The sequence below is a fragment of the Camellia sinensis genome, chromosome 2, assembly GCF_055761805.1.
Source record: "Camellia sinensis isolate YWXY chromosome 2, ASM5576180v1, whole genome shotgun sequence".
NCBI classification, from domain to species: domain Eukaryota; kingdom Viridiplantae; phylum Streptophyta; class Magnoliopsida; order Ericales; family Theaceae; genus Camellia; species Camellia sinensis.
In genome coordinates, this window is record NC_138962.1 from 45892977 (window position 1) to 45965065 (window position 72089).

General features: G+C 35.6%; 2 protein-coding genes across 7 annotated transcripts; one reads left to right on the plus strand and one right to left on the minus strand.

The window, feature by feature from the left end:
* Positions 1–45203: 45203 nt before the first annotated feature.
* On the minus strand, positions 45204–48858 carry LOC114302611 (uncharacterized). 6 transcript variants are annotated; one of them, XM_082914271.1, is made up of 5 exons: positions 48607–48856; positions 48040–48202; positions 47880–47937; positions 47464–47530; positions 45204–45552 (listed from the first exon to the last, which is right to left on the minus strand). In XM_082914271.1, exons 2-5 carry the CDS (start codon positions 48094–48096, stop codon positions 45309–45311), a joined length of 426 nt encoding a protein of 141 aa, XP_082770397.1. In that variant the 5' UTR covers positions 48097–48202; positions 48607–48856; the 3' UTR covers positions 45204–45308. The 6 variants fall into 6 exon arrangements, 1 of the variants encoding a protein (XP_082770397.1); XR_014360906.1 differs by lacking the exon at positions 47464–47530 and having other exon boundaries at positions 48607–48858; XR_014360909.1 differs by lacking the exons at positions 45204–45552; positions 47464–47530 and adding an exon at positions 45750–45783 and having other exon boundaries at positions 48057–48202; positions 48607–48858.
* Positions 48859–59613: 10755 nt separating this feature from the next.
* LOC145813494 (lectin beta-1 and beta-2 chains-like) lies at positions 59614–60357 on the plus strand. The gene has a single exon (XM_082908964.1). It carries the CDS (start codon positions 59614–59616, stop codon positions 60355–60357), a length of 744 nt encoding a protein of 247 aa, XP_082765090.1.
* Positions 60358–72089: the final 11732 nt, after the last annotated feature.

Below are 72089 nucleotides of genomic sequence, written 5' to 3' on the forward strand. Positions count from 1 at the left end.
CAATTTGGACTATTTGCATAATGTCATTTTAAAAACTAATATAATGAGTTACATTTGGTTTCTCGATTTCAATTGGTGTATTTTTTGAAAAAAATGTTGGTAAGGAATGAAAATTTAAATCAAGTTTGTAAATTTGATGGGAAGAAGGGAAATTTTACGGGAACTATACAAACCATATATCATAACAGTAAATCTCTAGTCCCAAACCTTCACTCTCCCACCTAGGCTCACTGCTGGCCAACTGCTGCCAATGGCCATGGCGGGTCGGCTAGCCGTTCTCTCTGTGCGATGTGTGCCATGTTACCCTTCAATAGGCTTTTATCTCCAGTTTTCTCACCCGTTTTCTTTTTTTCAATTTTAATTTTTTTTGATGTGTTTTTTTTTTCTGTTTTATTTTCTTATAATTAAAAAACTTCGTGAGGCCCTAGGGGTTAGTTCTGTAGATGTGAGCAGCAATCATAGGGTAGTTTGTACTTTCCAAATCTCTCTCAGTGCATTTCATTTCCTATACCTTTAATTTCATGTTTTTAATAAAATTTTAACTTTGCTAATAAATAAAAAAAGATGAAAAATTTTATAGGTTTGAGGTTGTAGGGGTATTGTTGGACTTTGATTATGATATTTGTGTTATATTTGTATTTGGATTAATAATTGTAATCCTCTGGATGAGTATGCATTTTTATTTGGAATAATATTTTTGTGGATGCATTTTACATAGGATACTTGATTATTGATATTGTGAATATGTACACGGTGAATAAATTTGTACGGGAAGTGAAGAGAAATATAGGAATTTAATTTAAGATTATTCACAAAAAAAATTAATTTAAAAAGGAAGATTTGAAATCATCGGAGTTTATCCACAAACGTTGTCTAAACACAAATGGGTAAAATAATGTACAACATAAACTTGGCTAAATAATTCAAAGAATGTATGTATGTATGTATGTATGTATGTATGTATTATTATTATTATTATTATTATCTTTTTGATTGACAAAAATGAAAATAATTTATTGATGCAAAAAAAGAGTATAAGGAGTACAAAGAGAAATCAGATGAATTAATTGAATCAAATTTATGCATGATAAGGTGATGTCTTAGATTAAATGATGATGCGAGAATTATTGTGGAGAATATATTAGAATTGGAATCTCTCACTTAATGTAACACAAAAATTTATTGAAAATCACCCTTCCACAATAGCCATTCAATTTTTGACTTTTAAGGCAACATGAGAACAACTCCCACTGATAATTATAAATAATACTATGTGTAATAAGATTTGGTGTCACTATAGGAGTGTAAAATATAATTTATCCTAAAAGATAATGAAAATAATGATAATAATCTGGGCGAGTTATATAAGAAGCTGCAACCGTATGTACCATTACGAAGGAACATTGTATGCATCATACCACAAGGTATATAATATAATCTCCAGGTTTCGTAATATATAATTCGAACCGTGCCAACGGTTAACTTTGAACTTGAGAAAAGTATGCTTGAAGCATATGCTTGGAGGTTCAATTACTGCGCCTACGTTATTTTTTTAATTTAAAAAATCAAAAAACTTTATTATATAAACCATATTAAGTATAAATGCAAAAAATATCATAGCAAAATCTTTCATGAGAACAGGAGATGGTTTGAATAAAACTGGATCTGTGAGAACAGGAGGTTTAGGTTCTAATTTGCAGCTTTTCTTAACATGAGATACCATTTCTTCGATTCGAGTGAGCTGCTTTCCAGCGGTCTGGCAGAATAAATTGGTATAATTATTTTGTTTTAAAAGAGTTGAAAGATCTTGGATTAAGACAGGATCTTTATGCTGGGTACGATGTGGCATATCAGAAAAAGCAGCAATAACCATTGGTTTGCCATTAGATGTGGAAGTCTGGGAACTGATAGGTTGGAGTTCTAAAGGCTGAGTTGGAGGATGGATGGCTAATATTGTTCGGCCATCAGTAGTAGCCCATTTTTGCTGGAATTCTTCAAGGACCTGAATATGAGCTGCAGGTGACTGAATATTCGCTTTGTACCAAAGCGGAAAAGGATATAAAACCTGAATCTCTTCTAGGTATAAATAATACTGTAGTTTATAATCTTGTAATTGATCTGGAGTATGATTTGCAAAATACCACTTGCGAAAATCAGAATATTTTTCCTGTAAAAATTCTTGATTTAAGAATTTACGATTTATACTACCAGGTGTAAAATCCATTAAATTCTAAAATCCATATCACTAGCTGTAGTACTCAAAGATCCTCTTCTGGACTCACGTCGAACTGGAGGGATTGGTGATTCATAAATCCCATGTGGAATCCGTTGTTCAGAATATTGAACACCTCTAACTATAGGGTCTTGATCTGGTTGTTCATTAGGTTCATCCGAAGCAGGCCTAGAATGAGATTCCTGTATACAATTCATATCAGCACCACTATCAACTCTGTAAGGTTGATGGCTAGGAGCAGTTCGAAAACTAGTACTAGACATACTACGGTGTAGTTTAACTGGTGGTTTCTGGAATTGGAGAAATACATCTCCTTGCCGGGTTTGAATTATTTCATCTAAATTGTGTTTTATGAGAGGACGGGAAGGAACAACATTTGTTGTAGCGCCCTCAAAAAAATAACATTAAACCCATCAAATAGGACATGCATTTACATTTAAACTAACCGCATTCCTTTATTCATTCGAATTCCATTACATAAGTATTACATGTTAACATCAAAACAAAAAGCCCTACGGGCTTACAGCTTTCCAAGTTAACACTTGGTTTCAACAAAAGAGTACTAACTCGTTTACACATTAAGCCCTTGGCTTGAAGTTACATGTAATACATCAAAAGTAAAACAACTACACTATGTCCGCCTCTAGCCTCCCAAGCTATGTCCTTGGAGGTGGCATGCTTCCTGCACCTGAAAATGATATTCCCATATAGGGTGAGCCACAGCCCAGTAGAAATACACTAAACCAACCATGGACAATGACTAAACATTAGCAATTGATAGTTGGTCAACACTGATACAATCACATAAATTACATATTTATGTCAACGACTTACAAGTCCCAATTACTTTTCATTTTCCCTTTTTCAACAGATAAGCATGCTAGCTCTATCATCATTTCCACAGATATGTATAAAAACAATATCTCACATTCAGATAAGCATAAAAGCTATATCCACATTCTCAACAGATATGTATATCAACAATATCCACAGATAAGCATACAAGCTGTATCCACACTCTACAACAGATATGTATATCAACAATATCCACAGATAAGCATACAAGCTGTATCCACACTTCACAAAGATAAGCATATGAGCTCTATCTTCACTTCTCTAGACAAGCATATGAGCTCTGTCTACGGAGTTCATCCCCTATCTCCTCCCAATACCTATCCGGTTTAGAGGTACATCCCCTATCTTCTCCTAAACCGCGGAGTACATCCCCTATCTCCTCATCTACACATAACGTATATAAACACATTGGTTCTATATACAATCACACAATACACACAATTAATGTATTCTATCAACCGTCAAGTTCCATGACACATTCCATTGATTAGTTTCCGTTTACCTAATCATCATGCATTGTCTACAACAATCTCGACTATCCTCCACCGATAGCCCAAAGCAGTTATTTCTAAAACAGAAAATAAATGCACAAATGGATATTCAATCAACATTTTATTTCCTCATTTCTCACCAATTAATTATCCCAATTAATTAAACAATGTAATTAGGCCATTTTCCATAATTACTATTTCAACCCTTAGGTCCCATTTTCATCAATGATTCAACAATCATTCTATTTTTCTATGCCAAACATGCATCTAGGTTTATTATGAATAAAACCCCAACTTTTGTAAAATTACACAAAAGCCCCAAACTTTCACAAAATTACCAAACCAAGCCCAACATCTCAAAATACCAAAATTTAAAGACAAAACCCATAGAGAGGAGTAGGTTATCCCTACCTCAAATTCGGAGTCCCAAAGGAGAAGACGACAAAACCCAACGTGCTCCAAAACCCGTGATTTTCAGATTAAAATGCAACCCTCGACGATCAACAACTTTTTTGTAAAGGCCAAAGGTGAGTAAATCACTCCTACTAGATCAAAACCTAGAGAGAAGGTAGAGTCTAGAGTGAGAGGCTCAACAATGGTGATTTTGGAAAAGTAAGAGAGAGAAGAGAAAGTGAAAAAGTGATTTAAAGAGTCACAAATTCGGAACTTTAACCCAGGTCTCCGCTCGAGCGTAAAACACCCCGCTCGAGCGGCCACTCGCAGACTTCCGCTCGAGCGGCCAACCTCCCGCTCGAGCGCAGAATGCACTCGCCCAGCACTTTTGCAGAACCAGGCCTCCGCTCGAGCTCCCAATCCCTACGCTCGAGCGTACAACACTGCACAACAATTACTGAATGGGTGTAATCTACGCTCGAGCGCCAACACCTCCGCTCGAGCTTACAGGCCAAAAATCTGGGCAACTAGTTTTGGTTTCTAAACTCAACCAACCTGAAACAAATCCGCCCAACACATCCTATAACTCGATATACAAGGTACAAAGGATGCAAACACGATAATAAACAACAACCAACATCCACGGACACATGTCCGGATCACTGTACAACAAGGGTAAACCCGAGATCGCTATAACCTCCCCCCCTTAAAGAATTTCGCCCCCGAAATTAAGCACAAGTTTTCAAAAACAAGGTTTTCTCCAATTTAGACAATGTTACACTTGAACATTCAACAATTCGACCCATTACCGGTCATCCCATCCCTTTAACAAGAGACATATCACAATGTGTAAACAACATATGTATTTTCAACATGCATCAACATTATGCACTATCTTTCCAATTTCAACAATATACTTAACACATATAATGTTACATTCAACTTCCATATGAGGCAAGTTCCAAAACATACTTCCAATAATCAAAACATTTTCAATGTTTCACAACTTAAGACATATATAAAAGCTCTTAAGTTCAACAAAAATGTAAAATTTAAATATAAGATTACAAATCAACAAACAAGTCCGGATATTTCTCTCGGACTTCCAACTCACGTTCCCAAGTGGCTTCCTCCACTCCGTGATGTTTCCACAAGACTTTCACCAAAGGAATGGTCTTGCCACGCAGGACCTGATCCCGCCTATCCAAGACCCGAACCGGTCTCTCCTCATACGAGGCATCCTCATCTACCTCTAAATCAGTCCAATCCAACACATGTGATGGATCTGGCTCATACTTCCGAAGCATACTCACATGAAACACGTCATGTACCCCGGACAACTGCGGCGGTAAGGCTAACCGATAAGCAACCTCACCAATCCTCTCAAGGATCTCAAAAGGACCAATAAACCGAGGGGATAACTTCCCACTCTTCCCAAACCTCATCAGACCTCGCCTAGGTGATATCTTCAGAAAGACATGATCACCTACCTCAAACGCCAAAGGCCTCCTCCTACGGTCGGCATAACTCTTTTGTCGACTCTGGGCTGTAACAAGCCTCCTATGGATAAGCTCAACTTTCTCCGTCGTCTCCCTAACCAACTCCGGACCCAACAAAGGTGCATCACCCACCTCGGCCCAACAAACTGGAGACCTACACGGTCGGCCATACAAGGCCTCAAACAGTGCCATACCGATGCTAGACTGAAAACTATTGTTGTAGGCAAACTCTACCAATGGCAAGTGCCTCTCCCACGTCCCACTGAAGTCCAGGACACAACCCCGAAGCATATCCTCGAGGATCTGAATAGTACGCTCGGACTGCCCGTCAGTCTGAGGATGATAAGCCGTACTAAAGGTCAACTTAGTGCCCAAGGCACTCTGCAAACTCTGCCACAACCTAGCAGTAAAACGAGGATCTCTATCTGAGACGATCGTCACTGGGACCCCGTGCAATCTCACTACGTCCCGAATATACAGGTCGGCAAGATGATCTACCGAATCTCTCACGCGCATAGGAATAAAGTGCGCCGACTTAGTCAACCGGTCTACAACCACCCAAATAGCATCACTACCCCGCTGAGTCCTCGGAAGACTCACAACGAAGTCCATAGTGACATGCTCCCACTTCCACTCGGCAATAGGCAAGGGTTGCAACAAACCCGCTGGCCTCTGATGCTCGGCCTTCACTTGCTGGCAAGTAAGGCACTTCGATACGAAAACAGCCACATCTCTCTTCATACCCCGCCACCAAAACTGGCGACCCAAATCTTGATACATCTTAGTACCTCCCGGATGCACCGCAAGGCGCGAATGATGAAACTCTCGGAGTACTTCCTCTCGGCAAGACTCCGGTACAAACAAACGGTTTCGGTATCTCACACTCAGGTCGGGATACACCGTCAAACCCTTCTCAACTTTCCCACTGGAGATCTTCTCTCGGAGGGATTCTACCTCAAGGTCACCTCTCTGTGCCTCTAACACTCTAATCACAAGTGTAGGCTGCGCAACAACAGAAAACAAGGCCGCAGCCTCGACAGATTCGCCCAGTAGCAAATCAAACTCGCCAAGTGCTCCCAACATCACCCATTCCCGGATGGCTATACAAGCTACATCACTAATGGTTTTCCTACTAAGGGCATCGGCCACAACATTGGCCTTTCCCGGATGATAATGCAACTCAAAATCATAATCCTCGATGAACTCCATCCATCTCCTCTGCCTCAGATTCAAGTCTCTCTGTGTAAACAGATACTTCAAACTCTTGTGATCCGAGAATACCTCGAACCTCTCACCATAAAGGTAGTGCCTCCAGATTTTCAAGGCAAAGATCACAGCTGCTAACTCTAGGTCGTGTGTGGGGTAATTCTTCTCGTGTATTTTCAACTGACGTGAGCCATAAGCTACCACTTTCCCCTCCTGCATCAACACACAACCCAAACCCTCTCGTGAGGCATCACAATAAACCGCATAACCCAACCCTCTCTCCGGAATAATCAACACCGGAGCGGTGGTCAATCTAACTTTCAGCTCTTGAAACGACTTTTCACAAGTCTCACTCCACACAAACTTGACTCCCTTCCGAGTCAGTCTAGTCAACGGTGACGCTAACCTGGAGAAATCTTTCACAAACCGACGGTAATACCCAGCTAATCCCAGAAAACTGCGGATCTCAAACACACTCTTAGGCTGTGCCCAATCTTGCACTGCCTCAACCTTGGATGTATCAACAGACACCCCTTCCCCGGATACCACGTGGCCTAAGAATTTGACTTCCCTCAGCCAGAACTCACACTTCCCAAACTTGGCATACAGCCTATGGACTCTAAGTAACTCAAGCACCACTCTCAAGTGTGCCTCGTGCTCCTCCTTAGAAGGCGAATAGATAAGAATGTCGTCCACGAAGACGACCACAAATCGGTCTAAGAACTCCCGGAAAATCCGGTTCATCAAGTCCATAAAGACTGCCGGTGCATTGGTAAGCCCGAATGGCATCACCAGAAACTCGTAATGGCCATACCGCGTACGGAATGCCGTCTTAGGAATATCTTCCTCCCTGACCCTCAACTGATGGTAACCCGATCTCAAGTCTATCTTAGAGAAACAACGGGAACCCTTCAACTGGTCAAACAAATCATCTATACGGGGCATAGGATACTTATTCTTAACCGTAGCCCGATTCAACTTCCGGTAGTCTATACACAATCTCAAGGCACCATCTTTCTTTTTAACAAAGAGTGCCGGTGCTCCCCACGGTGAAACACTAGGGCGAACAAAGCCCTTATCTAGCAATTCCTGGAGCTGAACTTTCAACTCAACCAACTCTGCTGGAGCAAAACGGTAAGGTGCCATAGAAATCGGCGCCGTACCAGGCACTAAATCAATAGAGAACTCCATCTCTCGGTGAGGTGGCAAACTAACAAGATCTTCGGGAAAGACATCCGAATACTCACAAACCACCCTCGGTAATACATGATGGGTCTCACCACGCTCACCACTCTCAAAGCTAGCAAGTAGACTACTAAGCTCACTTCGCCCTCGCGAATCATACCCCGGTGGCAAAACACTACCAACCCGGTCTCCCAAGAAATGGAACCACTCCCCGCTCAAGCTACACAATGTAACCCTCTGGCGGTAGCAATCAATAACAGCCCGGTATGACGATAACCAGTCCATACCCAAAATAACATCAAAACCCTTCATGGGCATGACAACAAACGGAAAAGGAAGCCTATAATCGGCGACCTCTATATCACATCCTCTAACACCCTGTTTCAGGATCAACTCACCACCCAAAGGCGATACCACACAAATAGGAGATGCTAACTGTGCTAACTCCAATTCCAAAACAGATGCAAATGCAGCAGATACAAAAGAATGAGATGCACCCGTGTCTATCAACACATTAGCAACTGAGTTGCAAAACAGAAAAGTACCTCTCACTACTGATGGAGCCGGTACTAAATCCTGCGCGGTAACAGCATACATGCACCCCGTAGGCCCCTGGTCTACCTGCTCACCCCTCGGAGCAAAAGACTGCTGCACAGACTGGGATGACGAAACTCCCGGATTGGCCCTCGAGGCCTGCACAGACTGAGCTGGCTGAAAACCTTGCGTCTGCCTAGAACCAGACGCTCCCGAAGTGGCACTCAACTGTGGGCAAAACCTCTTCATGTGCCCAGGTTGTCCACACTGATAACAAGTCAGGAGCTGCCCCTTGCCCAAACTCTGACTCTGCGGTCTAGCTGAAGAAGAAGCAGCTTTCTGACCCCCACCCTTCAGCGGGCAAACCGAAACCTTGTGACCCAGCTGGCCACACTTGTAACAAGTGAATTCCCCCTGACTGCCTCTCCCCGAGCCTACACTCGGCACTGGAAAGGTCGATCTAGAGACTGCACCCTAAGACTGCTGAGGGTTATAACCCCTCTGCCTCCTACCATCACTCTGACTATCCTGGCTCCTCTTGGAGCCTCTCTGACCCTCATCGTCCTCCTGCATCATAAGCTCCATATGAGCTGCAGCATCTACCAGGTGTCTATACTCTCGAATGTAAGACCCACCAATTCTCAACTTGAGGCCCCGCCTCAACTTCCGCTCAAACTCATAGCAACGGCGTTCCTCAGACGCCACCAGTTCAGGTGCAAACCTAGACAGACTGGTAAAAGTAGCCTCAAACTCGGCCACTGACAAGCCCTGCTGATTAAGCCGGTTAAACTGATCCCTCAGCTTCTCCCTAGCTACTGCAGACAAAAACCTCTCTTGAAAAGCATTCACAAACGCCTCCCAAGTACCACCAACACGAGCTTTCTCGTACTTCCACCATTGACCCGCATCTCCCTTCAGTTGGAAGGATGCCAAGGTCACTTTCAGTGCTCCGTCCTCGATGCCAAGCATCTCAAACGTCTTCGTTGTCTGTTCGAGCCATTCATCTGCCTTAAGCGGCTCTTTAGGATCCCGATAAACTCGTCCGGATTACACCGAAAGAACTCCCTCTTCAAGAAGGAAGGCCCTGTCTCAGCTGCCTGATTCCCAGCTCTAAGAATACCTAAAGCTCCTGCTATCTCTCTGGCCAAGGCACCCATAGCCTGCTGACCTACTGGCTCGGCCACATTGGCCTGCCCAACTCCCTCCTGCACTGCCGGAATCTCACCCTGTAACGGTACTTCCTGCCTCGCAGGTCTACCACGCCTAGCACCTCTTCCTCGTCCTGACATCCTAATAAAGGCAACACAGAACGTTAGCACATTCATAAATGTGCCGAAACTAAACACTCACGTCCTAATGCATGGACAACTGTAATTCACTCCACATAAGCACATAAACACATAAGCACTTACGAACTTCATTTCCGGATAATAATAGTCCCGAGGCGTTACTAGAGTTCCGGTTAGAAACAGCATTGATCAAGTGCTTTTCCAACAAGACTCCCAGAAACTCAAGGATCCAATCAATATCCCAGAAATTAAATCCCATACCCACATAGTCACATAAACATGTTATCAATTAAGCACATAGCATATGATACTACATCTAAGTCTCTACCAAGCGAGACAAACCCATTGTGATACTAATCACTTCCCACGTACCCAAAGTATTCGAACCCGGTACGCTCTGATACCAAGTTGTAACGCCCTCAAAAAAATAACATTAAACCCATCAAATAGGACATGCATTTACATTTAAACTAACCGCATTCCTTTATTCATTCGAATTCCATTACATAAGTATTACATGTTAACATCAAAACAAAATGCCCTACGGGCTTACAGCTTTCCAAGTTAACACTTGGTTTCAACAAAAGAGTACTAACTCGTTTACACATTAAGCCCTTGGCTTGAAGTTACATGTAATACATCAAAAGTAAAACAACTACACTATGTCCGCCTCTAGCCTCCCAAGCTATGTCCTTGGAGGTGGCATGCTTCCTGCACCTGAAAATGATATTCCCATATAGGGTGAGCCACAGCCCAGTAGAAATACACTAAACCAACCATGGACAATGACTAAACATTAGCAATTGATAGTTGGTCAACACTGATACAATCACATAAATTACATATTTATGTCAACGACTTACAAGTCCCAATTACTTTTCATTTTCCCTTTTTCAACAGATAAGCATGCTAGCTCTATCATCATTTCCACAGATATGTATAAAAACAATATCTCACATTCAGATAAGCATAAAAGCTATATCCACATTCTCAACAGATATGTATATCAACAATATCCACAGATAAGCATACAAGCTGTATCCACACTCTACAACAGATATGTATATCAACAATATCCACAGATAAGCATACAAGCTGTATCCACACTTCACAAAGATAAGCATATGAGCTCTATCTTCACTTCTCTAGACAAGCATATGAGCTCTGTCTACGGAGTTCATCCCCTATCTCCTCCCAATACCTATCCGGTTTAGAGGTACATCCCCTATCTTCCCCTAAACCGCGGAGTACATCCCCTATCTCCTCATCTACACATAACGTATATAAACACATTGGTTCTATATACAATCACACAATACACACAATTAATGTATTCTATCAACCGTCAAGTTCCATGACACATTCCATTGATTAGTTTCCGTTTACCTAATCATCATGCATTGTCTACAACAATCTCGACTATCCTCCACCGATAGCCCAAAGCAGTTATTTCTAAAACAGAAAATAAATGCACAAATGGATATTCAATCAACATTTTATTTCCTCATTTCTCACCAATTAATTATCCCAATTAATTAAACAATGTAATTAGGCCATTTTCCATAATTACTATTTCAACCCTTAGGTCCCATTTTCATCAATGATTCAACAATCATTCTATTTTTCTATGCCAAACATGCATCTAGGTTTATTATGAATAAAACCCCAACTTTTGTAAAATTACACAAAAGCCCCAAACTTTCACAAAATTACCAAACCAAGCCCAACATCTCAAAATACCAAAATTTAAAGACAAAACCCATAGAGAGGAGTAGGTTATCCCTACCTCAAATTCGGAGTCCCAAAGGAGAAGACGACAAAACCCAACGTGCTCCAAAACCCGTGATTTTCAGATTAAAATGCAGCCCTCGACGATCAACAACTTTTTTGTAAAGGCCAAAGGTGAGTAAATCACTCCTACTAGATCAAAACCTAGAGAGAAGGTAGAGTCTAGAGTGAGAGGCTCAACAATGGTGATTTTGGAAAAGTAAGAGAGAGAAGAGAAAGTGAAAAAGTGATTTAAAGAGTCACAAATTCGGAACTTTAACCCAGGTCTCCGCTCGAGCGTAAAACACCCCGCTCGAGCGGCCACTCACAGACTTCCGCTCGAGCGGCCAACCTCCCGCTCGAGCGCAGAATGCACTCGCCCAGCACTTTTGCAGAACCAGGCCTCCGCTCGAGCTCCCAATCCCTACGCTCGAGCGTACAACACTGCACAACAATTACTGAATGGGTGTAATCTACGCTCGAGCGCCAACACCTCCGCTCGAGCTTACAGGCCAAAAATCTGGGCAACTAGTTTTGGTTTCTAAACTCAACCAACCTGAAACAAATCCGCCCAACACATCCTATAACTCGATATACAAGGTACAAAGGATGCAAACACGATAATAAACAACAACCAACATCCACGGACACATGTCCGGATCACTGTACAACAAGGGTAAACCCGAGATCGCTATATTTGTAATTTTCCATTGGTCAGGAAAAGTAATTTTATCCCATTCTAACAATTTAGGCACAGCAACTTGGCTACTGTAAAGATTGGTGTCAATTAACACAGTTTCACCATCAGTTCCTTTTCGCCTGACATATGGATTTAAAGTAGTTAAAACTTTAAGATAAATTCTAGATATGACAGAAAAGGGAGGAGAACCAGACATATATTCATAATCATTTGTAAGAATTCTGAATTCTAATACTTTAGATAAATTTTGGTCTGAAAGAGCAATACTCAGATTAGGATAAATGTCAAAGTAGACTGGACCATGGGACAAACTTGTTTCCATTGCACCCATAAGAGATGCACGCCAATTGAGACAACGACCATCTCTAAGTGTACACTGCATGCTGGTATTTTGACCAAGAAGTGTCAAAGGTTTTAAAGCAATCTGGACAAGTCCTATACGAACATATTTGTAATCTTTGAAAAAAGGCATTAAATCCTGGATATTTAATAAATACATGAGTGTATCATTATTATCAACTGGAGCGGCATGTTCAAAAGTTTTTATTAAAGTTTTACTGAAAAAGGTTTTAATTCTGTGTTTGTAAATAGTGTTTGGATCTACCTTAGGAATAGTCCACTTATCTAAGGCATCCTTAACATCTTGGTATGCAACTAACTCACGAGCCTCTGATGTAGAAGCCCCAATATTTGTGACAGCAGAATTGATTTCAGAAGATTCGTTACTCATTGTTTTGTTTGTGACCATATATGATTAATTAAATAAAAATAATATGGATTATAACTTATATTAAACTTGGCTCTGATACCAATAAGAGTGCTTCACACAGGGTTAAAGATTAGCACGTCTGTCAACGACTTATGCCAACTAGTCCTAACCAGCATACTGCTTATTAAGGACAATCAAGACGACGCGACTTGAGTGACGTCCCACTAACCTGTAACACATATGCTAACCCTTACATGGCACAAATCCAGGAATAATATAAAAAATAATCTTACATTATTTAAATTTAATTACATCATATATGGTCCATGAATAAATTAATCTGAAGGAGGAGGGCGATTAGCCCTTGCGGCTGCAATAATGGCTTCCTGTATCTAGTTTTCAGTTAGGGCAATTAATCTGTTTATTTCTAATAATTCTTGTTTTGCCCAAGGATCATTAGGCCACAAAGCAAGATATGTATTTATGAAATTATTCTTTCGTTCGTTATGAAGTGCTAAAATATCATGCAAAAGGATGAGATCATATACAGACATTCATGGAGAAATAACTTACTTAAACCAGCAGAGATATTATCACTATGCTTCGAAAGCTTCACACTGAAAATAAGAAAGAGAGAGAGAGAGAGAGTACAGAGTTTTGAAACGAGGGAAATAAAATTTTTTAGTGGTGCCTCTTACAAACCAAGGGCTACCAATTTATAATACAAGCGGAACAGATAACAAGGACAGGTGGCGTGTGCTGAAAGGATTGTAGTCGATCATCCTTATCCTCTTATCTTTGGCTATGTCGGCAAGGAATCTACTTTAAGAAAAGTAAATAAAGTGGCTCCATTATGCACCGAAAGTTGTTTGGCCACTTGTGATGCTGGAAAGTAGATGGTAGACAGGAGAGGACTGGTGGGCCAGAAGCATTATTTGTCATTTCTTTTTCCTTTTCCTTTGGCCCGTACCAGTTTGTCGGTAATTAGTTTTGTGACTGAATCCCAAATATCTCCGAAATCTGGGTCGGATGGGTCTTCATTCGGATCTTGCGATTCTCCTGCAAGAGGTGTGAATGTATTGTCATCATCTGAAAACGGGTCAGGTTGAGTTTTTCCGCCTTCACTAGAAACTGACTTCATACTGGAATCTCGAGGAGTCATGGACTCAAGAAATTGTTGTTTCATGAAATCCATACTTTTGGCAACAAGATCTTCTTCTGTTATGTCTGGATATGTGCGTCGAAGCTCTTGCTGGATTTAAATAAAAGGATTTACAGGAATGACTGGAGCAGCTTTAGGACAGGCATCAAGACAAGCCTGAGTATGTTCCTTGATTCGCTGGAGCAAGTCTTGCTTATTCTTGGTATCGTCCATCTGTTTCCACCATTTATAAAAGAAGACTCGCTTGAGACGGGGTACTTTATTCTGAAAGTCGCACTGGAAATCCCATTTCCATATCCAAGGAATACTGAAGCGAATGACAAAGTTCACTATACTTTTAGATATGGAAATATTTTTATTAGCAGGAAGAATACTGAAAACAGCTTGCCATTCATTAAAGGCCAAGCGAATATGTTCTGGAAAAGCATCTAGCTGTAACCCAAATTTTAATTTGATTTCTGGATCTTTTATACTGTCAGCAATGGTTAAAAGATTTTGTTCAGAATCAGTCAGAACATTAATACTAGGACTATTAATATTTAGACCATTCATTTCGACAATTGACTTCCAGTAATTGGCCTCATCAGAAACCGGATTAACAGAAGTTTTACACGGACAAAGTTCATTTTCTGGACATTCATTCTCAGTATCAGAAGAGGATGAATAAATTGCAGCTAATTCATTATCAGATGGGTCATCTGAATATGAATCAGAGTCAGAAATTAATTGTAGAATTTTCTGCTGGATTTCTTCATCTAATGCTAACTCATTCAATTTTGCCTGTACTTTAGCTCTACATTTGTTAGCATAATGTCCTATTTGTCCGCATTTATAACATTTAATATTAGATTTATTTTTCGGAAATGATTTTTTGTTGGATTTAGGTCGGGATTTAAATGTCTGAGGTTGATGTTGAGATTTAGAATATTTTGAAAATTTTCTGGATTTTTTGTATGGCTTAGAATGATTCTTATGTTTCCTTTGCTTATGAAGTTTATAAGGATATTGGATTTGAGGGTCATAAGCAAATTGTTCACAAAAATCTCCTACCTCTCGTTTTCCAATTAAATGCTGTTGTTTAAGTTGTTGCTGGAGTTTAAGGTCGTTACACAAAGCAAGACCTTCACTAGTCACAATATTAATCAACTGTCCGTAAGTATATTGATAATATGGAATATCAACAGAGCGATGTATGTCTCGTAATCGCTTACGAACACGTTCGGCGAAGAGATGAGGAAGACCATCAATGAATTTGGCTTTCCAATGTTCATCACTTCCATCTGTTCTCTGCATAACTTTCATCAGAAAAACATCTTTATACCAACGAAAATGAGATAAAGTCGGGCATCTTAATTTCATTAGAAGTTCCCTATTTCGATCAGCAATACCAATAGTGTTACCAACAAAATTAGCAACAATAGTATTAATAAGGGTATAAACAGCATCTTCTTCTTCAGTCTCAATGGGGTCAGGATTCGGATTTGCTGGTGTCCGATCAGGAATTGTAGTTACAGTTTTGGTTGCAGAAAGGATTTCAGCGCATTGATTGTTAGTGAGATAATTATCCCACCATCCTTTCAGTGCACCAGTAAAACCACTAACAAGCATGCGGGCAACTTGGTGATCAGTATTATGGTTTAGAGGTAGGATGACTCTTTTTGTTGTTTTATTTTGTATTACATGTATATCAAGCCAAGGGCTTATTTGATGTAAGAGTTAGAACTCTCTTTTGTTGATCCCAAGTGTTGACTTGGATAGTTGTAAGCTCGTAGGGCATTTACTTATAATGTCAACATGTAATACTTTTGTAACGAATACTCTGATGAACGAAATTATGCTTTATTCTCTTATGTCTAAGCATGTCAAGAATGTTGAATTTTTATGTATTATTTTGAGGGCGTTACAATGATTTATCCAAACACCTATATGACAAAACAAGGGGTTGATAGGACAGTTGTCTGCATGCATGGATTATTAGATGATCACACCAGCTTCCTCTTTCAAAAACAGGGAACACCCACTTTGACCAAATCACAAATTTTCAAACAATAAGGTACCTATTTATACCCCAAATTGAATACACTTTTCCTTGAACCTTCCGATTCTAGCAGCACCGCAGACACTACTACAGGCGGTGCCATTGGGCTTCCAATTGATCCGTCGACATTGGAAGCCACTAGCCCATTTGTTGCTGTGGAGTTTGACACCTTTCAGAATTCTTGGGATCCACAAAGCTTCACTCCTGTTACTCATCTTGAAATCAATATCAACTCTATTCAGTCTAATGTGACTAAAGTATGGTACAATGACATAGGTCATGGGATAGAAAATCAAGCTGTGATTAGTTATCGCTCTTAGTCGAAAAAATTGAGTGTTGTTGTCACTAGCACTATCAATAATGCCATAGTCAGACAAGACCTTTCTTTCAGGGTTGATCTAAAGGATTACTTGTCAGAATGGGTTACAATCGGCTTCTCGGCTAGAACTGGTGCGTATATTGAAAAAAATATTATTACGTCGTGGAAATTTAATTCAGGTTTTTAAATTTGAGAAAAACAAAGTAAATGTTACAGCTCTAAAGGCATAAGATAATCTTGGCCTTGAATATGGTATTTACCTCCAGTTTTCTCACCCGTTTCCTTTTTTTCGATTTTAATTTTTTTTTATGTGTTGTTTTTTCTGTTTTATTTTCTTATTGATATTGTGAATATGTACATGTTGAATAAATTTGTACGGGAAGTGAAGAGAAATATTGGAATTTAATTTAAGATAATTGACAAAAAAAATTGATTTAAAAAGGAAGATTTGAAATCACCGGAGTTTATCCACAAACGTTGTCTAAACACAAATGGGTAAAATAATGTACAACATAAACTTGGCTAAATAATTCAAAGAGTGTATGTATGTGTGTATGTATGTATGTATGTATGTATGTATGTATGTATGTATTATTATTATTATTATTATTATTATTATTATTATTATTATTATTATTATTATTATTATCTTTTTGGTTGACAAAAATAAAAATAATTTATTGATGCAAAAAAAGAGTATAAGGAGTACAAAGAGAAATCACATGAATTAATTGAATCAAATTTATGCATGATAAGGTGATGTCTTAGATTAAATGATGATGCGAGAATTATTGTGGAGAATATATTAGAATTGGAATCTCTCACTTAATGTAACACAAAAATTTATTGAAAATCACCCTTTTACAATAGCCATTCAATTTTTGACTTTTAAGGCAACATGAGAACAACTCCCACTGATAATTATAAATAATACTATGTGTAATAAGATTTGGTGTCACTATAGGAGTGTAAAATATAATTTATCCTAAAAGATAATGAAAATAATGATAATAATCTGGGCGAGTTATATAAGAAGCTGCAACCGTATGTACCATTACGAGGGAACATTGTATACATCATACCACAAGGTATATAATATAATCTCCAGGTTTCGTAATATATAATTCGAACCGTGCCAACGGTTAACTTTGAACTTGAGAAAAGTATGCTTGAAGCATATGCTTGGAGGTTCAATTACTGCGCCTACGTTATTTTTTTAATTTAAAAAATCAAAAAACTTTATTATATAAACCATATTAAGTATAAATGCAAAAAATATCATAGCAAAATCTTTCATCCCCTATTTCTTGGCCAGATGATTATTCGATACGGTCACGTGATATTCTATGGTAATATAATTAGTGAAGAAGTGAAGTCTTAACTATTTGTATTGAATGATTGAGAAATATAAAATAACATAATAAATAATAGTTGATAAAAAAATATATAATCACGTGATACTCAATAATGTTCCTTCATGACATATGCATGCTTTCCGTTTCTATCATGTGCTATGTGTAATGCTCTTTTCATTAGTAAGTCACTACTTTTTTTATTATGTAATTTTTTAGTCGAGTTAGATGAGAGCCTATTTAAACATATAGGTATTTTAATGTTTAAGAAATTTGAAAATATTATATATTTTTTATTACACATATTTTATGTAAAATATATGGTTCTGTTGGGAAGAGTTTTGGAAATGTAATTCTACCTCTTGATTTATACTTGGTGTTTGGTTACAGTTTTTAAAAATTAATTTCACATTTACTTCTGAAAACTCTTTCAAAGGTGGAAAAATTTGGGCTAACCGGTCGTCCCCCGGACGTCCGGCCGATCGTCATTCGGGATATTCGGTCGGTTGACCAGAACAGTGCAATTTTTTTATTTTTTATTTATATATATATATAATTGGCACATGTTATTTTTTATATTTTAAATAAAAAAAATCGGAATTTCTTAAATTTTTTTTATGACTTTTGAATAAAATTTTGAGTTATGTGTTTGTTTATGAGTTGTAAGTTTTTGTATCAAATATCATATGTCACATCAAAAATTCCCCACTCAATTCAAAACTTATTTTGCCAAACAAAATTTCACACTCAAATCATAATTTTAAAACTCACAAATTCAAAATATAACTCCTATTCTCAAATCATATTTAAAAAACTTTACCAAACGCTGTATATAATTTTTTTAAATCTCTTAACATGGATTTAAAAATGTACATCAACAAAATCTTCAAATATCTCATAGTCGTGATTGCATTTAATGTTAATATTATATTCGACCAAAGCCGCCTTAGATAGTGTGTGTGTGTTGGGGGGGGAGACATTTTAATGGGAAGCTTACGTATACATCTTAATAGGGAATCCGGATCTTCGGTCGCACTCTCCTACTGCACTCTCCTGTCGCCCTCCAAAACGACGTCGTTTTGGAGGGTTTTTTTTTTTTTTTTTTCCTTCTTCTTTTCTTTTTCTTCTTTCTCTTCGATCTGTGTTTGGTTTTGAAGAAAACCAGAGAGGGGGAGGGGAGGGGAGAGGAGGGGAAGAAGAGAGAGAGGAAGGGAGAAGAAGAGTTAAAGCAAACCACCAAGCATCATCATCAACAAACCCAGAAAAAAAAAATCTGAAGCAAACCACCAAGCATCATCATCAACAAACCCAGAAAAAAAAAATCTGATTTGAAATTGGTAAAAAAAATTTCAAACCCAAATTTCAAATTTCAACAAAAATCTGATTTCAACAAAAAAAGGGGAAGATCAGAGAGGAGCTTCCCAAAATTTCAAACCCAAGAACAAATTTCAAACCCAAAATCCAAGCTGTGTAAAAAAAAAAAGGGGGGAAGATCAGAGAGGAGAGAGAGATGGTGGTGGTTTGAAAAAAGGGGGGAAGATCAAAAATCTGATGGTGGTGGTTCCGTCCTCTGCGGTGGTGATGGTGGTGGGTTCCTCTTCCTTCTTCTCCCCTCTTCTTTCCCTCCCCTCCCCTCTCCTGTCACGCCCCACTTTTTATTACTCGGAGTCATTACCAAATTCTTTATCTTAATTCAATTTCAGAGATAACATGCGGAAATAAACTCATACATTCAATTCCGTAGAAGTGATTAACAATACTCTCATTCGTATGCAAGTAAATATTACATGAACTAACTTAATAAATTGCCCTTGGGCTTACATCATTAAAAGTAAAAGAAGAAGGGTGTAACCCTTTACAACAATGGCATTCCGCCAACATAACTGAGGCCCCGTGGCCAACAAATAAGAAGATCCAAACTTGTAGCACACCCTGCTAAACACCTGAAAAAGATTCAACAACGTGGGATGAACATATAGTCCAGTAGAGAACTCAACATGCTCCTTAACAATAACAACATTACAGATAGCTATGATCATGAACACCCATTCTCATACTAGAATAATAATGTGACAGTTTATACAAAATATAAATATGAACTTTTCTTGAAAACAATCATTTAATTCACCGCTATAAGCGATTTTTCCTTCCTTTTTCCTTTGTTTAACCCACGTTCCCAATCTTTATAACCTTAACAACTACTTAGAAAAAAAAACTCATTAAGCCCATTACTCTTTCATTTGCCACACATACAACAGATGTGCCTTTTCAAAACATATTTGGCATTTCAATACAATTCTAATTATATCATAATTATTCATGCACACCTCTATAAGAGAATAACTCAACTACATACATAAAATCAATCAATGAGTCAACTCGTCCCTCCAACACTGTAACAAATATAATCCACAATGTTTCCAGATACACTGAAACAATAACAAAACAACACTGCACTACTAGCTATATGTGTAGTAAGCCAAAGATACACTTCTCACCACAATCTACCAGTTTACCAGGCGCTAGCTGGAAGGGTATGGTACCTTAGATTATCAGCGCATCAGTTCTCCAGGCGCTAGCTGGAAGGGTATGATACCTCTGATTATAAGCGCTGAACACATAAGTGTGTGGAGTCCATCCCCTATCTTCTCACACACACTGGAGTACAACCCCTCTCTTCTCCCCAACCGGTATACAAATATAATGTAATTCAGCATTTCATTACATATGATGTTCAATCAACAATGGTGTAATATATACACAACAATTCAACACAACCTTATCATCCTCCACTGATGACCAAAATCTCCAGATGCACGCATATTATACATCTACTAACAGACCCAACTAACATGAGATTACAAAACTCAGCAACAACATGAACATGGTAGTTAAAGCTATACCCCACACAAGTGTGTTCAATACTCAAGATACAACATTCCAATTTTATTATACTTGTTTCAAAATACCTTTCCCATTTCACAAAATGAATTCTACTTCCTTTGTTTTCACAAAAATCATTCCCATGGACAAAAGCCATACTTCATTTAAATTGGCTACATTCTTTTCAAAGCCATTTCACACTAATTATGCACATTAAGTCATAAACAATAATTTAGGGTCTTTCCTTCCTCTTTCTCAATATTGACCAAAAAGGCCCAATTAACATCAACAAACAACAATAACCACAATTAAGACTCAAAATACCTAAGTATTTTCCCAAAGATCAAAACCCCTCAATTAATTTATTAAATCAAATAAAAGAAATTAGGGTTTCCTCTCCTTTCAACAACCACATGCTAATTAACACTCCAATTAGCCCAAACCACAACTAATGATAATAAACCCAAATTCAACAACCAACCCCAGGTTCAGTCCCAATGATTTTCACAAATCCAACATGATACCATTTTTATGCAATACAAAAACTACCACATGTCTATCTATAGACGAAGTATTGAAAAGAAACAAGGAGAATCCCTACCTTGAACATAGAACAAAAATGGAGAAGATGACCCAAAGTCCAAGTGCTCCAAATCCACTATTTTCCAGATTAGAATGCAGCCCAAGCCGCCCTCTATCTTTCTTACAAAGAACTTAAGATGGATTCACACTAGAAGTAGATGAAAACCTAGAAAGAAGATGAGTTTAGAGATATAGCGATCCCAGGTTTACCCTTGTTGTATAGTGATCCGGACATGTGTCTGTGGATGTTGGTAGTTGTTTATTATCTTGTTTACATCCTTTCTTACGTTGTATTTGAGTTATAGGATGTGTTGAGCGGGTTTGTTACAGGTTGGTTGAGTTTAGAAACCAAAACTAGTTGCCTAGATTTTTGACCTGTACGCTCGAGCGGAGGTGTTGGCGCTCGAGCGTAGATTACGTCCATCCAGTATCTTGTTGTGCAGTGTTGTGAGCTCGAGCGTAGGGTTGGGAGCTCGAGCGGAGTCCTGGTTCTGCAAAAGTGTTGGGCGAGTGCATTATGCGCTCGAACGGGAGGTTGGCCGCTCGAGCGGAAGTCTGTGAGTGGCCGCTCGAGCGGGGTGTTTTACGCTCGAGCGGAAGACTGGGTTTAAATCCCGAAATTGTGACTTTTCAAATCACTTTTTCACTTTCTCTTCTCTCTCTTACTTTTCCAAAATCACCATTGTTGAGCCTCTCACTCTAGACTCTACCTTCTCTCTAGGTTTTGATCTAGTAGGAGTGATTTACTCACCTTTGGCCTTTACAAAAAATTTGTTAATCGTCGAGGGCTTCATTTTAATCTGAAAATCTCGGGTTTTGGAGCACGTTGGGTTTTGTCGTCTTCTCCTTTGGGACTCCGAAATTGAGGTAGGGATAACCTACTCCTCTCTATGGGTTTTGTCTTTAAATTTTGGTATTTTGAGATGTTGGGCTTGGTTTGGTAATTTTGTGAAAGTTTGGGCTTTTTGTGTAATTTTACAAAAGTTGGGGTTTTATTCATAATAAACCTAGATGCATGTTTGGCATAGAAAAATGGAATGATTGTTGAATCATTGATGAAAATGGGACCTAAGGGTTGAAATGGTAATTATGGAAAATGGCCTAATTACATTGTTTAATTAATTGGGATAATTAATTGGTAAGAAATGAGGAAATGAAATGTTGATTGAATATTCATTTGTGCATTTATTTTCTGTTTTAGAAATAACTGCTTCGGGCTATCGGTGGAGGATAGTCGAGATTGTTGTAGACAATGCATGATGATTAGGTAAACGGAAACTAATCAATGGAATGTGTCATGGAACTTGACGGTTGATAGTATACATTAATTGCGTGTATTGTGTGATTGTATATAGAACCAATGTGTTTATATACGTTATGTGTAGAGGAGGAGATAGGGGATGTACTCCGCGGTTTAGGGGAAGATAGGGGATGTACCTCTAAACCGGATAGGTATTGGGAGGAGATAGGGGATGAACTCCGTAGACAGAGCTCATATGCTTGTCTAGAGAAGTGAAGATAGAGCTCATATGCTTATCTTTGTGAAGTGTGGATACAGCTTGTATGCTTATCTGTGGATATTGTTGATATACATATCTGTTGTAGAGTGTGGATACAGCTTGTATGCTTATCTGTGGATATTGTTGATATACATATCTGTTGAGAATGTGGGTATAGCTTTTATGCTTATCTGAATGTGAGATATAGTCTTTATACATATCTGTGGAAATGATGATAGAGCTAGCATGCTTATCTGTTGAAAAAGGGAAAATGAAAAGTAATTGGGACTTGTAAGTCGTTGACATAAATATGTAATTTATGTGATTGTATCAGTGTTGACCAACTATCAATTGCTAATGTTTTAGTCATTGTCCATGGTTGGTTTAGTGTATTTCTACTGGGCTGTGGCTCACCCTATATGGGAATATCATTTCAGGTACAGGAAGCATGCCACCTCCAAGGACATAGCTTGGAAGGCTAGAAGCGGACATAGTGTAGTGGTTTTACTTTTGATGTATTACATGTAACCTCAAGCCAAGGGCTTAATGTGTAAACGAGTTAGTACTCTTTTGTTGAAACCAAGTGTTAACTTGGAAAGCTGTAAGCCCGTAGGGCATTTTGTTTTGATGTTAACATGTAATACTTATGTAATGAAACTCAATGAAATAAAGGAATGTGGTTAGTTTATATGTAAATGCTTGTCTTATTTTGAGGGCGTTACAAGAGAGAGAGAAGTCGGACCTAGGGTTTGGAAACTAGAAGAGGATGAAAAGACTGATCAAAACCCGCTGCTGCCTATTTAAACTGGAAAGGCTCGCTCGAGCGAAGACTTGGTCGCTCGAGCGACCAGACACAAGAAATCCTCGCTCGAGCGAAGAAACTCTCGCTCGAGCTAAGAAACACTGCTCTCAGGTCTAAACTAGACGCAAACTCTCGCTCGAGCGAAGAAACCCTGGCTCGAGCCACCAAACACAAAACCCAACCCTCGCTCGAGCGACCAAACTCTCGCTCGAGCGACCAATCCAAATTCTGGACAGTAACACCTAGTTTCCAAACCCAACCAATCTAAAACAAACCTGCCCAACACATTCCGATAACTCAAAAAGAGAAAAAAAAAAGATGACAACCACAATTATACATTGAGAGAAACCAGGGAACCTAAGTCCGGATACAACAACCAAAAGGAGAAAGACCGGGGTCGCTATAACCTCCCCCCCTTAAAGAATTTCGTCCCCGAAATTAAGGGTACGCCAAAACACAAAGCCAACTAATCACACAACACCAACACCCGAATCCCAAAGGAAGAAATTAATCTCACAACAAACCTTTAATCCACTCTTGCCAAAGAAAAGACTAACCAAGGGAAACATTCCAAATGACAACACTTAGGTACGAAAACCTCAACAACCCAAACCTTTCCCGAAACAATGACCAACAACAGACTAGCACAACAAGCTAAATCACTATTCAACAACATAATTCTCAACCATACGACCAAAGCAAATCTTTTGAGCAAATTATAGGAAAACACTTTCTTGTTCAAGAGACATTTCTCAATGTAGACATTCCAAAATAAATCTTTCATTTTCCATGTGAAACTCAATAGTTTTGTAAATATATATATATATATATATATAATTTTTTTTTTTTTCAACCACGGTGTTATCCAAAACACATAATCTTCCACAATTTATTTGCCAAAAGATTCATTTGGAATTCCTCAAAACCTTTGAATTAAATCAATTTCTCAACAACGCCCTTAATTAGCCCAAACACTAGAAAAAAAAATTTGTTTTCCAATTCTTTCCAAAATAACACTATCAACAACCATCACGCACACAGTGATGCCACAACCAACACAGAACATAACATTTCTATAATGGTAGTTAATAGAAATAACAACAATACTATCAACACAGAAGGCATAAGAAATTCATGATTTTGCAATTCTATTCCGCCTCTTTTTACTTACCCAATTAAATAACATACACCCGGCTCAGAACCTGGCCAAACAATTAAATGAAATAGTAATTCATTTAAAACATTTTTCACTTCACAATGATAATTCAATACACATAATTGCTGTATTATAATAACCATCATGTTCAATGACACAACCGGATGATTAATTTCAGTTTTCCCTAATCAACACACAAAGTCTACAACAAACGAGACTAACCTCATGGTGACCAATGTCAACCCAAAACCCGATACCAACGAGCTAACTAATCAACTCAATAAACTCCACACTCAGTAATCCACACAATGATGTGCCACTCAAACCATACCCAATCACAATACAAACACTACCCCTACACAACCGATGGGGTCACCACGGACTCACTGAATAACAAGGCCCAAAACACGAACCAACATACAAGTACCATTCCTTCTAACTTCAGACACAAATCCCACATAACCTTGTCAATACCACGCAATTCTCTAAACCATCTCATCAATCACATCCACTCACAGATTCTCATTCTCAACAAATAAACTCTAAAAGTTAACAGGACCCACAGTCCGTCACAAGACTAACTCAATATACAGTACCAAGCAAGCAACAATACTAGGATCATTGATCCCATCAACAACTTCTCAATATAAATACTAGAGGGTTCGAAATTCCATACATACTCCCCAATACACGAGGATTAAACAAACAATACTATGCATACAAATGCGATACATAAACATAGTGCCTCAGCATCCAATAGTACACCAGTCAACAACAAAATCAATAAACATGATACCCCACCGGCCATCATACAAAAAGTCCCTCTCCAGGGTGACACTGTAGGGCTAACTAATAAGTCACCCCTCGCGAGGCTCCCGAAGCCTGGCTTGACCGTTTCTGGTACCGATACCGCCCCCGACCGGACGGGTACGACTGAGTCTGACTAGATTTTGAAACACTCGTAGAATTTACGCGCAAAGGACAAAAACGTCTACCATGGCTCAGCTGACCGCAAACAAAACAACCACCAGACCCTCTACTCTGAGGCTGGTCTGAAACCTGAACCTCCCCGAAACCCCCAATAGAAGGGTCCGAAACCCCTGGTGACGAAAAGGAACCAGCCCCAGACAGAGCATGTTTCCGCCTCCACCCCTTACTGAGCCTAGAGTGCTTAGGAACCGTAGAACTTACCGAGATGATCTCCTCCTCAACCCTATCATCACTTGCAACCATGGCCTCCACATGGGCCGCTGCCTCGACTAGATTATAGTAATCCTTCCACAAGGATCCAGCTACCTTTTCCCGAATATCGAAACACAACCGCCGTTCAAACTCAAAACAACGACGCTCCTCTGTTGCCACCAACTCTGGAGCAAACCTCGACAAGCTAGCAAACCGCATCTCAAACTGCGCCACAGGAGTATCATCCTGACGCAACTCCAAAAACTGATCCCTCAACCTTTCCCGAGCAGAAGGAGGGAAATACTTGGCCAGAAAGGCCTCGGTAAAAGCAACCCACGTGCTACCCACAATATTCCTAGCATACTTCCACCAATAACTCGCATCGCCCTTCAATTGAAAAGTCGCCAAAGAAACCCTTAACTCCTCATCTTCGACTCTGAGCATATCAAGAGTCTTGGTAATCTGTTCTAACCAACTCTCTGCCTCCAACGGTTTAGCCTCCCCCACAAACTCCGGTGGGCTGGAACGGAAAAACTCCTTAGTAAGTTTGAGAGCATGCCCGTTGCCGCCCTCAGTGCGAACTAGGGCATCTTGCACTGCTCTCGCAATCTCACGTGCGACATCCTCGCCGACAGCCGATGCTGCAACGGCGGATATTAAAGGAACTGCTATGCCTCTCCCGGCGTTCCTACTACTCAACCGTCCTCTACTCCCTCGTGTAGACATCCTATAAAGCACAAAGTAAATTACACTTAGCGCGAAACACTATAGCCTTCTCCGAGGCACACTCCACTACTGTTAAATCACAAGACACACTTAGTCTCAAAATTTACATCTCTACTGCATATTATCAGCTAAACATGTCAACACATAATCGAATCAAGTCCACAAAGATAGCCACTCATCCCGAAACTCTCAAGGAATTCCTATCAGAAACCACGTTGATCAGGCGTGTTTCCAAAAGGACCTCAAAGCAAGTTCACCGGCTATGAATACTATCCAGGAGACTGAATCCCATGCTCACATAAATGCAACACATAAGTCCTAATTCTCATGGTATCTATATGCAACGTCCTCACTACACGTAGTAAACCCACTGTGGTAAAAACCACTTCCCACGAGCCCAAAGTATTCAAACCCGGCTCGCTCTGATACCAAGTTGTCACGCCCCACTTTTTATTACTCGGAGTCATTACCAAATTCTTTATCTTAATTCAATTTCAGAGATAACATGCGGAAATAAACTCATACATTCAATTCCGTAGAAGTGATTAACAATACTCTCATTCGTATGCAAGTAAATATTACATGAACTAACTTAATAAATTGCCCTTGGGCTTACATCATTAAAAGTACAAGAAGAAGGGTGTAACCCTTTACAACAATGGCATTCCGCCAACATAACTGAGGCCCCGTGGCCAACAAATAAGAAGATCCAAACTTGTAGCACACCCTGCTAAACACCTGAAAAAGATTCAACAACGTGGGATGAACATATAGTCCAGTAGAGAACTCAACATGCTCCTTAACAATAACAACATTACAGATAGCTATGATCATGAACACCCATTCTCATACTAGAATAATAATGTGACAGTTTATACAAAATATAAATATGAACTTTTCTTGAAAACAATCATTTAATTCACCACTATAAGCGATTTTTCCTTCCTTTTTTCCTTTGTTTAACCCACGTTCCCAATCTTTATAACCTTAACAACTACTTAGAAAAAAAAATTCATTAAGCCCGTTACTCTTTCATTTGCCACACATACAACAGATGTGCCTTTTCAAAACATATTTGGCATTTCAATACAATTCAAATTATATCATAATTATCCATGCGCACCTCTATAAAAAGAGAACAACTCAACTACATACATAAAATCAATCAATGAGTCAACTCGTCCCTCCAACACTGTAACAAATATAATCCACAATGTTTCCAGATACACTGAAACAATAACAAAACAACACTGCACTACTAGCTATATGTGTAGTAAGCCAAAGATACACTTCTCACCACAATCTACCAGTTTACCAGGCGCTAGCTGGAAGGGTATGGTACCTTAGATTATCAGCGCATCAGTTCTCCAGGCGCTAGCTGGAAGGGTATGATACCTCTGATTATAAGCGCTGAACACATAAGTGTGTGGAGTCCATCCCCTATCTTCTCACACACACTGGAGTACAACCCCTCTCTTCTCCCCAACCGGTATACAAATATATTGTAATTCAGCATTTCATTACATATGATGTTCAATCAACAATGGTGTAATATATACACAACAATTCAACACAACCTTATCATCCTCCACTGATGACCAAAATCTCCAGATGCACGCATATTATACATCTACTAACAGACCCAACTAACATGAGATTACAAAACTCAGCAACAACATGAACATGGTAGTTAAAGCTATACCCCACACAAGTGTGTTCAATACTCAAGATACAACATTCCAATTTTATTATACTTGTTTCAAAATACCTTTCCCATTTCACAAAATGAATTCTACTTCCTTTGTTTTCACAAAAATCATTCCCATGGACAAAAGCCATACTTCATTTAAATTGGCTACATTCTTTTCAAAGCCATTTCACACTAATTATGCACATTAAGTCATAAACAATAATTTAGGGTCTTTCCTTCCTCTTTCTCAATATTGACCAAAAAGGCCCAATTAACATCAACAAACAACAATAACCACAATTAAGACTCAAAATACCTAAGTATTTTCCCAAAGATCAAAACCCCTCAATTAATTTATTAAATCAAATAAAAGAAATTAGGGTTTCCTCTCCTTTCAACAACTACATGCTAATTAACACTCCAATTAGCCCAAACCACAACTAATGATAATAAACCCAAATTCAACAACCAACCCCAGGTTCTGTCCCAATGATTTTCACAAATCCAACATGATACCATTTTTATGCAATACAAAAACTACCACATGTCTATCTATAGACGAAGTATTGAAAAGAAACAAGGAGAATCCCTACCTTGAACATAGAACAAAAATGGAGAAGATGACCCAAAGTCCAAGTGCTCCAAATCCACTATTTTCCAGATTAGAATGTAGCCCAAGCCGCCCTCTATCTTTCTTACAAAGAACTTAAGATGGATTCACACTAGAAGTAGATGAAAACCTAGAAAGAAGATGAGTTTAGAGAGAGAGAAGTCGGACCTAGGGTTTGGAAACTAGAAGAGGATGAAAAGACTGATCAAAACCCGCTGCTGCCTATTTAAACTGGACAGGCTCGCTCGAGCGAAGACTTGGTCGCTCGAGCGACCAGACACAGGAAATCCTCGCTCGAGCGAAGAAACTCTCGCTCGAGCTAAGAAACACTGCTCTCAGGTCTAAATTAGACGCAAACTCTCGCTCGAGCGAAGAAACCCTGGCTCGAGCCACCAGACACAAAACCCAACCCTCGCTCGAGCGACCAAACTCTCGCTCGAGCGACCAATCCAAATTCTGGACAGTAACACCTGGTTTCCAAACCCAACCAATCTAAAACAAACCTGCCCAACACATTCCGATAACTCAAAAAGAGAAAAAAAAAGATGACAACCACAATTATACATTGAGAGAAACCAGGGAACCTAAGTCCGGATACAACAACCAAAAGGAGAAAGACCGAGGTCGCTATATCTCCTCTCCTCTGGTTTTCTTCAATCAACAAACCCAGACCGAAGAGAAAGAAGAAAAAGAAAAAAAAAAAAAAACCCTCCAAAACGACGTCGTTTTGGAGGGCGATAGGAGAGTGCGACAGGGGAGTGCGACCGAAGATCCGAATTCTGTTAATAGGGGGGGACATTTTAATGAGAGACTTACGTGTACATCTTAATAAGTAAATTTATTATTTAATAAGTCTTGTAATAATTAATGATATTTTTCATCAAATATTATTAAAAAAGTTATTAATTATTAATTTTTAGCGATAGTTTAAAATTTGTTACGAAAAATGTTATTAATCATAAGTTTTAGCGATAGTTTAAAAAAATTGTCACAAAAAAGTCACTAATTATAAAATTTTAGCAACATATACAACCAATCGTCACAAAAAAAAAAGAAAAAAAAGAAAAAAAAGAGCTAACGATTTTATTAAGACTTATTTTCAATAGATTTTATGAGAATTAAATTTAACTATTAAAACCAATTAGTAATTTACTTTATTTTTTTATTTATTAGGAAGTAAAACAATAGCCAAAATAGCAAGTGTGGGGCTTTCACTTCAGTAGTTCGGGTTGGAGGGTTAGAGGAGGAATGAAGAGAGAGAGAGAAGGCGGTGAAATTAAAAACGCAAGTAGCGGTGGCAACCAAAAAAATTCATCAATTAAATGAAAAATAAACAGATTACCCCGACTATAACCCAAGTAAGGTAAGGTCTGCTGCTAATCTGACTAATAATTTATGGTTAATTAGATCAATAGTCTTTCTAGTTTCTCCTTATATTTCGGTTTGGGCTTTGTATTTTGAATTTCGTCAATTTAATCCTTATACTTTCTATCTCGTTCCACTTTGGTTCTTTTTGCTTTATAATCTTGACCTTATGGTTTTAGTTATTATATTCTTGCTTTATAATTAGATCAATAGTCCCAAAAATCTCAATGTCAACATAACAATCTAGGTTGAAAGTATTGAGTGTTTCTTTCACGGATCCTGTGAATCATATTAGAATCGAACGCAACCTTTGTTTCTTCATTGATATGAGGGTTTACTTACTAGAATCGATTGTAAACATAAATTTCAGAACATAAACCTTACACTTTGGATCGTTTACCATGTGTATTATCAAGAAATCAAGACAAAATGACATACCTGAATCCATTGATGAACGATTAAATGGAAGCGTGATTATCAATGAACTCTTTGTTATTGATTATGTTATTGCCTTCTAATCCTTTCCCCTTTGGTGCCTTATGTTTTTCCTTGAGAGGATTTAGAAAAAAAAATGGCAGTGTTCTTATTTCCACCTGGGAAGGAATAGGGACCATAACCTTTTAAAGGTTGTAATTGGTTTTCAAAACTGAAAGGTTGTGGAAGTTCAAAAGGAATGAAAACCAACTTTATCCAATATGTTTTAATTTCTATTTCTGCCCCTCATAGAAATAGAAATTATACAACTAGTATCTACACATTAGGTCCATAACACATATACCCTTAAGCCTATTAACTAAATTGAATCACTTAAATTGTAGGCTTCTTATAAATGATAACACCACATTTAATTATGTGGTCCCATTGAGACATTATCTAACAATCTCCCACTGGACCACATATGTATCCTGAAAAATGTGCTTAACTTTAGTGAGCTCAGAAATTTGTTATCATAACTTGAGGGTATCCAAACAATCTTGTCCATTAACTATATTAATATAGGATCAAAGCGGTCTTCGTTACATCAATCGTAACTCGACCCACCAATGGTCACGTATACTAATACAGCTAAATGACATAGATCAATCATGGATGCGTAGCATGGAAATTACATGTGATGTGATCCATACATGCCTATTTCCAACTGGTCCTACTTAACTTTATTGAGATCAATACTTCACAATACGTAATAGAGCGTAATAAACTGAATATTTTATTTCTGCAGAAATTAATCTAATTACATAGATAAAACTCAAGGCTGACATAAAGCAGTAATATAAATACAAACTCCCACGAAACCAGAATGTTCTCAAATAGAACAACATCCATATGAGCAGTGTGCTCATGAAAGACCTTGGGTGGTAGTCCCTTCGTAAGTGGATCCGCTATCATGGAGTTTGTTCCAATGTGCTCTATGGAAATCTGTCCACTCTGCACTCTTTCTTTTACAACTAGGAACTTGATATCAATATGCTTTGATTTTGTCGAGCTCCTGTTGTTATTGGAATATAAAACTGCAAACTTATTGTCACAATATAACTTAAGTGGTCTTGCAGTGCCTTATATTCTTCATTCATGGCTTCTATCCACTTATGAGAGTTGGAACTTTCCATGGCTTGACGAAAGTTGATTGGATCATCTTTCGACATTCCATTTTCTACCTTATGTTCCTGGAGATATACAATATAATCATCTGAAAATGCAAATTTCCTTTCTCTGGTGGATCGCCTTAATGGCACAGATTCTTGAGGTTGAGGTTGTAGAGTTTGCTCCTCAGGAACAATTACCTCATCTTGAATGGGGGTTTGAACTATATTATCTTGAACAACATTGTCTGGTTGAGGATCCGAAATTACTTCTCGAGCAATGACAGGTATAGGAACTTGTGATTGGTCAAAAGTAGTAGTAGGAAGTGGGATTACTCCTGCTTCCTCCTCAAAGACAATGTCTCTAACTGGATTTCTCCCCCCAAACTCAACATCCTCAAAAAATGTTGCAATTCTCGTCTCAAATATTAACCTATTTGTGGAATCATAAAACTTGTAACCCCGTGATCGTTCGGCATAGCCAATAAACTCAAAGACAATGTCTCAAGATACCTAGCACAACATTAATACCAAGCCTTTGGGTAGTGATATTAACTGTAAGTGGTATTCTTGTTGTAATGATCAAACATTGACAATAAGTTATGTCAAATAACAAATCTATCTTTTGATGGATTTATTATTCACATTAGGTTTTGTTGACAATTGGCACATGTTTATCATCACAAAATGTGTGTGTAATTCTGCCAAGTCTTAATCATGTCTTTGGACCGATAAATACCCGCATGAGATACACAGACATGAACTTCAAAACATTCCATATAAAACAATCTAGACAAGAGAGATCACTTTTGTGACATCTTGTTTGAATTGACATAGATTGAGAATGTTAGAAAATTAAATTTCTGTAGACGTTGTATGAAATTACATTCAATTTAAAGATTTCTAAATTTGTGACCCCGTATATGTTATATAATCTGCAGCAATTCCAATTATATATATACATATATAAATAGAATTGACGGGTCCAAAAACAAATAGTTTTTTTTTTTTTTTTTATGATGTTCAAAATTAAACCGATCAAATCGCAAGATATATCTATATATATATAAATACATGATGTTCATCCATTTGAGAGGAAAAAAAAAAAAAAAAAACTGCCCACCGAATCATTTTACAATTCCAGAAAACAGATTGCCATTTTCACAGAACAAAACAGGAAAAAAACAGAATTTACTATCCATAAGAAAATTCAGAATCTGATTCCAGGAAACTAAATAGAATGAATAAAGCATATCAATTCTGATAAGACACATGATATGTTGGCTCTGATACCAATTGTAAACATAAATTTCAGAACATAAACCTTACACTTTGAATCGTTTACCATGTGTATTATCAAGAAATCAAGACAAAATGACATACCTGAATCCATTGATGAACGGTTAAACGGAAGCGTGATTATCAATGAACTCTTTGTTATTGATTATGTTATTGCCTTCTAATCCTTTCCCCTTTGGTGCCTTATGTTTTTCCTTGAGAGGATTTAGAAAAAAAAATGACAGTGTTCTTATTTCCACCTGGGAAGGAATAGGGACCATAACCTTTTAAAAGTTGTAATTGGTTTTCAAAACTGAAAGGTTGTGGAAGTTCAAAAGGAATGAAAACCAACTTTAACCATTATTGGTTTTAATTTCTATTTATTGGTTTTCAAAACTGAAAGGTTGTGGAAGTTCAAAAGGAATGAAAACCAACTTTAACTAATATGTTTTAATTTCTATTTCTGCCCCTCATAGAAATAGAAATTATACAACTAGTATCTACACATTAGGTCCATAACACATATACCCTTAAGCCTATTAACTAAATTGAATTACTTAAATTGTAGGCTTCTTATAAATGATAACACCACATTTAATTATGTGGTCCCATTGAGAAATTATCTAACATCGGTTGAGTTTGGCTTCTCGGCTTTGACAGGTGGTACTTTTGATAAAATAGTTAAATTATGGCAATTTAATTTTTCCAAGGGCATAGATAATATTGGACTTTGATTGGAACAAGATATTTATTAGCTACCAGTAAATAATTGGAATAATAGTTATCCCTTGGATGGATATACATTTCTATTTGAAATATTATGTTCTGGATGGATTTTATAATATGATTCTGTATTATCTTTCATTAGATTCTGGATGGGAATGGGGATGTTGATGTGCTTAATGTACAACTGCAATTGCTGTGACACCAAACAATTTATACTACTTACATTGCTTTAGATAAGGGATGTTTTTGGATTCTTTTGTGAAATCTCATTGAATTAAAAATAGAAGGGAAAAAAAATTATATTCTAATTATTAAACTTAACACAAAAAAAAATTTATTTTAAACATTTTATATATACTTACATTAAGTTTAATGATTAAAATATATATATTTTGTCTATTTTACTTAACAAAAATAGGTAGGGCTATAAACAAATCGAGTAGAGTCAACCTTTAGTATATTTGGGCTTATTTATCAATATTTTAACGAGTTCAAACTCGAGTTCAAGCTCAGTAAAAATTTAACGAACCGAATTCGAGCTGAGGTTGCCTAGGCTTGACTCGAGTTTGAGCTTCTTCATGAGACTTAACAAGTTAAAGAAATTATAAATTCATACTTGTTATAAAACTAAAATTACAATTAAAACTTTCATTATATAATTATATATAAACATATTAAAAAAAAAAGCTAATATCTTAAAAGATAATAATATCTACCACAACTATTATATAAATGTATTATCTATAGTTAGCTATTATTTATATTATTTAACTATATAAATAACATATTTATCCTATTTTTTATACATATTTATACATTATGTAGTATATAAGTAATATATTTATCCTATTATTTAAATAAATGTTAAATGAGGCGAATTTTGATATGTTTGGACTTTTTTTATTAAGAGTTTAACAAGCTCGAGTTTGAACGAGCCCTTACCACACCAAGCTCAACCCTATTCACAAACAACCCTATTAATTTGCAGCCTTAAAATAGGTGAATATGGTCTAGAATATTGGAAACAAACTAATTAGAATTTAAATTGATAAAATTAAAATTTAAAGTTTATTTTGTTATAAAGGTCAAACTTTGAATTTTTTTTTTATAAATATTTTCTAGATAAATAATTCAGATTGAAAACAAATCAAAAGATTATTTAAACAAGTTAAGGGTCAAACTTAAAGTTTATTTATTATAAGGGTCAAATTCTGTTTGTATATATATATATATATGCAGTATTTATATATATATATATATATGTTGAATGAGATTGCATAAAAAAAAAAGGATAAATTATCAATAGGTCCTAATAGTTAGACTTAATTCTCATAAAGTCCTATTAAAAATCAGATTTGGTAAAATTGTTGCTAAAAATAATTTTTTTGTGACAATTTTTTATGTATGTCGCTAAAAAATAACAATTAGTGACTTTTTTGTCATGATTTTTATAAATTGTTGCTAAAACTTACAATTAGTGATTTTTTTTATGACAATTTTTTTTCATAGGACCTATTAGACAATAAGTTCACTTATTATGACTTACACGTAAGTACCCCTAAAAAAAATTGAAAAGCAACATTAACTAAAGTAACCTTAAAAGCAATATATATATAGTAACATATATGGAAGAAGTTTTGAAAATGCAACCAAACGGCACCATTTTGTGTCGCAATAGTTGCTGCTATGGATAAAAAAATTTCATGATATAGTTTATGATATTTTTTTCATGATCCCTAATATTATTCATGTTGGATTGTGTTGTATATATATGTTGCTAAAATATTTAAAAGAGATAATATTATATTATGTGTATATTTAATATTATGTCTTTCACAATACAATGAAAATGTCTATATATAGACAAGGTAAGATTTGAAAACAAAAAAGCTACAAAACATTCTAATATGGCAAAGCCTAATTAAGCATGTAATATATATATATATATACCATATTTACTTACCAATAGATATAAGGTTGTAAAACAAAAAACCAACTATTTTATTTAAAAAAAATCATAATCTACGCAATTTTACAGCCCCAATAATGTCATATTTCTGTATTTTCTCTCATCGGCAATTACCTAAAGAAACACTCGTGAGAAGCTTCTATACTCATTTTTTTTCCCCAAAAGAAGCACTTACTTGAAGCTTCTATACTCAATTTTTATACTTAGGCCAAGTTTGGCAACCCAAAAATAATTCATCTTTTTATCTTTTCATCTTTTTTCCATCACATCATCTCTCTACTTTTCTGCACATCTTTTTGTATTTTGATCTTTTAATTGTTTCAGTCAATCTCTAGATTTTGAGTCAAGTAGAAATTTGGTCCATTTGAATAATGTCGTTTCGAAAACCAACGAAAAATAGTTACATGATAGCATTAATAAAACTTAACATTGTATTTTTATCAAAATTTCACTTTAGTCATTAACATTTCTGTAATTTTGACAAAATTTCACTTTAATTTCTTCTTCAATTTTTAAAACGGCATTATTCAACTGACATACATTTAAAATGAATTTGAGCCACATATTGATTTGTTTTAGATAAAATGTGAGTTTATAACATTGTTAATTACAAAATGTGTATAGTAGAATACACATTTTAGCACACTTTAAAATGACTAATAGCGTTGGAGATACTAAGAGTTAGTGACAACAATACATAATATTTTCTCTAGTACTTATTTTCTCTATGAAAATTTGGCTACTTTGCAACTGAATATATATATATATATATATAGATAACAAAATAAAATAAAAAAATAAAATAAAAACATTTGGGGACTCACTTGACTAATTGTGACTCCTCCAACCATCTATCTGCATATTTATATGACAAAGTGCAAGCTTGCTACCTAAACCCTTCATTTTTTTTTGATCGGCAAAAAGAATACTTTATTGATGGAAAAACAAAGATTACATCAATAAAGGGGAGCTTGGAGCTTAAAACAAGCTCCAACCTCCAAGTTGGTGAGAAACCAACGAACATTTGAAGCACCAATAGCACCAATAATACCAAACCTAATTATCTAATAAACTGCACAGGAGATGCCTACATCTCCAAAGAGGGCATCCAAGTCACCCAAGACCCTGTCATGTACAATGTGTCATTGTTGCAGTGGTCGCGCAAGTGTACCCAACCGATGCATCTTTGGGACAATTCCTCAGGGATCCTCACCGATTTCAGTACCAATTTCTCATTTGTCACATAGGGGGAAATAATTATGGTGAGAGGCTTGCATTCTTTCTCGCTCCCAATGGTTCCAATATCCCTCTGGACTCAACAGGAGGTGGCCTAGGCCTCGTAAATGAAAAAGAGACGGCAACTTCAACCAGTGCAAATCGATTTGTCGCTGTGGAGTTTGATACTTATCGAAATAATCCTTGGGAAGCAAGCATGCCAATCAATCATGTCGGTGTTTGTATCAATTCTAGGAATTCCATTGAACTTATATATTGGCCGAGTGGTATTTCATATGGCATACCAAATGAGGCTTGGATTATTTATAATTCAAGCACCCAAAACCTTAGTGTCATCTTCTTTGGTTTTGAAAATAGTTCTACAATTCACGCAAAACTATTTTCAAATCATTGATCTGAGAAATCACTTGCCAGAATGGGTGACCTTTGGCTTCTTAACTTCAACAAGAGATTCATACGAAAAAAATACTATCAAGTCATGGGAGTTCATTGCAAGTTTTCAAAATGATGAGCACATAAAAGAGGCGGCAGCAATGAAAGGAACTGTAAGATAGAGTTACAGGTAGGACTTAGTGTTGGTTAACCACAGGGTGGTTAGCCTAATGGGTGACGACTAGGGTCTGGAGGTTTGCTTCCTCCCAAGTCTCAAGTTCGAATCCCCTAACTAGCAAACGCATACCTTGGGGCTACAGACCGTAGGGCGTAAGCCCTGTTTCAAAAGGTTTGTTCGAGCTATAGAGACTTAGTCTGATGTGCATAAGCTAGCCCACGATACCCTATATAACAACAAAATCAAAATCAAAAGGGACTCAGCGTTGGTTTGGGTATTTTATTGGTTAGTGGGATTGCTTTGGTTTGGTATGTATAGGTCGAGGGAAAAACAAAAAAGACAAGTTAGTGCACAATCAATTCAAATAGGGCACTGGGCCAAAATGAAATGGCTCTTGCAACAAACAAGAGTTTAATTTGAGCAAGTACTATTTTTCTTGATAAATTTGTAAAGACAATTTCTAAATATTTTATGCTTACAAGTGTTTACACGTACTATCAACTCATATTTATGAAGAATAAAAAGGAGAAGTAGTTAAATGTACGCATATTCAAAGTATATTATGTCCATTAATATTCTATGATATCAATACTATAAAGAAATTAACATATAGAGAAATTAACTGAAAACATGTGTACAAAATTAATTTTTTTTAATTATTATGTGATTCGGATTTAACTCATGTATTATGAAACTCATATAAAATAAATTTGAACCATATAAAAAATTGAAATATTTACGTGGATGAATTCTGTATATATACAAAACAAAATAAGGAGAATTACATATCAGTGAGGTGCAGAAAAAATATTTTCAAAAAGGTTAAAAAGTTTATAATTTTAATTATCAATATTTGTCTTTAAAAGATCTATTTCAAATATATATTTGTTGTCCATTTTTTTGGAGACATGCGATAAAATGAAAAAATTATGATAATTGGATCAAACTAATTTTTTTTCATGGATAATATACATTGTAGGCCTTACAAAATGAACTGTTCAGATAATTAAAACGAGACTAATGTTGGGTCCGACAGACCCCTCAAATTCTATCATGTTGAGATCTCAAAACATGAGAGAAACCCAACCTAAAAATATATATTTTATTCCATAAATTATCACTAAAAAATTAATTCAACTCTTATTCTTTTAATAATATCAACCTTACATCTAAATTATTTGATTTTTATTTTATCGTCAATTACCATATGCAATGTGGAGAAAGTTACAAAAGTGCATCATCACTTAACTACTATTTTTGCCATAAATAAAGTCAAGTTGCCTCTACTTGTAATCTATTCAATATGCGGAGAACTGTGGTTTCATCATTTACAAGTAATTAAAAAAAAAAAAAAAAAAGGGGCACTGCCCTACCAGATAGAAGTCACTCCGTTGTGGTGTTAAATCCCAATTCGAAAAATTCAAAATGTTACAATTACTACAAGTTTTAGTGAACCATGATAGTTTATATGACTTCAAGCATGGATTACTTTGGATGAGGTTTCCAATCTTTTTTTTTTTTTTTTTGACTAAGATATTTATAAGAAGGGTTAATATATTTCTATCCATCTCTATCTATATCTCTATATCTATATATAAAGCACGAATGTTTGAGTGTCGAAAATTCCGGCCTCGTCGAAGTTACCCTCTTTTTTTTTTTTTTTTTGAAGAAAACAAGATATAGATTAAACATCAATAAAGTTTTACAACAAACACATTACCCAACAGCATCCCTGGCCTCCCAATGTGCTGCTTGAACTACCATGCTTGGAACTTTTACAATACTAATTTCGGCCTCATCAAAATTACCCTCTTTTTTTTTTTCTTTTTTGTTTTTCTTTTTTGTTTTTTTTTTTTTTGAGGAAAGAAGAAATATATTAAACATCAATAAAGTTTTACAACAAACACATTACCCAACAGCAGCCCTGGCCTCCCAATGTGCTGCTTGAACTACTATCCTTGGAACTTTTACAATACTAATATCATCAAAATATTAGTGTTTATCTTAGTTCCATCCCACACCATTGAATTAATCACAGTAAGCATATCCGAGGGGGTAAATACCCCATGATCAAAAGCTACTTTATTGCGAAACACCCAAATACCCCACACGATCTTAATAACATCAATAATAGCCTTCTCATCCAGGGCATTCTTGAACCAATTGATCACCCAATCCTGAACCAACAGAGGTCTTCCCCTATCAAAATCCAATCCTAACTGTGAACCACTCCAGATATATTGAGAAAATGAACATTGGAAGAATAAGTGTTCCAGAGATTCAGCCTCGTGCAAACACCTAGGACATTCCGTGGACAAATCTACTCCTCTGCTTCTCAAGATGGTTCGTACAGGTAAAATACTATGTATCACCTTCCAAATAAAAAGAGCCCACTTAGAGGGCAAATGGGTGTGCCATAGTTTCTTCCGAAAGCCCCTTACATTTTTTGATACATTATCACACGGGGGAATTCCTATATCAACAATCGAGAAATACCTAGACTTAACTGTATATTGCCCAGACTTAGTAAATTTCCACACCAATTTATCACTAGACACAACTTGAGGAATAGGCATTTGCAGAATATGATTCACCAATTGTTGTGAAAACAGAATCTGAATCAAATCCCTTCTCCACACTTCACTAGAAGGGTTAATCAAACGTGACACTTTAAAAGAAGAGAAAAACCGACTCACCCCCTTACCAATGAGGCTATTCTCAATAGTAGAAATCTATTCATCCTCAAAAGGATCAATAACCTGACCATCCCCAAGACACCAAACAAGCCCTTTTTTAAGTAAATCCCTACCCCAAAGAATGCTACGCCATCCCCAAGAGCATGCTTTAGCCGATTGAATATCCAAAAATTTTATTCTCGTACAATACTTGGTCAACAATATTCTACTTAAAAGCAAGTGAGGCTCCGTCAAAAAACGCCAAGCGACTTTAGCTAAAAGTGCCTGATTAAAAAAGCTTGGATCCCGAAAACACAACCCTCCCTCTAGGTTCTTGAATTAATTCGATTGTATTGTTTTAAATTGTGAGTTTTTTTTTTTTTTTAATAAACTTCTTGAATATGATGGGGAAAATATGTCCAATGTCAATTGTTTATTGTGAAATTTGATTTTTTTAATGGGTTTAACACATTTTTTTTTTTTAATTTGTTCATCTAAAACAATTGTTGTTCTGTTACAAAATTAGGATCCTTTTGTTGTGATTTTATTAAAAAAGACAAAATTAATTGCTTGAATCTAAAATTAGAGAACCTAAGGGAATTCCAGGTTATTAAATTAATTTTAAAAGTATGTGATTATATAAAAATTAGTTTTTTGAATTATTATTATTATTATTATTATTATTATTATTATTATTATTATTATTATTATTATGGATGTAAGTTCATTTTAATTTGCAGTGAGTTGAAAAATTAGTTGAAAATGATTAATGCATGTCAGTTGAAAATTTTGCTTCAATAGTTCTTGCATGTGAGTACATAATTTATTTGTTACTAATTTTCTTCACAAATCTCTATCTCTCAAATGGCAAGAATTCTATGCAATCTGTTTCATATGGATATTGTGTATATTCTAAATCAGTAATGATTGAAAACATTAATTTTGATATTTTAATTGAGCACTAATGACATGGCAAAAAAAAAAAATCAAGATCAAAATATCACATCACAGTGGGTGGAGCCCACTGCCAGCTTATTAGAATTGGCTTTAGAATTCAAGAATTCAAAACTCCAGACATTTTTCATTCTGAATATTCTCCTAAATTAACTTGAGGTTTATTGGAATACTTTGGGTTTAATTAGGGTTTTCAATTTGCTTGGGTTTAGGAGAGTGAAATGAAGTTGAAACAACTTACAGAGCAGTAGTAGAATGTAGCCATAGATTTCTTAGGTTGTTATCTCAATCCCGAGATCACACTCAGTTTAGAAATTTAATTGTAGGAACAAGGGAGGTTATGCTTAAGTTCAAGCGATTTGTTTCTCTTTTTAATACTGGATTAGTGAGACTATTTCTAATTGTTATTAACGGACGAAAATATTGCTTTTGAAGAACTTTCTTGCAATGTACTATAGTCCGTGCCTTTCCATCAATGCCATTCACACTATAATTCATCACATTAACTAATTCTTGACAACACAATGGAATCATGATGAGTATGACACTAACATAGTCCAAATGAGCTATTATTATTTTTCAATTTATAATATTTTTATTTTTGTAATATATCGCATGCTTTGTTCAAATATCTGTCATATTCCAAATTTCAATTTTTTCACTTCTCTACTTATAGAAAACATAACAAATCGATTTATTTATTTCTCCTATGAAATGATTAAGTTTACGATAACTACTCGAACAACTCTGCCTTAAACACATGCTTATTTATAGTAGAGGAAAATGATTTTCATTGTTGATTTTCCTTAATTTATAATCACGTTTTCACCTAAATATGATTCAATTACTTCCTTTTGTTGACCTTTCATCCAGTAAAAAAGATAAAATTATCCTAATAGAATTCTTGATTTTCTTATTAACGTTTTTTTTCCCTTTCAAATTTGTCTATATCTATTATCCATTTTTTATTGATGTTCAAATTTTTTGCAACATTTCACTTTTTCCTGTACTCAAAACAATTGAATTTTATGATTTTTCTTTTGTGTTTGTTAGTGTGTTTAAAATTGAAGTTGGAGAGATGAACCCAGAAGTTTTACAACCTAGATTTGTCAAGGTAATAATGGATATCCTTCGTATATCATTCTTTCAAGCTCCATTTGTTTGATCGTCATATAATTTAGATAAATATTTTTGCATTTTTCAATGTTTGGTTGCACGAGAAATGGGTAAAAGAATTTTTCTCTGCATAATTATTTGATGACCTTGTTGCGACGATTTGTTGTACAACAATAAAACAATGTTTATGATTATGACATTGTTCTCTCATCCAACCAGTTGGCAATGCAAATGCAAATGCAGCTGACAAGCAATCACAAATTCATAAGGTAATTGAATTAACAAAATTATTTTTATGGTAAACAGAGAAACAAAAAAAAAGTCCTTTAATTAAAAGTATTCTCTTGGTTTTGGTTATGATTTGTTTCTTTGCTTTGTGATTTGTTGCTCATGTTAAATTCTTTATTATTATTATTATTATTATTATTATTATTATTATTATTTATTTTGTTTGTTTTACAGGTGCGATGGTAGAGAAATGTATCTTTTCGTTCACTCACCATTGATGGTTAGTCCTCAAGTCAATTCCTTCATATTCCCTCTCTTTCAGTTCATATTTTGCATTTTTTTTTATACAAATCTATGCTTTTGGCTCCAAAGTTGGGATTTAGAATTTATATAAAGTATCTATGAAATTTGGTCCTTTTAACAGATGGTTGATTTGTTAATATGTCAATAGGATACTTTATATGTGAAAATGCAACTACTTCGATGATTAGGTTGACATGATGAAACTTTTTTAGTTGGGGATTATTTGTTTTCTTTTCCATTTTTCTGTAGTTGACTATACGCACTACTTGTTCGATGGATGTCTCAAAACATATAATTTCTTTTTCACTGACTTGAAAACTAAAAAACGAAAGGCATTTGCTTATGATAATAGATAACAGACTTGCTCATTGTTATTTATGTGAAGGTGACAATATTTAAATTTTAAATCTATAATTGTTTGTTTTTGTTTAGTTAAATTTGAACAAATTAATTTTTTGCTTTAGTTACTTCGTGATTTCACCTTCTTTCCCTTCATGTTCTCTAATTAATTTGCTTCGAATAAAATGAAATACCAGTCAAATATCTTAGTTCATTATCACCACACACACACACATGAAAGAAAAACCTTACATCATTAATTGTGGGATCTATATTTAATTTTCACTCAAAAAAAATAGTGTTGGTATTTTTTTTGTTGACTTCTGTTTCCTACTTCCTTCATTTATTTATGTTTAGTTGAAATCACACTATTTTTGTCCCCTTTTTTTGTGAAATTTTCTTTGTCCTTTACTATGTGATTTATAAATTGCACTCCTTTGTGTGGGAGCAATTCCTTTAATCTCAATCTCTTTGTTGGATTGAGTATTGTACCTTCTCAGTCTGAGTACTCTTGTGGAGGATGGTATTCAATTTCATAACTATGTCATTCATACAAATGCACTTAATTAAGAAGAGGTTTTCTTCTGCCTTAGAGATTTTTATTTTTATTGTTTGGGGTGGTGCCATCTTGCTATCTTTTGTTCATGCTATATTGGTTTTTGGTTGAGCAAAGGAATCATTCAACATGCCTATGTTGTGTCCTCTACAGATGGAATTTAGGAACAACTATGAGGGAATGAAAGTTTAAGTGTTGTATATATATATATATATCAATCTTACCTTCTATAATTTATAGTCTTTACTCTCTTCCTATTTGTATATATGTAATATATTCAATTCTATTTAATTCAATTTTTTTTATTTGAATTAACTATACTCTCTTGCAGGTGATTTTGTGTAATATCAATTTGAACCAACAAGTAGATGACTAAGACCTTTGGGTCTATAGCTTATGATAAAATGGTAGGTGCTCAATAGGGCCGTGTATGAACAGTGTGGAGAACAAAGATACCTATTAAAATGCAGATTTTTTTTGTTGGATGGCTTAATTGTACAAAATAGCAATTTATGTGTTATAATATATCAATGTTCTGCTTGATAGTTGATAATGTATTTAGAATATGTTGCTTTTTTTTTTTTTTTTTGTAGTAATTCAGGTTAAGAGACAAATACAAAAACTACCATTCATAGATTATAGTAAACTACAAATTCATTGTTTTTAAACTTTTAACAAACAAAATAATTAATTACAGTAAAAATTAAAAAACAAATGATTTTTTCAACTCATAGTGGGCATTTGTATTGGCACTAGCTTGCATGCTTTGCACCCAACCAACTTCACTAGTTATTTTTGAAAGAGAGGTTTAGTCAAAACTATCTCGTAATAAAATTTTAATGTATTAAGGATAAGTATAAAAAAAAAAAATTTTAAAAATCTAACACCACTACAAAAAAATTGATTTTTTGCGACGGTAAAATGTCGTCGCAAATACCCAAAACGCCGTCTCAAAAGGTTTTTTGCGACGGTAAGTGGCCTTTTGCGACGGCAAGTGGGGGGTCGCAACAGAGGGGGTTGCAAAAGGGCTTTAGCGACGGTATGACGCCGTCGCCTTTGGTTTGCGACGGCAAAGAAGCCTTTTGCGACGGAAAAATGCCGTCGCCATTAACATGTGAAAATCTGAAATTTTTTTGAGACAGCACTGTTTTGCCGTCGCTAAAAGGGGTATTTGCGACGGCACAAGTACCGTCGTTAAAGGGTTATTTGAGACAGCACTTGGTGCCGTCGCTAAAGCACTATTGGCGACAGCAAATTACACCGTCGCTAAAAGTCCTCATTTTCAACCAAATGCCCTATCTTTTGCGACGCATTACTGCCGTCGCAAAAAACCCCTATTTGAGAAGGTGAGTGGACTGCCCTCTCAAAAAAAAAAAAATAAATATATGAAAATAACCTGTATTAAATGAAAAATAACTAAAAAAAAACCACTAATTACATAATAATAAAAAAAAAGTCCAGTATAAAAATAATAATTCATCCATAATTAAAATATTCTTCCATTCATAACAATACATCAACAAAATTATCCAATACATAATGTTGTTCACAAATCTAAATAACGTAAATCAAAAACAAAAATTTTCGTCATGCTTCTGCACTTCCCATTTGAAAAATAAATTCACAAAAGAGATCAAATACAAGTAATATTCAACAGCTCTCTCTGGGTTGTAAGCAGCACGAAGAGCTCGAACAACAGTATCCCTATCCCAAGTCCCTCCACCCATATCAAGAATTTGCCGGACCGCTCCATCAAGGTTACTTCCAGCAACCAAATTCGATGTTGCTTGACCATAGACATTAGACTCTGGTCTGGTTGAACACACATTATTGGATTAACAAAGGTAACCAGTATTGTCCAAATTAAATAAACAGACAAAAAAAAATCATGCTCTTCAGTCTTCACAAGTTAACCAAAGAAGAAAAATACTCACATGGCAGTAACTGTAGAGGTAGGAGCAGCAGCAGGTGCAAGTGCAAACGCAGGCGCAGATACAGGTACAATATATATATATATATATATATCATATTTTTTCAGCCATACTAAAACAAAAGATGCTAAGATAAAACAAATCCATAAAAGATAAGATATAACAGGCATACATGAACCTAATCATGTATAAAAAAAATAATAAGTAATAGACATGCATGAACCTAATCATGTATAAAAAAAATAATAAGTAATAGACATGCATGTGTAAACAAAACAGAGAACTTAGTGTTTCATGATTGGAGAATAACAAATGACACGCAAAAATATGCAATAGGTTTTGAATTTTTGTCAACATGACAATACTTGAATTTTTAAATCTGAAAAATAAACAATGTATCATTTTCTATGTTTCAATTTATCCATATCATAGCTTTTGTCAAGTAATCTGTAACATTCTTTTTTTGTTTTTTTGGTAAGTAAGCTTTTATTACCACCAAAACAGAAAAGACATAACAAAGCTTAGACTTAACCAAGAGGAAACATTCAATCACTTGCCCAAGTTTTTCAATCTCTAAACAAGAGGATACAATGCAATGTGTTTCTAATGTAAAAAAATTAGTTCTCATGACATTATATATTAAACTTGAAGCCATCAACCAGAATTAACCAGAAAGCTTTGGCTCTGTGCAATCAAGACTGACAACCATGAGTTTAAAAAACAGCCACTACATTATGTCATAGCTGTTACATAAAGGGATTTTGGAGCTCCATAACAAAAAAAGTCAAAGCTGCACGCAACTGCAGATTACAAGCCATTACATCACTGTTATGGTACGATATTCAATTTTACCTCTGTTAAGACATTAAAAATGTTTAAAAGTAAAACTCTAAACTGAAAATCTCTTATTCTTCCTTAAACATTAACACTCAAATTATTCTTTTATTTTAAATTATTTTCCTCTTTTTAAATTCTTCATTTTCATATTCTTTAATTGAAAATCCTATTTTCATTAATCTATATTACTAACTTATTGATTTAAAATAAAAACTATGAATTTTAAATGGTAATCTACTAATTCAAAAAATTAAGAGTCATATACGTCATTTGTTTTACGTGTAAACTCATGAATCAATGAGGTAATACATATAGCATACCTTATATTAGCCACTAGTGTTGTCATATTACTTGTATTACCATTGTAACAACAAATATTGACTTTCAATTACTATATTTTTATGAATTATCTAATCTATTCTACTAGCATTTCTAAATACTCTAGATAGTGCAATTCCCTACTAGACGAAATTCTCCACTTTTTAAGCCTTAAAACCAACCTAAAATTCAATAACATCTAGAAAACATGTTCTTAGGTGCACAACATTGATTAAAACCATTACAAACATTCAAATTTTGATAAATTGGATCATAACATACTTATCAATAAGTTTTTTGGTGTTAAAAATGCGCTTGAAAAAATCTCATGCGTTTAGTGTTCCTACATTAACAAGTAGTTCACATCTAACTTCAATTTTTCTTGGTAAATAATAATTGAAAATAAAAAACAAAATGAAAGTCCAAGCGTTGCAATAACTAATCACTAGTCTGCAGAGTGCACCTTTCAATTTCATCTGAGACACCAGCTCATAGAAAGATCATACATATATTCAAGACAGAAGTAAAACCCCAAAACCGGAAACAATTCCACTTAATTATTTAATTATTTCTGAATAAAGTGTAATGTCCACCACAGATTCACAATGGTCCATAGAATGACAGACGTAGACAATACCTAAAGAATGCAGCCACCGAAATATCCAAGCTTTTGACAACAACAGAAGCATTCATCTCGCCACATATTGAAATAACACAAGACGTAGTGTGAAACAAGCATTCAGGAGAATCATGGAAAAAAAGAATGGAGGGATAGTATCTATGCATTTCATATCAATCCAATGCGCTCAAAGATTAAAAAAAAAAAAAAACACCGAACACACAGCAAAAAAAAAAAAAGAATTTCGAGGCAATTTCGAGACCTCAAATTCGAGGCCTCAAGCATTAATCTAAAACTTACTACCAAATCAAAAAGAGACCTATACCTAGAACAAAACTGAAGCAATCACAATCACATACTCAAACGACAGATTTCAGGTCAAAATTACAACATCCAAGTACAAATCAAATCAAAGTAACATAACAAATCATTACCGCTTTGCGGAGTTTCTTGATCAAGGCCATGGGCTTCCTCTTCAGACCTCTCTGAAACCTAAATTATCCAAACACAAAAAATAAAAAATAAAAAATGAATCAAAGCAACTACCAATGCAACAAAAAATATATATATATAACACAAAACATACATACATACATACAAATGTAAATCACCTTCTGCGAGCTCGAGCGGTAAAGAGCTTAACAAGCTCATCTGTGGACATATCGAGCAAAGCGTCCAAATCGACGCCCCTGAAACTGAACTTCTTGAATGTCCTCTTCTTCGGTTGTCCTGCTGCTATCTCCATTTCAACATCCGCCTAACAAACGCATGCACCAATACAACATAGAGTTATACGTATACAGACACGTGATACTCTTAACACAGATTCAGATCACACAGAACACAGATTCAGATCACAGATTCAGACCAAAACAAACACACAGAACACATATTCAGATCTGTTGGTCCAACAAACACACAGAACACAGATTCAGATTCGATCAAGGCAAGAGAGAGAGACAGAGATTGAGAGAGATAGAAGCTTACCCGTGAGTAGATCGGTGCGATGAGAGACTGAGACGATCGGTGTGATGCGATTCAGACCAAAACAAACACACAGAACACAGATTCAGATCTGTTGGTCCAACAAACACACAGAACACAGATTCAGATTCGATCGAGGCAAGAGAGAGAGACAGAGATTGAGAGATAGAAGCTTACCCGTGAGTAGATCGGTGCGATGAGAGAGTGAGACGATCGGTGTGATGCGATTCAGACCAAAACAAACACACAAAACACAGATTCAGATTCGATCGGGGCGAGAGAGAGAGAGACAAAGATTAAGAGAGATAAGAGGCTTACCCGTGAGTAGATCGGTGCGATGAGAGAGTGAGACGATCGGTGCGATGAGATGAACAACGAGAGAGTGAGATAGACAGTGATAAGATGAGAGTGATCGTCGATCGGTGCAAAACATGAAGATTAACAACGAAACGAGAGAGTGAGAGAGACGGTGATGAGATGAGATGAAACTGAGAGAGAGTGAGGTATAGACAGCAATTAGGGTTTTTTCTTTTGTTTGTCATAGATGAGGTGAGTGAGATGGTGAGAGATGGACGGTTAGATTTAAAAGCGGGGGAACAAAAAAATAAAAAAAAAGTAGGAATAATATTAGATTTAAAATAATTTTTATAGTTGGTGAATTCTTTTTTTTTATTTGGTAAAGTTAAAATTTATTTGTTTTATATTTATTTTAATGAATAAAAAATTATTATTATTTTTTTATTTGGTAAAAGTAGGAATAATATTTTCCATTAAAATAAAATTAATTTTTTGTGGTCAATGAAAAAGAGAGAAGATAGATGAGAGAAGAGATAAATGAATGAGAGACACACAGAGAGAGAGAGAGAGAGAGTCAAATAGACAGAGAGAGAGAGAAGAGTGATGAATAAGAGAGAGAAAGAAAAGAGAGAGAAGAAGATGAAAAAATGGGTGAAAAGATATAGACAAAGAGAGAGACAGAGAGAGAGAAAAAAAAAGAGCGAAAATAGATAAATAAGAGAGAGAGAGAGACAGAAAGAGATGAGCGAGAGAGCGAGAGAGAAAAAAATAAGAGAGAGAGAAGAGAGACAGAGAGAGAAGCTATATGAAAGAGATAGAGAGAAGAGAGATGGACGAGAGACATAGAGAAAAAGAGAGAGATAGACAGACATAGAGAAAAAGAGAGAGATAGACAGATAGAGAAGACGACTTTTCTAAATTTTTGCTGATATTTCTTCACCATACCCTCCATCCTCACCTACCTAAGAGACGACGGGTGTCGGAGGGAAAGTCAGAGGGAGGGAAGAGAGGGTAGTCGAAGTTGAGAGAAGAAAGAGAGAACCAGAGGTTTCGCCATTTATGAGAGAGACAGGTGGTTCGAATGGCATCAAGAGTGGGGAGAAATGAGAGGATGAAAATGAGGATGAGGTCCGGGAAGTCATTTAGGTTAGGAACGGTGGTGGAGTCACCGGTTGTCTCCGCCGTCGCCGTCTATCTCGAGAGAGGGGGGTAAGAACAGAGAGAGACAAAGTGGTCGCTAAAAGTGCATTTTCTTGTAGTGGAGAGCTCAGTAAATAGAGAAGCGATGAGGGAGAGAGTGAGTAATGTGAACACAATGGAGGAGAGAGACAAACAGACAGACAGACACATAGAGAGAAAGAGAGAGAAACAAAAGAGTGAGAGACAAACAAACAGACACAGAGAGAGAAAGAAAGAGAGAAAAGTGATAAGTGAGAGAGAGATAGAGAGAGAAAGAGATATAGAGAGAAAGAGATATAGAGAGACAGAGAGACAAAGAGAGAAAGAGATAGAGAGAGACATATAGAAAAATAGAGAAAAACAAGAGATGGGAGAGACATATAGAAAGAAAGCGAAAAGAGATGAACGAGAGAGAGAATAGAAAAATAGAGAGATAGAGAGAAGAGAGATGAGCAAGAGAAACAGAGAGAGAAAAAAGAGATGAGCGAGAGAGACAGAGAGAGAAAAGAGATGAGAGAGATAGAGAGAAGAAAGATGAGCGAGAGAGACATAGAAAGAAGACAAATGAGAGAGATAGAAAGAAGAAAGACGAACGAAAGACACACAGACAGACAGACAAACAGACAGAGAAAGAAGAGTGATGAGTGAAAGAGAGAAAGAGAAGAGTGGTGGTAGTTAAATGGCATTTGCAGTAGTGGTAAATGTGGTAGAGAAGATGGGTGGTGAGAAAGAGAGATGAATGAGAGACGAATAGAGAAAAGAGATAGAGAGACAGAGAAAGAGACAGAATAATGAGCAAGAAAGAGACAAAGTGGTCGCTAAAAATGCATTTTCTTGTAGTGGATCGATAAATCGAAAGGGAGCTCAATAAATAAAGAAGACAGATAATTCAAAACTCTTTTCAAAACTTAATTCAAATCAATTTTTTAAATATTTTAAAAATATTTTAATTTTGTGAGAGACAGATAAAGAAGAGAGATAGAGAGAGAGAGACAGAGATAGAGTGATGAGCGAGAGAGAGAGAGATAGACAAAGTGGTTGCTAAAAGTGTATTTTCTTATAGTGGATCGATAAATCGAGAAGGAGCTCGATAAATAGAGAAGATGGGAGTAAGAGAGTGAACAAGGCGAACATAGTGAGGGAAAAATAGACAAATAGACAAGTAGACAGAGAGAGAATGAGAGAAGAGTGATGAGTGAGAGAGAGACAGGAAGAGAGAGATAGACAGAAAAAGAGATAGAGAGAGAGAGATGGAGAGATAGAAAAAGAGAGAGAAACAAGAGATAAGCAAGAGATAGACAAAAAGAAAGAAATAGAGCGAAAAGAGATGAGCGAGAGAGAGACACAGAAAAAGAGAGAGACAGAAAGAGAAGAAAAATGAGCGAGAGAGATAGAGAGAGAGAGAAAAAAGAAATGAGAGAAATAGAGAGAAGAGAGATAGGCGAGAGACACAGAGAGAATGAGAGAGAGAAACAGGCAGACATAGAAAGAAGAGTGATAAGTGAAAGAGAGAGAGAGATAGAGACAGAGACAGAGAGACGGGAAGATGAAAAAATGAATGAAAAGAGAAATGGTATATCAAAAGAGTAAGACGACATTGTTTTTTTTAATTTTTTTTGCGACAGAAAAATACCGTTGAATTTATTCAAACCATTTTGTGACTGTATATATATGAAGCTATCTCAAAATCACAATCACTATGCTAGGTTAGAGTTTTCCAAAAACTCTTTTGAGAAAATTAAACTTTCTTGTTTTCCGTGTTATATTGTTTTTACTGAATTTTTTAAATATTTTAAGTATTTTTTAAAATTTTTAGACACACCTAACATAGATACACCTAAAAATTAAAAAAATTGTAAAAAAAATCTTTTAAAAATTCACTAAATACTAAAAATACAATAATTCAATACATTTTTTTTGTATTTTTATGTATTTATTAATTTTTAAAAATATTTTTTCATAATTTTTTTATTTTGTAGATACATCTAAGTAAGGTACATCTAAAAAAAATATTTAAAAATTTAAAAATATTCACTAAAAAAAACACGAAAGTCACTTTTTGCGACGGCAGAAAATGCCGTCTCAAAAAAGCAGAGTATTTGCGACGGCATCATTTGCCGTCTCAAAAAAGCAGAGCATTTGCGACGGCACTATTTGCCGTCTCAAAAAATGAGAGTATTTGCGACGGTATTTAGTGCCGTCGCAAATACTCTGCTTTTTTGAGACGGCATTTTCTGCCGTCGCAAAAAGTGACTTTTTGAGACGGCAAGTGTGCCGTCGCAAATAGTTCCGTCTCATATACCCAGTTTTCTTGTAGTGCACATACCACTATTATCAAAATATTAAACTTTAAAATATTATAACTTTTGATATATATGTCGATTTTTAATAAAATTTATATTTTTAGAATTCTTTCATCAAGATCTATCAAATAAGATTAATGTTGACAATGAAAATCTTAAAATATATATATATATATATATATATATATATATATATATATTACCATCGCAATTGATGTAAGTAGTAACAGTAACATATGACAATTACTCTATTTGACAGCAAGATGTTACTCTGGTTCAACATGTTACTTTGTAGGTGTGTGGGAAGTGAGTTTTTTTTTTAGCTTTTTTTAGTTGTAGGATATTATTGGAGAATTTTTTTTTTTTTTTTCAAAGATAGTTGGGTTTTTTTGTCGTTGAATATGATGTTTGTGAGAGAAAAAGTAAAATGATTATGGGGTTTGATGTGATATTTTGTTTGGATTTATTTTTTTTGGTTTTGTATCCAATTTGTCTTTTAGTGAAAAAAATAAATAAAAAAAAAATCAAAAAACCAAATTCCCAAACAGATGGTAACTTCTCTATCCAGTCGGCATCCAGTCGGCTTGGGATTGTTGGAGGGATAAGGGCCCTAAAGTCTCTTGGTCCAAGCTTATCTGGGGTCCCTCTTCTATCCCTAGGGTTAGTTTTATTGCTTGGTTGGCCACCAATGAGAGACTTAATACTAGTGATAGACTTAAAACAGTAACATATTACTCTAACAATATTATCAAAAAATAAAAAATAAAAAAAAAATATTTTACTTTATCATTTCTCAATTATGTATTTTCTCCTTAGGGGATTTATGGAGAAAGTTAAATTGAGTTGTTTTTTTCACCAAATAAGGATCCAGTGGAAGGATTTTGGCTAAATTTTTCTTTTTCAAATTATTGTTTTTTTTTTTCATTTATCTTTTGGATTATTAATTTCATCTATTTTTTCCTTAAATTTTTTTTATTTTTATTTTAGTTCATATGGTTCAATTAGAAATAATCCATACAAATCAATTAATGAGCAGAACCAGCCATAAATTTATTTAGAGGGTCCAAGATAAGTGTAGATAAGTTTGAGTGGATGAATATATTCTGAGACTTCTTAATTTTTCAACCAAAGTCACCGTTGTTAGGAGTAATACTACAAATCTACCTTTATAAATTTTGAAATTATCTAAAAATTAATCTCTACCATGTCTCACATGAACCCCACGCTACACAAATTAAACTTTACCACACAATCACCCACCCAAAAAATTTTGGATAGGTAAGTCTGCTTCCCCTCTCAATTAAATTTAGTCTAAACCCTTCAACTGGACCCTTGTTTGATTAAAGAACAATCGAATTTATTTTGCTTCATAAATCCTTCCAAGGAAGAAGTATAATTGAGTAAGGACAAAATAAAATATTTTTTTTTTGTCTTAGACAATATTGTCAGAGTAATATGTTATCAAAGTAACATGTTATTGTAAGACATGAGTAACATATTACTATCAAATAGTGTAACGTGTTATTATTTACATCAATTTTGACGATATATATGTATATTATTTTAGAGAATTTCATAATCAATATGAATTTTATTTAATAGATCTTAATGAGATAATTCTAAAAAAAAAATAATAATTTTATTAAAAATCAATATTTTGATCAAAAGTTTTTATTTTAAAGTTTAATATTTTAGTAATAGTGGTATGTGTTGAATGTTTTAATAATTTTTTTCTAAATTTATCATTTTTTTGTGTTGGATATTTTTTTTGTGTTTGTCATTAATAGGGATTTGACTTATTTTTTTATTTTTTTTAAGAAAGATACTTTCTCCTTTTGTTAGTGGGGGGAGAGACGGACTTGACCAATGATTATTTAAAGGGTTAGTGACAATCACACAATCTTTTTCCGAGCGAAAACGAAGCCTCATCCAAATTGTATTTCTGTTATAACAAAAAAAAAAAAAAAAATACATTGTATTTGAAAATCTTAATGTCCACTTTTTGTGTACTTTATTAAAAAAAATTAAATTAACTTGATAATTATAATTTTTTTATTTATTATGTTTATTTTCAATAAATGAATGATTTATTTTAAAAAAATAATATTAGTTGTTCATTTTTTTAGACAAACGTCATAAAATAAAAAGGTTACGTGAATATTGTTGGACAATCTTCACTGTATTTAAAAAGATTAAATTTTGTTGTGTACAAAACAACAACAAGAATAAAAGAAATAGAGAAAAGGAGAGAATTTGTTTGATTACAAAAATCAAACTCGAAATAAAAATAAATAAACAAAACCACAGATTTTATTTTGTTACAAAAACAAAAATAAAATCTGATTAAATAAACAGAATAAAAAACAGAATAAAATTAAATAACTTACTTGGTTAATTTATTTGAATAACTTTTCTGATCAAGTCCAGTGTTTAACACTGTGTCCTTAAGACAGATTCGTCCTCTCCACGGTGCTTTCAGAATTTGGACGTCTATCTCCCAGGATGAAATGATCTTACCACAAACAATAGCAGCACTACAAATTGTTTGCCTTACGAACACACTAAGTGTTTACACTCTTTCTTTCGGAAATAAAATGCAGCAAGATGAAGAATATAATTTGCAGAGGATGGAGTACGAAAAATTTTAGTAAAATCCACACTACAAGAAAAAACACTTTTGGCGACTAAATTTTTAGTCGCCAAAAGTTCTCTTTTAGTCGCCAAATGTAGAATTTTCACTTTTCCCGACTAAATATTTTAGTCGCCGCTGTGGTCGCCAATACATGGTCGGCAATACCTTTGGCGACTAAAGATTAGTTAGTCAGCAATATACAGGTCTTCAGCGACTAAAGTTTTAGTCGCCAATAGTCGATTCCATTTGTGAAATTATACATTTAGCGACTAAAGTTTTAATCGCCAATAGTGTTTTTTTTTTATTATTTATACAATTGGCGACTAAAGTTTTCGTCGGCAATTGTCACTCTTTTTGGCGACCACAGTATTTTGTGGCCAAAAGCATTTTTCAAAAAAACAAAAAATTATCCACTATGCCTCCGCATCTCCCAAGCTTCGAACCTGCAACCTCCAAACCTTAACAACACACGCCACCCCACTATGCCACTCAACCATCACATGAATATAATTGCAACTTATATTATTTATATATTACTTTCACCAGTATTAATACAACAGAATATATATAAATATAATTATATATATTCAAATATAATTCTTGTAAAAAATAAATTATTTATTAAAAAAAAATTTATCTCACTTTTGGCGACTAAATCCAGTATTTAGTCGCCAATTCTACAATTTTAGGCTACTAATTAATTTTGCAGTCGCTAAAAAAAAATGTTGCGCCTAAAAACACACCTTTTGGCGACTAAACCTGTTTTTAGTCGCCAAAAACGTCCCCTTTTGGCTACTAAACTGAATTTTAGTCGCCAAAACACCTACCATCGGCGACCAATCTGCTTTTTAGTTGCCAAAACTAGCACCTTTGGCTACTAAATTGCTTTAGTCGGCAAAAACTATCACTTTTGGCGACGAAAATTGTGTTAGTCGCTGAAACCCAAATAATAGGCGACCAAACTGATTTTTAGTCGCCAATACATATACATTTGGCTACTAAATGGTTTTAGTCGCCAAAAGGCTTCATTTTTGGCGACTAAAATGGATTTAGTCGCCATTTGTGCAACTTTCAGCGACGAAATTCATTTTTTTAGTCGCCATTGGTGCTTTTTGTTGTAGTGCCAAATGGGAGGCTAGTTTATTTATAGATGTAAAGGTGGCTTTTGGTTTTGAATTGAACAGGTATGAAACATGTTAGATTCAAATTTAAACAGATTTGAATCTGTTTATTCAAACAGATAGAAACGGGAAGGGCTCTGTTTGGATGAGCAATAAATCCAAAACAGTTTAATTCTGTTTGAAAACGGGAAGGGCTCTGTTTGGATAAGCAATAAATCCAAAACAGTTTAATTATGTTTGAAAACGGGAAGGGCCTTGTTTGGATGAACAATAAATCCAAACCAGTTTAATTTGAATTCTGGATTTTATTTTAATAAAAAATAAAATTAAATTCAAATGTTTTTGGCCCAAAAAGATTAGAAGCCCAACCCAGCCCAGACGGACGACAGCGTACGTGTGGTGATTTTTGGGCCCAATGGGTCTAGGCCATTTTGCCCATAACCTCTCCCTCTAAAACCCTTGGGTTACCCTTGGGGCACACCCCAAGTATCTCATCCTAAGCCTTATAAACCCTTTCAAAACTTCCCACCAAATCAATGTGGGACAAGCCAATTTACAACTTTAAGGAATTTCTACCATAACTCCATTTCCATGGAGCACACTTTGGCTTCAATTTCCCATTCACTCGGTAATGGTTTTGAGCAACCAAATATACCACGTGAATCACAACGCGGCATAGAACGCGTTACCACTTTGACCCGAGTAAATCGATGCTCGGGGCCCACCTAAAAAATAGACCAAACTTGAGAAAAAATTGTAGTTTTACCCAGAATTTTTCCACCATTTCCAACAATTATCGGATTAGCTTATTTTTTTTCGTAAATTATATATACAAAGGGTCTTACAAAATAAATAATTCAAATTATTAAAATATGATATGTGATAAATCTCGCGTACCTCTTAAATTTTCTCAAATTTAATTTTAAACTTGAAAAAAAATCAACCTACCTAAAAATATCTTTTCGGACATGCAATAATTGCTTCTAAAATCGTGAACACATTATTAGCTTACTCCAATTCTCAAACCCTCACAATCCATTGAGTCTATTCCTCAATCAAATTCTATCCTCATGTTTTTTAGTGTTATGAAAAATTTGTATGATGAAAATTTAGATTTGGTTAATGATACCATCGTTTATAACAAAGCTAGAGTTGAAAACGTAAGTTTTAGTGCTTAAAATTGTCATCTTTTGTTTTTCCTTCTGCACATTTTGGTAAATAAGATCAAAACTATTCTTATAATTCGACAATCTACAACTAAAAAATACAAAATGTTTCAGACTTCAACTTCAACCAAATTAAAATTTTCAATTATCAATTTCCGAATAAAACACATTCGTTAGACATTATATTTCCGAGCCGACCTATTGTTATTTTTTTGGACATTGTCAACCTAATTCAAAAAACGATTGAAATTTGTTAAAAATTGTGAAACTTTACACACACTTATGAAAAGCTACCAAAATGAGTAAAATAATTTTAGGAAATTAACATATTTATTGAATTAAAAACAAACCTAGAATGATATTGAATGGAGTGCTACAATAGGGCAGATTGAATTAAAAGCAAGCTGCACTTTTTCAACCTTCAACAATGCACAAACGGCACCAAGTTTTTTTTTTTTTTTTTTTTTTTTGATGGTAACGGCACCATGTTTAAGTGTGTACATTGTTTAGGATTTGAGTGTGTGCACTATGTTTTGGTGTGTTTAAGATGTGTTTATAATTTTACAATTAGGGCATATTTGGAACAAAAAGTGTGTGGATTGAGAAAAATTAAGGCCATGCTTGGTTTGTATCTAGAGATACAATTTTAGAGAAAAAATCTCAATAATTTATTTGGTTAAAAAATTTTGAAAAAATAAAAATCAAAATCAAAATCACTTTTCTTTACCCATCAATCAATCAATCATTTTTTCTCTTCCCCCCTCTCTTTCTCCCACATCGTATACATCAATTAATTTTTTTTTTCACATCCATCTATTCAATTATAAAATAAAAAATAAAAAATAAATTATTCCAAACTTCAAAACTCTAAGATCATATTTGTTTACCGGTGTGGGAGGTGTGATTGGATTGCTATGACTGTGGGTCACACTCACAACGTGTTTGATGATGATTTGGCAGGGAGGATTCATAGTCCGGGGGGTTTAGTAATCCTCCTCAGTAGGGAGATTAGTTTGACTGAATTTTTGGTGGGATTAAGAAAATAGTGAGCGCATTAAGTCTATTTTATATAAAAAAAATTAAATTAATTTTTTTTTATCAAGTGCACTTGTTTGTTTTAATATTTGTTTTAATTTTTTTAATATAGAAATAATTTTTTTATTTATTTTATAAAAAAATACTTTAACAATTCCATCACTAACCATCTCTCATATATATTATCATCAAAACAAATACATTTTTATTTAATCATCTCACTAATAATTCACACATTAATAATCTATTCAATAACCATCTTCTTAACAATATCATCCAATATAATCCGCCAAAACGTGGCCTAAAACTATCTCAAAATATACAACTTGAGAGGGTAATTTTTGGGAAAAATAGGGCCGAGCTGCGAGTTGGGCTTTGAGGCCCAAAATGTGAAGGACTAAGTAAAAAGACCGTAATGGTTACTCCGGCCCAGGAGAGCAAGGTTACTCTGGCCTAGGAGAAACAAAATTACTTCGGCCCACGAATTATAAAGTTACTTCGGTTAGAGGATTGTAAATGTACTTCGGTCTGGGAGCAACTTGAAGTTAGACCGGCCTTGAAATTATGTCGATCTTAGAGGTATACCGGTTTGGGAGTTATACTGGTCGAGAGACGTTGGTTCGGTCCAAACACACCATGGGTTGAACAGATGAGAAACCGATATAGGGAAGAGTAAAGGGAAGGGCTGAACTAAGGATAGTTCGGCCTACTTTGTAGCTCAGCATAGCCAGTTTTACTTCGGTCAAATGGTAGTTCGGCCATGGAGAAAACCATCCCACTTGGTTTAAGCAGTGGGGGAGGGTGTAAAAGGATAAGCATTATCCTCAGGAGTATGAATCCTAGGAGGACTCTGCATGGAGAAATACAAGTCCTACTAGGATTGTGCCACAGGAAACTTATAAAAGCTCACAAACATCACCTTGGAAGAGGTAATTAAACACAACTCTTTCTGAGAACATAAAACTTTGTCTATTTGTCAAGCTTACTGACTTTGGCATCAGAGAGGTTTCCGGCACACACCCGCCGGCTAGCTCACGTTTGTGTTTTCAGGTAATAAAGCGACGTCGTACGGAGGAGCGTGGACTTGGTCAACAGGATTATACGAGGAGAATTATTTCCTCCCCGTACACAACTAAACAAATTTTGTAAACTTTTTCAAAAAAATTACTAAAATTATTTTACAAATAGAAACCAAACATGGATTAAATATTTATTATACTTTTAGATATGTAAATTGAGAAAGATGTACACAGAGTAATTTATCCAAACACCTATATGACAAAACAAGGGGTTGATAGGACAGTTGTCTGCGTGCATGGATTATTAGATGATCACCCACTTTGACCAAATCACAATTTTTCAAACAATAATGTACCTATTTATACTCCAAATTGAATACACTTTTCCTCATCTACAAACTTCCAATCCCATAAATTTTCCCCATCACAACAATGGCTTTCCAATCACACATTCTGCTTTCTTGTCTCCCAATTATCACATTTTACATTCTTCTCGCAACTCTTTGTGCAACTGCACTGAACTTCAATATCCCCAAAATCGGTCCCAAAAATCTCAATGTCGATCCCAAAAATCTCAACATCGACATGACCGCCAATGGAGACGCTTACATCTCCTCCAATGGGGTCCACCTCGCGGTGGACAAATACGGTACCAACTTAAATTACAAAGCCGGCAAAGCTACTTACGTCAAACCGCTTCACCTCTCTGACAGTTATTCCGGCAAGTTGAACGACTTCACTACCTATTTCTCCTTCGTGATTGATTCGGAAGGAAGTTCAACTTTCGGAGATGGGCTTGCATTCTTCCTTGAACCTTCCGATTCCAGCAGCACCGCAGACACCACTACAGGCGGTGCCATTGGTCTTCCAATCGATCCGTCGACATTGGAAGCCACTAGCCCATTTGTCGCTGTGGAGTTTGACACCTTTCAGAATTCTTGGGATCCACAAAGCATCACTCCTGTTACTCATCTTGGAATCAATATCAACTCTATTCAGTCTAATGTGACTAAAGTATGGTACAATGACATAGCTCATGGGATAGAAAATCAAGCTGTGATTAGTTATCGCTCTAAGTCGAAAAAATTGAGTGTTGTTGTCACTAGCACTATCAATAATGCCATAGTCAGACAAGACCTTTCTTTCATGGTTGATCTAAAGGATTACTTGTCATAATGGGTTACAATCGGCTTCTCGGCTGGAACTGGTGCGTGTATTGAAAAAAATATTGTTAAGTCGTGGAAATTTAATTCAGGTTTTTAAATTTGAGAAAAACAAAGTAAATGTTACGCTCTAAGGGCATAAGATAATCTTGAACTTGAATAAGGTATTTATCAGCTATTAGTGAATAATTGGAATAATTGTTATTATTCCTTGGATGGATATACATTTCTATTTGGAATAATATGTTATGGATGCATCTTATAATAAGATTACGTAATATTTTATTAGATTGTGTATGTTGAATTGTATTGTGTAATTGATAAGATGGGATCATAGGAGGCTGGAAAATTTTAATTCAACCAAAGCTTGCTTAATTAGTGTGGGGAGAGACATTTTAATTGACTAATAAGTTAAACAATAGCCACAATAACAAGTGTGGGGATTTTACTGCATAGTACATAAATTACCCCGGTTATAGCCAAGTGAGGTGAGGAATGGACAGAGAGAGGAGGTGGTGAAATTAAAAACGCCGGTGGGGGCGGCAACCAATAAAATTCATCAATTAAATGATAAGTACGTAAATTACCCCAGTTATAGCCCAAGTGAGGTGAGGTCTGCTGTAATAAAAGAATCTTAAGCTTTCAATTTGTTTGAATTAGATTTCTCACAAGATACAACTTATTTGAGGGACTTTTAGTACCAATATATATATATATATATATATATATATATATATATATATATATATATCAAGAAATATTTATTTATTTACATCAACGAAAGTGCTAAGATAACAATCTTAGAATTTGTTGATTAGAACTCAATATCATAAACAAAATTTCTCCATAGACTCGTTGATTCACAAATAATATTGAGAATAAAGACTCAACAATGGTTGATTCACAAAGACATCCAAGATTGGAACAAAAGAGTACAAAACACAAATTATATTAATTCTAAAAAACTAAAGAGCCTTAAGACTTATATCCATTATTTATAAGCAAAGACCAACCTAACTTAAATAGGAAACAATCAGAATTAACAGTTTCGTAATGAGCAATACAGAAATACGGAAATATAATGAAAATTGTCAAAAATAAAAATATTGCAATAAAATAAAGAAACTACTAATATATGCTTCCACGATCATGATAGATTTTACGGAATCAAATTTCTAGATCCGTGCTAAGAGTAATTGAAATTTCAAAACTAAAAAGGGCAAATTCACAAAATTGACCAACAAATTTTATGCAATTCCAAATCCGACCCTTTTTTTTTTGCCTTTCTCTTACCTATTGTTGAGAATACTTTATCATCCCACCTTAGCTCAGCAGCAGCAGCTAAGCTTTCATCCCATATCAGCTCAGCAGCTAAGTCAGCCTTAGCTTCAGTTAGTGCAACTATAGCCACATCAGATCAGTTGGTTACAAAGTTAGTTAGCTTAGGAGTTGGTTAATGTGTATATCATTGTGTATTAGGAGTTTGTTATAACTAACTCCTAACTGATCTATATATATATAATGTAATCTGTACAAATCATTCATTGAGGAAAATAATAAGAATTCATCTTGATTCTAAATTTCTTTATGGTATCAGAGCTATAAAGCTCCTCCGAGCTCAAATCTATGGCCAATCTATCTCATTTTTCTTCGATTCCATCTAATCTCACAATGTTTGTAACAATCCCGACTTATGATTAACTGATTAATCATAATTAATTATGCCTAATAAGTAATTAAAATGAATTCTGAATTAATTGTAAGTGTGTTGCATTATTTGTGTTTTTATCTTTCTCTCGTAGGAAGATCTGTTTGTGTTTCCTTCTTATTTTGCGACTTGAAAGCCTTATCGACATTCGATCACGAAATTAACTTGATTTATGTGTTACTTTTTTAGGAATTTATGGTAGGCTCAATTGAAATTCGATTCGGAACGAAATAATTAGAATAAAATAATAAAAATTGATTAGTCTAAGTTAGAATTAATTAATCTCTACTAATCAAACCTATATAAGGTTAATGAGAGTTCTAGATTTCTTTATACACACACACTCCTTCATCTTCTTTTGATAAAAAATGTAGGAAAGAAGGAGGGGGAGAGAGAGATTGAAGCCAAACATTAAAGGAAGAAGAGAATTAAGAAGGAAATAGGAGAGATTGAAGGGAATTGAGGAAGTTTAGCTCCAACACTTGCAAACTTAAGGTTAGGTAGGAAATTCAACTCCTTAATTATGAATTTGAATTACTTAGTGCAAGAATTCAAGAGAATTAGAAGATGAAGCATGAGAATTAAATTAAGAATGTAGAATAAAGGATTACTTCATGCATACATGCATAATTCATGAATTATGTGTTAATTTTCAATCAATTCATATATGCAAGAGGACATTTTTGTCAAAGGCTAAGAGCTCACCATAGTTTTGCACTTACAATCCCAAATTACTCATGTTTTGAAAGAAAATATGTTACATCATTGCATGCATGTTATATACAAAAGTTTCAAGCTTGGTTTTGAAAAAATGGTTTGGTTTTGGGCCTTCATTTTGTAAATTGATCTTCATCTCATATTGTTACACAAGTTTCTAAATGTTTTCTTAACTTTTTGGCCTAAGGAACCATAAATTTGTAGCTTTGGGTTGAATTTCAAGCTTGGAAGCAATTCTAGAAATTCCAGAATTCTGCCTCCATGCTCGAGAGACAAATCATGCTCTCGAGCGACCGCCTTTATTTTTGCACTTTCGTTCGAGTGACCAAAAGTCCGCTTGAGCGTAAAATGCATGCTCCTAGAAGTTTGCGTGTTTTGCAGACCGCTCAAGCGAAAAAAGTTACGCTCGAGCGAGGGCATGTGTCTCATGCTCGAGCGAGCGTCTAGCGAGCATCGCGCGGAAAAATCAAGCAACCAGTACTTTTGCAAAGTTTACAGACTGCTTGAGCGAAGGATTGTATGCTTAAGCGACCACTCACATTTTGCTTGTCCGCTCGAGTGAGACCCCTGTTTTCAGCAAATTTTGTTAAGTGTTTTCAAATGCATTTTCACATCCTCATTTCATCCTAGGCATTCCTAGGCCTATATTAAGACATAATAATGAGGATAAAATGTAGAAACACACTAAGAACAGAACGTAATGAGTTAAGTATATTCCAACGTGTGTTTCAAATGTGTATTCGTTATGTGTTGATGTAGGTCACATGCCGTAAATCGTTTGATTAGTCTGCTCTGTCTGTCTGCACCCGAAGCCATTTGTGAGTAATAACTTAGTAAAGCTATGTTCCACTTTATTTATTTTCTGTACGATGAAATAAGATCTATTTTCTAAAATGTTATATTCTGTACAATAAATGATCGCCTAATTTCTGATAATGCATTCTTGGCATCCTTAGCATCATGTGATATCTGTTAGCTGTTACCTGGTATCGGAGGTTCCATTATGGAACTTAATATGTCTGTAAGCTGTTACCCATACTGGAGGCTCCATCACGGAGCTCAGTATATCTGTCATCTGTTACCCAAATCTGGAGGTTCCTTTATGAAACTGGTTACTCATAACCACCATCTGTTTTGTATCTGTTCTGTATCTGCTCTGTTAGCGCTAATGGATAGACCGCATATGATTAAGTATGAACTCTGATTTCTGTATATGATTTGACCAAGAATATGAATGTGAATCTGTTTATGATATAAACTCTGATTTTTGACTTTGTGATGGACATCATTCATTAAACCTCTTTACTCTGTTATTATTCACTGAGCTCCCCCTCACTATTTATATTATGTATGTAGGTGATCAGGCACGTGACCAGGCTCAGAGTTGAGGACCTGGTATCTTAGTTTTTGCCAGCCAGCCTTTGTGCCTCCCGAGGAGGTTCTAGATTAAGTCAAGTTTAGTGGCTACGTTTTTGTGAATGTATAAGACTTTGTTTGTTTTGATTATGGACAAATTTCTACTTATATGTATAGTACATGGAGTGATGTGTATCAACTGTATCTTTTGACGTCACACGCATCTTTATCAAAGTTTAAGAATATCTGTCTTATATATGTCTTCACAGCTCAATGGAGTATGTATATTTCTATTTATTGCTTCCGCAACCCCTAATTTCATGTTATTTTGTTAAAAGGCATTCAGTAATCCAAGGGTTATTGGCTGGTTACGACGTTAAACCTATATGAGCGGGTTTGGGTTATGACAGAGTGGTATCAGAGCACAAGTTATACCGTATACACAAGTCCATGTGAGCTATAAGATATCCTATAAAAGAATTAGGGACATTTCATCTACATTGCGAATATGTGCTAATCTTTATACATATGAAAACTGAATTTGAATTTGAATTAAAAATAAAATAAAATAAAATAAAATAAAATAAAATAAAAATTGAAAGAAGTGAACAAGATTATTCCTATGTTTATTGTTACCTTGTCTATCTATAGCAAAATGGAGAATGCAGGGGGAAATGATATAAGTGAATCTTCCGAGGCCTGAATGAATAGAATGAGACAGATGCTTGCTGCTTTGACTGAAGCCATGACGCAACAATTAAGACAACAACCCTTACCTCCTCCGCCTCCACCAATACTAGCTGAACCGGACAATAATGACATCATCAATTTGACTCAGAAATTTATGAAAATAAAACCGCCGACCTTCTTGGATGGCATTGAACCATTGAAGGCAGAAACCTGGTTACTAGAAATAGAAAAGTTATTTGAAGTATTCCCTTGCTCCATAACTTAGAAAGTACTCTTGGCTACATACACTCTAAATGATGAAGCCCGGAGATGGTGGTTGTTGGTCCGAAACTGTGACAACCCTCACCACTGTTTACTAATGACATCACTGATTAGTGCTAATCTATGATTAAGCATGTTAAATGACCGATTGACTGAAATCCTGAACTGAATGATTGAGTGTATGGCTTAAATGCATTTCTATCTGTTTGACATTGAATTATATGTTCATGTGTTATGTTTAAACTGCAAATTGAAGGCCTTATAGGCGGCCGAATCTAAAATTGATTAGTGTTTTGTGCTAATTAGAAATTATGTGATTTTATGGCATGTTTAATTGAAGTTTGATTTGGAATGATTAAAATAGATTAAATAATGTTAAATTACATAAGTTTGACTTATTTACAACTTTGTCATTAAGTGGCCATGTCTTGTACACTTGTTTGGAGCCTAGTTTCTTATCACAAACACCATCTCACCCATTTTGAGAGACAAACCGACTAAGAGAGTGAGAGTGAGAGAAATTGAGTTCAACTTGATGGTTTTGCTTGGAAATTAAAGGAATTGAAGGCTAATTGCATACTTGAGCTTCTACATTTGAAATTGAAGACCTAAGGTAGGATAATTACCTTCTTGTTTATGAATTCTAGTCTCATGTTGCATGGTTCATAGAAGCTTAGTGATTGAAGTCAAGTTTGGTTTAGATTGTTGATTTGAAGCTTAAATCATGCATGTATGTGCATATCTTGAAGTTTAAAGTTGTTTTCATGGAAATTGCTTCATGCATGACCATCTTTTGACCACAGTTCATGATTTCATCTTGTTTGCAATGAATTGGCTCTTAGGAGCATGAATTAGAAGCTTTGAAGTTGTTTAAATTCTTGTAAGTTGCATGTTCATCATGTTCTTGAATTTTGAGTTGAAGTTGTGTTTAATTGACTTACCTTTGGGCTTGATTTTACAAAATTGATCTTTGAAACATGTCATACTATGAGTTTACAAGTGATTTCCAGAAAATTAGCCCAAAAGGATCGAATTTGATGTATTAGAATTGAGTTTTGAGCTTGAGGTTCAAATCTGAAATTTCCAGATTTTTGACTCACGCTCGAGCGGGGCTTTCCACGCTCGAGCGTACATACTGAGTTCATGCAGTCTTCTCAAGCGGGGAAAGTTACGCTCGAGCATGAAATGAGTGTATCCAGTACTTTGCATGTGTTTACAGTCCGCTTGAGTGGGGGAATGCACGCTCGAGCGAGGACTTGTGTCTCACGCTCGAGCGGGGGTCGAGCGCCCGTCGAGCGTGAATTTAGTGTATCCAGTACTTTTGTCATGTTTTGCAGTACGCTCGAGCGTGAAAAGTTACGCTCGAGCGGAGAACCTTTGTCTGCATGTCTGCTCGAGCGGGGAAAGCCACGCTCGAGCGTGGACCCTGTTTCAGCAAAATTTTATAAAGTGTTTCTAAGTGCATCTTTGCATCTTCATTCCATCCTAGGCATTCCTAGGCCTAGTTTAAGGCATCTTAATGGGGATATTGATGTAGAACCACACCGAGGCAAATTAGGGATTAAGTTATTCTTTCCCAACTATATAGCTTAGTGTGTGTTTGTTCTGTAACTGTGTAGGGTTGGCATCCAAGGACGCTTTAGCTGCTTATAGCCCAGTGCTCTGTGAGTAACAATGTTGTAAAGATACGTTCAATTGAAATTACTTTCTGAACGAATGACTGAACTGCTTTATGAAATATCACTGTTTACTAAATGAATGTTTGTCCTATTTGTGAACTGTACTCGTGGCATCCATAGCAATTCACTGTTACTGTACTATACTACTACTGTCATAGAGATCTCTATTGGTTCCCATGCTTGGAACCATCACTGTTTACTGATATGATGGCCATCAACTGACTATTTGGTCTGTTAAGACCTACTATACTGTTTTGCTATTGGATGTACCACATATGGCTATTATAGTTTTTGAATGACTGTTTTGGCATCAAATATGAGCCACAAATTGAATGACTGATATACTGATAATTGACTGTTTTCAATACTGAAGGACATTCATTCTTAACCTCTTTACGCATATGTTATTCACTGGGCTTTAGCTCACTGCTCATATATATATGTAGGTGTACAGGCACCGGACCGTTACTAGGGGCGTCAGGATAAGCTCCTGTTTTGTCAGAGCCAACCACTGTGCCTCACTGAGAGGTTCCGAGTCCTTCAAGCTAGGGTTGTTTTGGGGTGTTTTAGTTTTCCCCCTTTTTGTACCCATTTTTGTAACACTGTATAGACTGAATGATACTGTTACTGTACTGTTATGGTAGGGATGTGGTCCCTAACCCGAATGTCTGTATATGATGTATGTACATACTATTTTTGTTTTGAATGTGTATATGTTATGAAAAGTCTTTTTGCATACAGACTGTCACGCTCATTGGACATCTTTTAATTACTGTTTTGGCTTTCGCCAGCTCCTGTACTCTGTATTACTGTTTTACTGTTAAGCAGGCCTTCGGTAATCTCAGATTACTGGCCGGTTACGGTGCTAAACCCATAGGGGCGAGTTTGGGTCGTGACAGAAACAATAATGGGGACATGACATGGACTCAATTTAACGAGATATTCTATAACAAATACTTTCCAAAATGCTTCTGTCACGACCCAAACCAGCCCCTATAGGTTTGGCGCCGTAACAGGCCAGCAATCTTTGGATTACCAAAGGCCTCTTAATAAAATAACATATAGTTAGGGGTTGCGAAAGCAAATCTACAAAATATACATAGTCCATTAAGCTGTGAAAACATACATGGGATAGATAATTTAAAAACTTTTATAAACTTGCGAGTGACATCAAAAGATGCAGTATTTACACGTCACTCCATGAACATATTATGAGAGATCTTGCCCGAAATACAAAAGTAACAAAGTCTAGTACATTCACAAGAACAACCACTAAACTTGACTTAATTCGGAACCTCCTCGGGAGGCACAAAGGTTGGCTGACAAAAACTGAGACGCCAGGCCTCAACTCTGAGCCTGGTCACGTGCCTCATCACCTACATACATAATATAAATAGTGAGCGGAAGCTCAATGAATAATAATGGAGTAAATGATTTAATGAATGAAGTCCATACCAGATTCAAAAATCAGATATATATTCATATTCAAAACATATACAGAAATCAAAGTTCATGCTTATTCATACGTGGTACATCCATTAGCACTAACAGAGTAGATACAGAACAGATGCAGAACATATGGTGGTTATGAGTAACCAATTCCATAAAGGAACCTCCGGATCCAAGTAACAGAGAATAGACTTGTTGAGCTCCATGATGGAGCCTCTAGTACGGATAACAGATTGCAAACATATTAAGTTCCATAATGGAACCTCCGATACCAGGTAACAACTAACAGATATCACATGATACTAAGGATGCCACGAATACATTGTCCAAAATCGGACAATCATTCACTGTACAGAACATAACATTTCATAAAACAAATCATATTTCATCATACAGAAAATAAATAAAGTTGAACATAGCTTTACTAAGTTATCACTCACAGTTGGCTTCGGGTGTAGAGAGACAGAGTAGACGTAATCAAACGGTTTACGGCACGTGACCTGCATCAACACATAACAAATACACATTGGAAACACATGTCAGAAAGCATCTAATTTATTACGTTTCGTTCTAGTGTGTTTCTACATTTTACCGTCATTATTATGTCTTAATCTTGGCTTAAGAATGACTAGGATGCATTGAGGATGCCAAAATGTACTTGAACTCATTTAACAAAACTTGTTGAAAATAGAGGTCTCGCTCGAGCGCAACTTCCCTCGCTCGAGCGGACATGTAATGCGTGAGGAGACGCTCGAGCACAATTTCCCACGCTTGAGCGTTCTGCAAATTTTGAAAAATACTGGTTATGTGATTTTCACGCTCGATGAACGCTCGATGGTTGCTCGAGCGTGAGACTCAATCCCTCGCTCGAGCACAACTCTTGTCGCTCGAGCAATCTGCAAAAACATGTAACTTCTGGGAGCACTAGTAGCTCGAACGGAAATACAAAAACAAAGGTGGCCGCTCGAGGGCAGAATCTCACGCTCGAGCGGAAATGCAGAATCTGGAATCTCCAGATTGCGCTCCCAAGCTCCAAACTCGAATTCCACACCTCAAAACTCATTTTCTTAGACCAAAATTCTGGAAAATATCTAAGAACTTGTCAAATATCATGGCTTGAAGTTTATTTCATGAAATCAAGGCCTAAAAGTAAGTCGATTGTGCAAAAATTCAACTTGAAATGTAAGAATATACTATAAATATGAGATGCATGTATTCATGTGAACTCGTAGCCTCCAAAACATTATCAACTAAGGTAATTTGATGGAAAACATGATGAAATTACGAGACTATGGTAGACTAAGTACATGCATGTGAAAATCTTTAATAATTAGACTCAAAATAGAAGGAATTATGCATGCATGCATGGTATTAGTTATAATTCTCAAATTTTAGTTTGATTCTCATGCTTAATCTTCTAATTTTCCTAAATTCTTACACCAAGTAATTCAAATTCATAATTAAGTAGGTGAATTTCCTACGTTAAGCCTTGAGTTAGCAAGTGTTGGAGCTAAACTCCCTCAATTCTCTTCAATCTCCTCTATTGACTTCTTAATTCTCTTCCTCCGTTAATGTTGGCTTCAATGTCTCTCTCTCTTTCCTTCCACACGTTGAGCTCAAAATGAATGAGGAAAAAGGAAGTTTGGGCTTGGTAGTGGCCTTATAGAGGCTAATTAGTGAAGCTTCATTAGATTCTTGCTTAGACTAATCATTTGGAATTATTTTATTCTAATTTAATCATTTCGAATCGAATTTCAATTAAACCTACCACAAAATTCCATAAATCTCAAATAACACATAAATCAAGTCAATTTCTAAATCGGATACTGATAAGGCCTTCAATTTGCAAATCAAATAGAAACATAAATAGATTTTCCTACGTTAAATAGATATAAACACAAATAATGCAACAAGCATGTAATTAATTTAGAATTTGATCTCAATAACTCATTAGACATATGAAATCACGGATTAATGTTAATGATGGATCGGGGTTGTTACAGTCTTCCCCCCTTAAAGAGTTTGGTCCTCCAAACTCAAATTACCTTCATTTTGGAAGAACCAGGTCCAAAGGGAACAGTTTAGGGTATCTTGTCATCATGTCTTCTTCTGTTTCCCAAGTTGCATAGGTTCTCCCATGATTCTGCCAATCGACCTTCACTAACGGAATTTCCTTGTTTCTCAATCCTTTGATTAGGCAATTCACAATTTGCATTGGCCCCTCCTCGTATGTATAACCATCTTTTAGAAGTACATGAGTCAGCTCAATCACATGTAGTGGATCTCTCAAATACTCTCAAAGCATAGATACGTGAAAAACATTATGCATATACTCCATGACCGGAGGTCAGGCTACTCGTTATGTTATTGAATTGATCTTTTTAAGAATTCCATATGTTCCGATGTATCTCGGTGCCAACTTGCCTTTCACTCCAAACCGCGTTAGCCCTTTCATTGGAGTCACTTTTATGAATACATGATCCCCGACTTCGTATTCTCTATCTCGCCTTCGGACATCTGCATAGGTCTTTTTGTGGCTTTGTGTAGCTTTCAACCTCTGTCGAATTAATTTCACATTTTCAGTTGTTTCTTGTACAAGTTCTGGTCCCAAGATTGGTCTATTACCTCCTTCAGCCCAATAGATAGGAGAATTGACATTTCCTTCTATACAGAGCTTCATAAGGAGCCATTCGAATACTTGAATGATAATTGTTATTGTATACAAACTTGGCTAAAGGTAGATAAGTCTCCCAATTCCCTTGGAAGTCTAACACACAAATCCGCAACATATCTTCCAAAGTCTGATTGTTTTTTTCAGATTGACCATTTGTCTGTGGATGGTAGGCACTACTCAATCGCAATTCGGTTCCCAAAGCTAGTTGCAAACTTTGCTAGAATCTTGATGTAAACTTCGAATCTCTGTCAGATACAATAGATACTAGTACACCATGTAATCTCACAATTTCATTCATATACATGTTAGCTAATTTGTCGGCATTATAAATCGTTTTAACATGAAGAAAGTGGGCAGATTTAGTCAAACGATCAACTATGACCTAGATATAATCCATACCTCGAGAAGAGCGAGGCAAGACGATGATGAAATCCATAGTAATATGTTCCCACTTCCATTCCGATATTGGAAGCGGCTGAAGTAATCCAGCGGGTCGTTGATATTTAGCTTTAACTTGTTGGCAGTGCAAACATTTAGCTATAAAGTCGGCAATGCTTTTCTTCATTCCAAGCCACCAGAAGTTCTGTCTCAAATCATGATACATCTTTGTATTCCCCGGATGCATGACAAACTTGGAGTTGTAAGCTTCAGTCATAACACGCTTTCTCAATTTGGAGGATTCTGGTACATAAAGTCTATTCTAAAATTTCAATACATTATTCTTAAACCCGAACCCTGGCCTCGGCTTTGAGTCAAATTCTTCCACAATCCTTTTCAAGAACTCATCTTCAAGTTGTTTCTTTCTAATTTCTTCAATGATTGTAGGTTGAGCAGAAATAGCAGCTAAGATTCCGCCTTATTCACGCAGTATAACTTCAATTTCATTTCTTTCTAAGTCACATATCAAGTCTTCCTGACCGGTGAGTAAACATGACAATTTACCCATGGATTTACAGCTTAAAGCATCAAGAACTGTGTTTTCTTTTCCCGGATGGTACAAAATCTGCAAGTCATAATCTTTAATCAATTCTAACCATCTTTATTGTCTCATGTTCAATTCCTTTTGGGTGAAGAAATATTTCAAACTTTTGTGATCCGTATATACTTCACAAGTCACACCATACAGATAATGTCGCCAAATTTTCAAAGCAAAGACGACAACTGCCAATTCAAGGTCATGAGTTGGGTAATTCTTTTCATGTGGACGAAGT

Excerpts from the sequence above, each read along its gene's own strand:
- LOC114302611 (XM_082914271.1), bottom strand. The coding sequence starts at position 48,096 with ATGAGCTTGTTAAGCTCTTTACCGCTCGAGCTCGCAGAAGGTGATTTA. Across the intron at positions 47,531-47,879 it reads TCAAGAAACTCCGCAAAGCG|TATGTGGCGAGATGAATGCT; the intron begins GTAATGATTTGT and ends GTGTTATTTCAA. Across the intron at positions 45,553-47,463 it reads TCGGTGGCTGCATTCTTTAG|ACCAGAGTCTAATGTCTATG; the intron begins GTATTGTCTACG and ends GTGTTCAACCAG.
- LOC145813494 (XM_082908964.1), top strand. The coding sequence starts at position 59,614 with ATGGCTTTCCAATCACACATTCTGCTTTCTTGTCTCCCAATTATCACA.